Source organism: Beta vulgaris, chromosome 8 (genome assembly GCF_026745355.1).
Source record: "Beta vulgaris subsp. vulgaris cultivar EL10 chromosome 8, EL10.2, whole genome shotgun sequence".
NCBI classification, from domain to species: Eukaryota; Viridiplantae; Streptophyta; class Magnoliopsida; order Caryophyllales; family Amaranthaceae; genus Beta; species Beta vulgaris.
Genome location: NC_079209.1, coordinates 14,887,728 through 14,959,816, shown reverse-complemented (window position 1 = coordinate 14,959,816; position 72,089 = coordinate 14,887,728). Strand labels below are relative to the sequence as shown.

Genomic DNA, 72,089 nt, shown 5'->3' with positions numbered 1-72,089 from the left:
GACGTCGATATCAGATGATAAGATATTTCTATTGTAGGAGAGGAGGAGGAGATGACGATCGGAGTTGGAAATTAGGGTTTGATTGAGATGAAGTTTGATAAAATTGGGGGATTTGATTAGAAAGTACCATGATTTGCAGACGTATTTAAAGTTGAGAAGTGATTTTACAGGCAACCGAGAGAGGATTTCACTGATTATCTCAGTGGGTAGAATCGCCATTGTTGCTGCTCTAAGCTATGAGAAATGGATGTAAAATGTAATGTTTGTCAGGATCTTTGGTTTTCCACTTTCTCCATTTTTAAACTGTCCGTTAACTGAGAAGGAGGTTACACTTATTTGACGGTTCGGTCAAATTGGGTCCTAGACACTGTCAATCATTTAGGGAGCTACTCCCTCTATTTCATTTTAATCTACACTATTACACTTTTTACGCATGTTAATATAAAATTTTAAGGACATGTATATTTAGTTTTGTATTTGTAAAAATTATAAAAAAAGTACATATTAATAAACTTCATGTTATCATAAATCTAACAAGATCCCACATGACTATATTTTCATCTGCATATAAATCACAAATGGTGATCAAACTGAAATTTGTGAATAATATAAAATATCAAAGTGTAACAATTAGAGAGTTGATCATGGGCCAAGTTGTACCATTCCTTAAAAAGTTTGCCCATTGATCGAATCGAAGCAAGCCAAATTTTTGTGCCTAAAGTCTGCGATTACAGGCCGAAATCGGATTAGACAGAAATTTAGATTAAAAAGTCGTTCGTCTTGTTTAAAACCTGTCTCGGTTGCAAAAAAAAATAGATCGGGTCGGGCTCGAAACCGGACCAAAATTATTTTCCCAAGTCTGGGAAAAACTTAGGCCAAGTCGTGTTCACTTAATCAGCTCTATATTGTTGCCGTTAATTTACTTTTTATACTTATTTTCAGAAGGAAAAAAAAACTTGAGAATATTTTCAAAAAAATTTGAAAATATTTAAAAGAAAATAAGAATGAGTAACAAGTAGAATGTAAATCTATTAAAAAAAGATAAAAGAGCAGATAGAAGTTGAGTAGTTCAAAAAAATATAAGAGAAGATAAGAAAAGTTCGAAAAAGATAAGAATAGTTTAGAAAAGATAAGATGAGGATGGAAAAAATAAATAGTAGAAAAAAATAATAGGATAGGAAGAAAGGAATAGAAGAGAACAGAAATGGAAGAAAACTAAAGTACAAAATTTTAGGGGTTGTTTGTTATCGTTTTCTAGTTTCCAGATTTCAATTTTTTGAAAATCAAAAATAAAAATATGGAAATCACAAAAAGTAGTTTCTAATATTTTGTTGTCAGTTTTCAAAATTGATCATTTTGGTATAAGTATGACTAATTATACCCCTTATATAATATGACTTTTATGTTCATAAAACTAAAAACAAGGAACTTACAATGAAGCCGAACAAGTCCTAAAATTTTTTATGTTTCGTTTAAATTTTGTCTTTTCTCCCAAATTCCTCCAATTTGAAATTTGTAAAGAGGCACTAGTAGAATATCAAAGCGTTTTTTGTACAACACGCCACACGGAATCCAAACCGTGTGGCCATATTACTGTAACTCTTCCTCTTTCCCCCAATTTCTCTTACACTGACATTTTTCATTTTCTCTCTCCTCCCACCCCAATTCCTCTTCGATCCTCCTTCCTCCCTCCTCCCTCCTCCCTCCTCCTTCCTCAGATCTTCGACTTTTTCTATCTCCTCCTGCCCCAATTCCTCTTTTCCTCACATTTGCCATTTTCTCTCTCCTCCTCCCAACAATGATCGGAGCGATTCAATTCTGAAATCAAACTTCAATAATTAATTTTCCACAGCATATTTAGATTTAGATTTTATAATAAGTAATTAATAGATACTCCATCTATGTACAAAGGTATGAGAAACTGAACGCAACAATCCTGGAATGGGAAGACAAAAAGAGGAACAAAGCGAGATGCAAATTGGAGATGACAGGGGTTCGCATTATATATAAGCAAGACTCCGTTTGCTATAAAATTAGAAAGTTATTCTAACAATGTTCTGCTTTAAAAAACGGCAGAATGACCAGAGAAAAGGAGGGCTAAAGCTTTGCAGAAGTATCATATTGAGATGGAATGTAAAAACAAATTGTTGATGGAGCAAGAGCACATGCAAAGGAGAAACGCAGGGATGAAGAATTCAAGGTGAAGGAGAAGACTAATAAATATCGGGCAACAGGAGAACCTCCTCTCCCTCCAATGTGTCTTTGTTTGTAAAGGCATCACATCAATAGGGCATCACCAAATTTATAATTACAAAAGACAAAAGTAACCCCTATTCACTGTAGAATAACCTTTATAATTGAAAAAATAATCCCTTATAATTACAAAAAGTAACCTCCATTTATTATAAAAGTAACCCCTTATAATTAAAAAGTAACACCTACTTTTAGTAGAAGTAACTCCTTAACATTACAAAAAATAACCCCTAGTAATAGTAAAAGTAACCCCTAGTTATAGTAAAAGTAATTCCCTTACAGTTACAATTTACAAAATGTAATTTATACTTTCAGTAAAAGTAACCCTATTTATAGTAAAAGTAACCTCTATTTATAAAAAGAAGTAACCCCTAATTTCAATAAAAGTCCGATGTGAGAGGTCCAAAGATGAGAGAGAGAGGTCCGAAGATGAAGAGCCAACGATTGTGGTGGAGGAAGAGAGAGGAGATTTGAGAAGTAACCCCTTATAATTACAAAAGGTAACCTTTATTTACCGTAGAAGTAACCCCTTATAATTAAAAAGTAACCCCTTATAATTAAAAAGTAACCCCTAATTTCAATAAAAGTAACCTTTTATAATTACAAAAGTAGCACCTACTTTTAGTAGAAGTAACTCCTTAACATTACAAAAAATAACCCCTAATTATAGTAAAAGTAACCCCTAATTATAGCAAAAGTATCCCCTTTACGGTTACAAAAAGTAACATATACTTTCAGCAAAAGTAACTCCTAGTTATAGTAAAAGTAACCCCTAGTTATAGCAAAAGTAACTTATACTTTCAGTAAAAGTAACCCCTATTTATATTAAAAGTAACCTCTATTTATAAAAAAAAGTAACCCCTTATAGTTATAAAAAGTAACCTATACTTTCAGTAAAAGTAACCCCTTAGCATTATAAAAAGTAATCTCTAGTGTCAGTAAAATAACCCCTTAGCATTCGATAAAGTAATCTCTAATTAACTAAAAGTAACACCTTAGCATTGAAAAGCAACGCGTTTTACTTTTTATGAATAAATGAGATTACTTTAAATATATAATGGGGATATTTTTTATGAACTAATTAATGGGTTACTTGTACCTTTTTTATGATTACTTTCTATAAACAATTCAAGCTATTATATAATAATTAGAGTTACTTTTACGAACATATGAGGTTACTCGAACAAATAAATAAGATTACAAATAATAAGAGTTACACGTACATTCAGGTAGGGTTATCCGAAAACGGATTCACACTTGGGCTTTTTTTAAAGGGGACACGAGCATCATTATAAGGCCTAACTTGGACTTATTATTAGTTGGTCACGTCCTTATTTATCAATGTGTTAATGGTAATTCTAGAGGAAATAAGAGGAGAGAGAAAATAGGAAAAAAATAGGAGAAATAATAGGAAAGAGAAAATGAGGCAAAAAAATAGGAAAAATGAGAGACATTAAAGATAAAAAAAAAAAGAAAAAAAGAGTTTAAAAAAATGAGAGAAAGGGGGGGTGCGTGAGAGAATGGGAGGGGAATCAATGGTAAAATTTTAGAGGAAATAAGAGGAGAGAGAAAATAGGAAAAAAAAAATAGGGAAAATAAGAGGAGAGAGAAAATGAGGCAACAAAATAGGAAAAATGAAAGACACATCAAAGAGAAAAAAACAAAGAGTTAAAAAAAATGAGAGAAAAGGGAGAAGGGGCTTGCGTGAGAAAGGGATAGTGAGAGGAAAGGGGGAAGGGGGTGGCCACACCATTAGTTGAAGGTGTGGCCCGCCTCATATAAAAGTTTGTGATTGCGTATTGTTGCAGTCATTAAGTGGCCTATTGCGACGGTTTTCACAGCGCAACAATTAAGGGCGCAACAAGAGGTAATCTACCTATTGTTGCGGTTCTTACTCAAACCGCAACAACATATATGTTTTTTAATATAAGGAAATGAAGCCTAATGCTGCGATTTTGTGTAGGATCCGCAACAATAGATGCATGTAAAAAAAAAATGTTGTTTGCCATCAAATTTGATAGGAAAAAGTGCAAGAAGAAAATAGAACACACAAAGTAATGACAATGAATGCAAAGATGCAAAAAATCAACATATATATTAAAAAAAGCAAAAGATAAATCTGGAAAAAAAAAATCAGAAAGCCTAACATCATATTGATTCTTACAAAAAAAAATGAATATAATTCAAAACAAAACTATAAAACTAAAATATCACTACCTAACCATTAGATTTGATAAATAAAAATAAAATCTAACTAGAAAGAAAAAAAAAAAAAAAGAAAAAATGAAGACTCAAAATCGCACAAGATCGCTGAAGCTTCCATCTGACTTAAGAGCACCACCAATAATAATATCACAACCAGCAGATCTCGTCAAATACGTTGGTTTTGAAGGTAACCTCAGATTTGGAAAAAAAAACAACAAAAATGGAAAATAAATGTAAAAAATCCAAAAACTAAAATACCATCGAGTAATTTCAAATCTGGAAAAAAAAAACGAAAAGAGCTTACAAAGAACTGGCGCTTGAGAGAGGCGAGTATGAAGTTAGCGAAGGTGCTGGCGGTGGTTGAGCGCGAAAAAAATCGCCGATTTCAGCGAAGGTTGAAGGTGATGCTGAAGGTGCAGCTTATTGGTGGAGTCGAGTGGTGCGACGGTGCTGTGGAGTCGAGTGGCGTGCAGAACTGTGGAGTCGGTGCATCGGCGCTATTTGAACGAAGAGCAACGACGAAGGAGTAAGTCGAAAAGGAACGGAGGAGTAAACTTGAGGAGGAGAGAGCGAAAGAATCGAATTCTATAGACATTTTAATGGAGGGAGGGAGGTTTGGCTTTAATGGCGCCGGAGAATGAGAGAGGGAGGAAGAATGAGAGTGAGAGAGAGGATGAGGAGGCGTGAGGAAGAATGAGAGTGAGAGAGAAGGAACTAAAGAACGAGTGAGAGATCCCGAATGAGGCGTACTCATCTTTCTCTCACCTTATAAACACCCTAGCCGAGTTCTTTTATTAATTATAGAGTTTATTGCTGCGGTTTTGGCTGGGAACCGCAGCCATAGATCTTTTCAAACAATCAACCAAATTGGAAATTTTTTTCCGTTGAGACCTATTGCTGTGATTTAGGCTGGAAACTACAACAATAGGGCTATTTCATATTTTACGTTTTCTTTTCACGTGATTTATCGCTGCATATGGGTAAAACTGCAGCAATACCACCGCAGAAATAAGCAACTATTCTACTAGTGAGGCTTTCCTTCCATTTCTATCACTTCTAATATTATTTTTAAACCAAACATTGGAAACTAAAATCTTTTCTTCCAATTCATTTCCTACCAAATTCTTTCTACTAAACAAATTGCTCGAGGTATTGTTCAAGTCAACTTATTTCAAAAAAAATTCTAAAAGATTTATGGGAAAATTAAAAGTTTAGAAATTTCAAGTTATGAAAAACTGTAAAAAAAAAAAAAAAATTAAAAATTCTAGCAGAGTAAACTCCTTTAAAACCCTTACGAATATGAGTAGCTATATGATTGCCCTCAACAACATAAACTGCCTATGGATCTATATCACTCACAAAATTTCTTGGCAACAAAAGTATCTAGGAAGTTATGGGTACTTCCTGAATCAATAAGGATATGCAAAGGTTTTCCGTTAACTAAACCTTTAAGTCTAGGGATGGTCGTGACACGGGTCAAGTAGGAGACCCGCCCCATCTCCGTCCAATTAGGGCGTGGTTATACCCGCACATCCCCGCAAACCCCATCCTTCCCACCTCTCCTTCATCTCATACTTACTCTCTCTATCAAAAAGCATATTATATATTAGAATATTTATTATTATAATCCAATTTGTATACTTATATTATTAATAATTTTACTTTGCAACAATAATGGTGGCATATTGTTTGGGATTATTGGGTGGATAGTTGTGGGTATGACGCGGGCGCGGGTACCCATGTGGGTGGTGGGGAATGGTGGTGTAAAAATGTACTCGTTGGGACTAGGATGAGTCTGCAATTTTCCCCCTTGGTGGGGCGGGGATGGGGATGGGAATTTTATGTGGGTGCGAGTTTGGAGGGACCATCCTCCGTACCTATCCTGCCCAATTGCAATGGCCTCATGGTATGATAGCTTTCAGTGCCAGGAAAAAGCAGAAACTGAAATTTGTGGGAAGACTTGTGACTCAAAAGGTGAGTTTTATACCCAATTGATCATCTTCATCACTATCATTATCACCTAGCAGTTGTTTCCTTTTCTTTTCATCCTCACCCAAGAACTTCACAGTGTAGAATTGTGGCTCTTCAAACTGGCATATATGACCTCTTGCATAGGCTTAATCACAATAATAACATAATCTTATAGTGATTTTCTCAACTCTCACACAGCAGGAATATGCTTAAAAGGTCTAGGTTCATATTAAGTGAGTGACTAAAAAGGGTTTGATGTAAGATTTTGAGATGATATCCTTAATTGCTTTTCAGATAGCCTAGCATGTTGAATTACTTTAGAAACATTGCTTGGTTTGAAGTCCCTCACAAAAGGTTTTCTATAATATCTCAAACCTCTCACAAAACTATCCAACATGTAAGAATCAAGTAAAACATGACCACTTTGCAACATAATAGATTTCAGACTTTCAAATTCATCAATAGAAGCCTCAATGACCCTGACTATTGCAATTTATTGAATTGTACTATCACATTCAAACGTCTACTATCTTTAAATCTTGCAGCCAGGTCAATTATAAAATCATACCAGTCCACATTTCCCTAATTGACAAATAACTTATAATCCAACTCTCAACTCTATCTATCATGTAAAGTAGGGAAATTCATTACCGGGTACCCGAAAATACGAGCAGCTAAATAAGCAGTCCGTGACCAGACCCAAAAAAATCGGGTACCCGCAAACCGGGTACCTGATTTTCTTGGGTCAGGTCATGAATAATCGAATTAGACAATGTGAATCATGAAAGAAAATAAATGTCCTGTTTGGCAAATAGAGTTTAGAGTTTGTTGTTATAATTTTAACTTTTTGCTCAGTAGATTTGACTGCTAATTTGGTAACTTTCTTTTGTAAATTTGTTTGGTAACAATTAAATGACTGTTAAAAGTTTATTGACATTTGTTTGTGTGAAATGACATTTATAGACATTTTAATACATATGTATAATATTATTATGAAAGACAAAAAAGTCATTGGATATATTTTTACCTAATCCTCTAAAGAGAAAGATCCTATTGGGAGCCTTTTCATTTTGAGAGTTTTTATTTCAAATCTCTATCTAAAACTCTATTTTACCAAACACCAGAGTTTTTGACTAATCAAAACTCTAAAAATAGTGGTCCAAAAATCTCTTTTTGCTCTAAAACTCTAATTGCCAAACACCCCCAAAAATATGCGACTACCAATACAACAGCCTTAGAAGAATGTATCTAAATGATGAAACAATGTCATTCTCACAAATTTGTATAATCCAAAGTAGAATATGACACTTGACAAGCATATTAATACTTTTAGCTCGTCTTGCGTGTGGCCGCGCGCGCTTCTTCAGTCAACCAACTCATCTTGAAAAGGTCATATCTTACTCGTTTCTCATCGGAATCGAGCGCTTGACCAGGGGTTAGAAAGATATCAAGTCAAGTTTTCAGCTCCAACTTGAATTTTACAAATATATTGAGTGTGTTGTGATATAGGACCTTTTGAAGTTGACCCTTGTGCGCAAATGTTTTTAAACAAATGGAGTTACTCTTATGGACAAATGGAATTACTTGTATGAGTATGTGGCTACTCTTTAGAATAAAGGAGTGTCAATCCTATAATAAATGTGGTAACTTTTATAATAAAAGGAAATACTAATCAGTTTACTCTTATGAATAAATGAGCTTACTTTTGTGAACAATGGAGGTTACTTATATGCTTAGATAAGATTGTCGTGTAATTAAATAAGGTTGCTCATGTGAACGTATGAATAAATGAATTTACTTTTATGAATAACTGAGGTTACTCATATAATTCAATAGGATTCTCATATGATTAAGTGAAGTTACTTGTATGAAGAAATGGGGTTACTTTTGTGAACAATTGGGTTTACTTGTATGAATAAGTGAGGTTGCTCGTATGAATAAGTGAGGTTACATTTGTGAATAGTTAGGTTCCTTGTATGATCAAATAGCATAATCATATGATTAAATGAGGTTACTCTTATAAACAAACTATGTTACTCGTATAAAAAAATGATGTTACTCGTGTTGATAGATGAGAGTTGTTTTGTGATCAATTGGAGTTACTTGTATGAATATATAAGGTTACTCGTTTTGATAAACGGAGGTTAATTTTGTAAACATTTGGGGTTACTTGTATGAATAAATGAGGTTACTGATATGAATAAATGATGTTACTCATAAGATTGAACTAGATTACTCATAGGATTTAACAAGCTTATTCCAAAAATCAAATGAGGTTATTGTAAAAAATAAATGGGGTTACTCATACAATATTTTAAGGCTACGTGTAACAATAGAAGAGGTAACTCTTATAAAACAGAATGGGGGTACTTGTGTGAACAAAATGGAGTTACTCATATGATTATATAGGGTTACTGGTATAAATAAATGGGATTACTCCTTATGAACGAATGAGGTTACTCGTATTAAAAAATATGACTTACTACTTGTGTGAACAAATGGGATTATTGATATGAATAAATGAGATTACTCTTATGAACAAATGAAGTTATTCGTATGAATAAATGGGGGTTGATAACTTTTGTAAACAATTGAGGTTACTCATATGATTAGTTAGAGTCATTATATTATTAAATGAGGTTACTCTTATGAAAGAATAAAGTTACTAGTATGAATTCAAGAAATTCAGTTACTTTTGTTAACAATTGGGGTTACTCATATGATTATATATGATCGTCGATTCGTTGTATCATTAATTGAGGTTACTCTTATGAACGAATGAGGTTACTCATATGAATAAATTAGGTTTCATTTATGAACAATTGAGGTTACTTGTATTAATAAATGGGGGCTACTTGTGTGAACAATTGAGGTTACCGTTATGAATAAATGAGGTTATCGGTATGAATAAATGAGGTTACTCATAAAATTAAAGTAGGCTACTCATATGTAAAATGGTTTACTTATAGGATTAAATAATTTTATCCTAAAAACTAAACAAGGTTGCTGCAAAAAAATAAAGTGTGTTATTCATATAATATTTTAGACTTTAGCATAATAATAGAAGGGTTACTCTTCTAAATACAATGGGGTTAATGTAAACAAAATGGGTTACTCGTATAATTAAATTAGGCTACTTGTATGAACAAATGAAGGTTTCTTTATTTTTAAATGGGGTTACTCATAAGCTTAAATAAGGTTACATAAACTTACTCATATAATTAAACAAGATTACTCCAAGAAGAAATAATTGAGGTTACTAATATACTATTTTTAAGGCTACGCATAAAAGTAAAAGGGATACTTCTTGTATTCATAACTCTCTCCACTAATAATAAATCAACATTCAATAACTATCCAAAAACGTTTTTCGAAATAAAAAAAAACCAACTTTATAAATACAGAAATAAATACAAATCAAGTTTTTTGATTATATGAACAATATATATTAAGTCTACGATAAAAAATGGAAAAACCAATCAGACTCAAAGTACCACTCCTCTAAAAAAACAAAAAACAAAGACCACTATCATTTTGGGGAAGTAGGTATCAAGATATGAGATATCCTACTGACTTACTTCCAGCTACATGTCTTCAATATGACATGCGAAGGACACAACATAATACATGAATTGGCGTTTTAACTCTCCACCAGCTATTTTTAGGCTTCTCAACAAAACCAAGAATTACAAGGACATAATCTTCATCCCTCCTTCACCAAAGTCATCATTTATGTTATCGACACCATTCTCGATATTTATAAGTTTTTCAACAGGAGGAGATATGTTTTTCAGATCTTTCATGGATTCACCTTTCTATATTTTAAGTTGAATTTCTGCAATTCAAAGTTCTTTGTCAAATTTATGGGAGATACAAGTTACAAAATTAGGAGTTGGAAAATTTTGATTATGAACAAACGTTCAAATTAATTTTTTGGAATTTCAATCTCAAAAATAGGTTTGCTTTGCCCGAATTTCTTCTAGAAATCCTGAATTCAACGTGATGATTGAAGCTTTAAGATAGCTAGAATGACGGAAATTGCATAAAGACTTGCTGGGGAGGAGGAGAGAGAAAACACTCTTAGGGTTGTTTATGTGATTTTGAAAAATCAGAATATATCACTCGAGTTGGGCTTATTATATGGGTCGGCCACAGAGAAGGTTATAGATGTGGTCGGCTAAATATAAGAATTTGTTTAATACTTTTAGTGGAAAGGACGACGACAAAACCCAAATTTCTTCATTTTAAAGACTATGATTTCTACTTTAACCATGTCCTTTCTTATATTTTTAAATTCAACTTCCACCAATAACTTGATCAGGTGTCTTTCTTTCACAATTATTATTACAATTACTACAAAATATCTACAGTTCCTGATTCTCCATCTTTTGGTTTGCAAAAGATTTTTAAGATGCAAGTAGAGGAGACTCATAGTGCTTGGCTGGTGGATAAGTGGATTAGTGGTGGTGCACGGGCGAGTAGCTACAGGGAGTCAGTAACGTGTAGGGCGGAAACTGAAAGTTTGAAAATAAAAATTTCCATGACCCGCCACATAGCCACACACCCTTGAAAAAATTTCCAAATCTTGAATTTGTGGGTACCCGATAAGCAATAAACATCGACCCATTACCCGTTCCAGCTTATGCCCTTTTGTTTCCGAGTCGGGTGCCCGACCCCGAAAAAGGGAAAAAATGACAAAAAATACCTGATTATTTTGTTATGAGCTAGCGGGTCAATGGGCTGGGTCAAGTGGGTCTGATTTTCCTGAACACCCTTAATGTAAAGTTAAGCAGATTAACTTTCAGTTCATCGGGAATCTGATTTTCCTGAACACCCTTAGGGGTCGTTTGGTTCAAAATAAGGAATGGAAAGGGAATGGAATGGGATGAAAGGATGGAATGGAAATGGAATGTGTTACTTTAGACACTTGTTTGTTTTGATGTAGGAATGGAATCATTGGCCTAATGACTTCCTTACTTTTTGTTTCCTATGGTGTGAGGAGGGTTTCAAGATGGGGGAATCAAAATTGGGCTAGTAAGGGAGTGAAAAAAATGGATAACCCAACCAAACATAAAATAAGGGAGTGTGTTACCTCAATCCGTTTCCAAGCCTAAAATATTTCCAACCAAACGGACCCTTAATGTAAGATATCTACAACCTCTTTTTATCCAGTTCATTGGGTTTGACCCATCAAACTTAGAAAACTCAAGGTTCAGATTCATACCTTGAGTACTCAAAGAATTGTTGGCAAATGTTGTTCTTGGACTTGCATCAAAAGAACTAGCTAGTGTCCTTCATCTCCCTGTTCATTTGTATTAGGTTTCGCATGCATAGTAGTAGCTTGCTCTTCTAATTTCCTTTCAAAACTTTCACATGTTGTTCCATTTGCCCAAGATTGATTTCTTCTAGTTGCAATCATATGCAACTCATAAAAATTCCTTGAAGACTCAAAAGGAAGATTGAAATCCTCCATATTTCACTTCAGTGTTGCATTTCAAATTTAATTAATTATGTTACAGTACACTTCAAACAGAATTTTGAAGCTTATTGCTCACTTTTTGGTGGCAGAAGACCAGTAAAAGAAAGACGAGCTCTAATACCATTAATGCAGGATCAAAGATCATTGCTAATGATATCTTCAGATATAATTGAACAGAAGAATAATAAAGAGAGAAAGAGAGATGATAGAGAGAACGAAAGAGATAGAATTCAGAAAAAGAAAAGAGAGAAGAATGAGAAGTGTTTAATATCTTTGATGATCCTCATTATAACCTAATCTAGTGTTTATAGACAGTTTGAGCAAAACTAAATGCTAATGAATCAAGGGACAATAGTTACAAGGCAATAACAAAATTGACACCAAATAACTAACTTTAACAAACTAGCTTATTCACATACTAACTTTACCAATATCACAGATCGACCGGATCAGGGATCAGATTTAACGACATTGGATATTTATGCACATTCCGACATACCGTCATATGGGTCAAAAGTCGCTTGTGCTACTATCGGTGATACAATAAGGGAACCGATATCCAACACCAGATCTACAGAAGTATTACCAGAGGACTCTATAATACCAACCCTGGAATTTGTACAATGTCTATCCCGAAAATTAATATTGCCTACTTCAACATGGTTCAAATTGGTAGTTCAAAATATTCTCCTTATAGCGTGATAAATAACGCTTAAAGATCCAAAAACTCTAGAGGCCTAAAAAATAAAACTAACTATTGAAACATGGTACATCCTGTACTATTTATACTCCAGAACAAATCCTACTATGCTTAGGACAAACACCTAAGTCATAGGGGTGTGCAAAAAGATCCGATCGATCTGAATGATCCGGTGTGGTTATCCGTTGATCCGATCCAAAATTTCGGATATCTGATCCCGTTTTTGGTTTTCAAGTATTTCGGATCGGATATCCGAAAAAATATCGTATTTTTAGATCAAATACAGATCGGAATTTTTTGCATTTATTATATCCGAAAACCCGATTTTTTTGACAAAAAATTTCCAAATAGGCTGCACACTCCTACGTCCAAAATTCACAGTCCAACAAACAATATTTCATGAGCCCACATTCCACAAGTGCACAGTTAGTGAGTTTACTGGTTACCCAAAAAATATCCCAAAAGGCGAATACCCTAACGTCCCTAACCCTCCTCAGTCATCACGCAGTCTCACATTCTCACTCCTATACTGTAGTCTCAGTCTAACTCACACACTCCTCTCTCTTCATGGCTGCTGGAGCCAGTGCCGGAGCGACTGAAATCGAACGGCTGGCAGGGAAGCAACATGATCCGTTAAAGTCTGGTGTGCGTGAAATTCTCCTCTCTTTCTCTTATTGTGTGTGTGGTTATTTTGCGTGAATCAACGGTGGTTTTGTGATTGTAATGGTGGTTTTTGAGGACTGTAGATGATGGTAGTTGGCACTATATAATATTATCAATTTATCATCATGTATTTAATATATCGGTTTTTTCACCATACATCCCTGACAAATTTTCTTTGTACCATATACCTTTTCAACTTTCCAAATTCACCATATATCCCTAACATTTTGAAAAATACCTCAACCTACCATTATGACTGACGGAAGTCTAACACCGTCATTTACCCTTAATCCCCTCTATAATCCTAATTTAACTAACCTAAACCTAAACCTAAACTAACCCTAACCCCTAATCCCCCTTTGACCCTAACCCTAACCACCCAACCCCAACCCCAGCCCTTCCCCTCCCACCTCAACAGCCCCCCTAAAACCGGCACACCACCCTCGCACCACCTCTGAAATCGTCGCCTCATCCTCGCACCACCTCTAAAATCGTTGCATCACCCTCGCACCACCCTCGCAACACCCCGAAAATCGTCGCACCACCCTCTCACCACTCCTAAAACCCTCGCACCTCCCCCTAAAAATCCTACAGCTACCCTCGCAGCACCCTGAAAAGGTTGCACCACCCTGTCACCCCCCTGAAAAGCCTTCGCAGCATCCTTGTAGCACCCCTAAAACCTCGCACCATCATTGCACCTTCCTGAAAAACGTCGCACCATCGTCGCACCTCCTTGATAAAAGCCAGATTTCAGCCCGCAACCACCTATTGACAGATTACAACTTGACAGGGAGAGGGGGTAGCGCAATTTTGCAGGGGGAGGGGGGTTGCGCAATTTTGCAGGGGGGGTTGCGCAATTTTGCAGTGGGGGGGAGGTTGCACGAGTTTGTGAGAGAGGTGAGGGAGACTTTAGGGGTGGCGGAAGGATTTTACGGTGTTGTGGGGTGTCGGAAGGGGGAGGGGGTTGCGGTGCTGCGGGCGGCAGAGGAGGGGGGGCTTCGGGGTTGGTGGAGAAGGGGACTGCAGTGGTGGGGGTGGGGGATGGGGTAAGGGTTAAATTTAGGTTAGTTAATTAGGATTAGAGGGTGATTAGGGGTTAATGACTAAGGGAGTTTAACATCGTTAGTCATTAAGGGTAATTGGATGTATTTTTTCAAAAGTGAGGGTATATGGTGAAATTTCAAAAGTCAAAAGGGTATATGGTGCAAAAAAATTTTTGTATTGGGTATATGGTGAAAAAACTGTTAATATATCATATATGCCTATAGGGCCGCCAGAATTCTAGCAAGTTTAGTGGGCCTGTGGATTGATATGTATTATGAACAGTTGGCTTGTGGACTGAAAATAAAGTTTAATACTGTCAAATGATCAGCCCTACTATATACGCAAAAGTTTAATACTGTACTTGACATAAATTGATTTTTGCATATTCACACATTCTTCTTTGACCTTATTTTGTGATTTCTATACAAGGAAAAATATAGTCGTAATTTTGTTAGATTTGTCTCGACACAAAATTTTAGAATATCAGTTTTTATAAGTTTTACCTATAGGGAATTAGAGATATTTACGTGTGGAGAGAAGAATGTCAAGTGTTTTGAAACAAAGGAAGTACTTGATTATTTTTTTTCGAGCTCAATTCTAACCCGTTTCACTGATTGATGTAGGCTAGCAGCAGAATGAGGAGCGCGTAAAATATCACAGGCATAAGTAAACAATTAAACATCAATAACTAGATTTAACAGAAGAAACTGTGATAAGGTGATAATCTATTGTCCCCGTCCAAGAAAAAACAAGTTGGTAATGTATTGTATATACTATATAAGCATTGCTTACTTTATAAACTTTTCAGAAGCAAAAAGTACAGCTTGATGCATTGCAGCTATTAGTGTACCCATGTCAAATGCCAAAGAACCAACAAATCAGATTTTAAGAATGTACTACAAACCATAGCCACCATGTTAGAATTAAGCTGTCTTTCCCCAACTTCTTGCCGTCCAGATCATGCAGCCTATGCTCCAATGTTCGCCTCAGCCAAGGGTCACTCTAGAATAGACAGTAAGTTGAGTTACGCTTCAGCATTTGAACTCTTAAACAGGTGATCGAAACAAAAGATGCTATAAAAATTGGATTCACAGGTAATGTATAAAAAAATGCTTATCCTACTAAAGGACATAGGATTTGTAGTCGACTAGCTAGTCGGTATAAGTGGCTTAGACCTGCTTTAACCAAGATTTTGTGGCATAAATTGGTTTCTAATCGACTAAACAAGCCTAAGCGTTCCTTTAGCAATGCTTGACAGGTTAAATTCTAGATCAAGGTTGGCTAGAATAGGGGGTTGGTGATGAGATCAGCTGCCCTTTGTGCGGGAATGATCCACAGTCAGCCATTCAGAGGTGGTTGCAGATTCCTTGTACATAGTCTGGTCTACCTGGTTGTGGTAAGTGGATGCTTAGATATGTCAAGATATTTTAGAAGATAAGATGTCTTTTGTGCTTTTGTGGCTCTGGTACTCTTGTGTATCATATCTGAGTGTAGAGAAATGGTGCTGTGTATGTATCATATCTGGGTGCAGAGAAACAGTGCTGTGTGGGAAGGAAAAATTATCCACACTGATACGTTGGTGAAAGTTGAAACAAATGAAGAGCCAAGTTTGCATTCGTGTTAGCCAGCTAATGCCAAAGAATATATCTACTAATGACAGATTGTGTTTTAGTGCTTTGTAGAAGTATTTTTTGGCCTCAAGTGTGTTTTTTATCTGAGATTCATACTTAGTGAAGACCCATGAATGTCGAGCATCGTAACTGGTTTTCATACTAATAATAACACTGTATCGTTCAAAGAAAAGAAAATCTTGAACTCAACGATAGTAAAACAGCCAAAAAAATCTATCAAAAATAGCAAATTTATCAATGCAAAATCCCATATCTGGCAAGAAGACCAACAATTGTTTAAGACCAGAATCAGAGAAAGATGTAATCAGTCATAATATGGCTATTGGCAAATAATAAAATCATAACCATGTGCTAGTACATAACACCTGTGTGGAGTATCTGGCCAACAAGAGTACGTGGAAACAGAAAAAGAAAAGCCTAATCTCTTTGTTGCTCCAGATCTCACACCAAAAAATCGACAAGCAAATTTGCTTTAAACAAGTGCAGTCAAGATGCAAGTAAACCTATTTAAACTAAGAATTGGTCAAGCCCCTCTCTGTCTATTTGAAATAAGTGACCATCAGTTGTTATGAACTGAAAGTATGACATGTCCAGACTGCAAATTCACCATGAGATTGGCAACAATCACATTCACCCTAGTATGCCCAATTTTGGTTTATGCAACTTTGGGAACACCTCTCAGCTTTCAGGAAAGTTATGGAGGGAAAGCAGATACGTTAGAAAACCTATCAAGACCTATAGCAGAGACTTCTAGTGTATATAGCTCCATAAAGAGAGCTCTGCCACTAACTATTCCGCTGCAGAATTAATGAGTATTCGAGAACCCCTGCTGGCCCTGGGCCGCCCTGCACGTTGCAGTCAACCATAATATATAGCGAGTTTTGTCTATACTAACTGTGTAGATGCCAAACAGCACTTCACACAAGGGGGACCTAATGCATGATCCATGTTTCCATCATGTTAGTTGTTGCTGATTATATGGAGCTTCTAAAGATCTTCAGGCCACATTAAGCTTAACCACATGAGCACTGGGTTCCATAGACAGGCTATATCTTATGATGATTATATCAATCAGAGTCCCTGAGTTGTTTCCCCATCCCTAGTTCCTTCTAGCATGGATTTAACTAGCCTTAATGCACATCTTACTTCAGTTTAGAATGTAATAGGAGCAATGCTTTAACTAAGTTTATGTATGTTCACCAAATAAAACAAGGATAGAGATTTTTTGTTCTGTATATATTAATGTATAAGATATACCACTGTAAATCTTATCGAATTCAAGGGTACTCCAGAGTTACTTTGTATGTTAAATTCTTAGCAAAAGAATATGTAAGAATACAATGAATTAAGTAACTACAGAGTTACTTTCATACGTACATCACATAATTCTGAACTTCCAGCGCTAGCATCTTCAATTAAGTCATATGCTCATAACTACAGCTTTGAATCCAAAGATTGAAAATTATCCAGGTCATCCCTGCAAAACAAAGGGAGAGCTCGAGAGCTGCATTGTTTCTTACAGCTTGAGAGTTGATAGTGCGCATTTACCTCCACAGCATAGTGCTTACAGCCTTCAGTATGGTCCTTCCAAGATCATAGCTATTCATTCACATAGATGCAACATTATCAAACATGAAAATAAATTATCTACTAATCACAAAGAGATACAGAACATACTCTGCATTATGCTTATCAAAGGATTTATCTTGAAGAGACATTGTGAATATACATATCTATACATTTTACTTAGGTGAGATGAGGCAAACGTTAATAGTGGGCCTAACGGCCTCTGCATTCTACAATACTAACAGACTTCACAAGAATCTTATAACACTGAGTTAGTCTAAATCCTATTAACGAGTGTCGAAATGCACTTACAATAGGCATCCTTACCAAGCATTGCAAGCAAGCTATAAGGAATATCTCCTAAATTCAATTTACCTCTTTTTATCTTCATTAGCAAGGAGCCCCTCCTAGGATGCAGCTTATCTTCAAGCAAAATAAGGGTGCCCACGAAAAATCCAGTATCCGGAAACTTATATGGCATGCCATGCGATGTAAGTATCTCAACCTGTTTGGACTCCAGATCATACCAACCAACCTCAGACTTGTCTATCTCCATCAAAATTCCTCACCCATAGTTGGATTAGGCCTAAGAGATAGTGAAGCTCGAAATCTCTCCGGCTCAAGAATACTAAACAACCTAACAAAGGAGTCTTTGTTACCATACTCCTCCATCACCCATAAATCAGCATGGTAGAGTATATGATCACGCAATTCCTCACGAGAATAATCCCTAATATGATAATTGTTAATTTTCAAATTATATGAAATGGGCCTAGGTAACCCAATAAGGAGGAGGAGAGTTTATCCCACTTACAAGCCCAAGGAGGTTCCATCCCAACACCAATTGGTGATAGGAGGAGTAACTCCAAAGCTTACAAAGTGATTTAGTCTCTCCTCTTTCTCCAAATTTAGAAGAGACCTGCAACTTATATGAAATGGGTCTGGATAACCCAACAAGGAGGAGGAGATTTTAACCCACTTACAAGCCCAAAGAGGTTCCATCCTAAAACCTATTGGTGATAGGAGGAGTAGCTCCAAAGCTTATAGAGTGGTTTAGTCTCTCCTCTTTCTCCAATGCGGGACACTCACATGTGCTCTTCAATGAGAATATGAAATATATATCTCTTTTATATTCTGTTAGAGTAACAATAGTTTTTTGTAATAATGAAGTTAGTTTTCTGTTATAACTAACTTCCTAGATGTTTTTGATTCATAAGAGGCGGCACCAAACTAACTTCCTAGATGTCATTGTAAAGCTACAATAAGTAGCCTCTTTCCCTTTCTTGTATAGTTAGAAAAACACTTTATAACTCTTGAGAAACAAAACTCTTTCTCGTTTTTCTTTCTAACTTCTATTGAAGTATTTTCATGGTATTAGAGTAGTACGCTCCTAATACCTCAGATTTCGTTCAAAATTTGTCAACTGCGTGCTATTTTTAACGCAATTGAGCTGCAAATTTGTGTATGATTGCGAGAATTTTGGTGAATCTTCTTGAATTTGGTGATTTCTATGCGAAAATGGCGATTGGAGAAAACTCAAATGTCAGCAATTCTGAGAATTTGACTGAAAATTCTGACAATAAAAGTAATGCGTATAACGATGCTTACTTCATTTGTAGTTCAGATCAAACAGTAGGAAAATTAGTTGCTATAAACCTCAATGGAAGTAATTTTCTTATCTGGAAACATAATATTCTTAGAGCTTTGATTACAAAGAATAAGTTAGGTTTTCTTGATGGATCCATTAAGAAACCTATTGAAACTTGTCAGGATTTTAGCAAATGGATGAGATGTGATTATATTTAATTTGATGGTTAGTGAATTCGATGAAACAGGATATTGGAGAAAATTTTACATGTGTTGAAAGTTCTGAACAGTTTTGGAGTGAGATTAGTAAGAGATTTGGTCAATCAAACAGACTTAATAGAGACTAAACAATTTGAGGCAAGATAATCTGTCTATTGTCAATTACTATGGCAAGATGAAAGGAGTTTGGGATGAATTACATAATATGAGGAAGTTTCCTTCATGTACTTGTGAATTAATATCCAAGCGCAACCATGATTTTGTTAAGAAATTAACTGATTTTGAGAATGAAGAGAGGTTAATGCAATTCCTTCTTGGATTGAATATTGTATTTGAGAATGCAATTAGCAACATCTTGTCCATGGATCCGTTACCTTATGTGAATAGAGCGTTTTATCTGGTTCAACAAGTAGAGAAACAAAAGGCGGTAAGTGGTTTTAATCAGATAAACGCTCAAGAAGTAAGTGCTCTTGTTGCACAAAGGGGTCAAAGCATAGGTGGATTCAAAAAATACTGGAATAAGGACAAGTTAGACAGGACATGTAATTTTTGTAAGGGAATTGGACATACAAAGGATCAATGTTTTAAACTAAGTGGATACCTTGAGTGGTTTAATTTACTCCTAAGAAGAACAGAAATATCATTTGAAGTTCTTCTTCTTCTAGGATGGCTGCTAATGTCACTGTTGACATTGATTATAATCCTTGGGATTATGATATTCATGCTGCTGGACCTTCAAATTATGGAGGCATAAGTTCTAGAGACAATGATATGATGGAATTTATCATGCATGCATGAGGTCATGAAGTGCATGAAGAACAAGCAAGTTATTGGAGAATCTTCTAATAATAACATTGTGTTGCCTATGCTAATTGTGCAGTTATGAATCTAAAACATTCTTTTAATAATGTTGGATTCAAACAGACCATAGACTTACAAATAGTGAGTTATTGGTTAATAAAAGAAATCTAGAAAAGGTCATTGAAATAGGTTTGCCTCATGGTACACATATTTATGTACAGAAAATTGGAGATGTTGAAATTATAGATGATTTTGTGATTAAAAATGTGATATTGGTTCATATATTTAAGCATAACTTGTTGAGTGTGGGGAAATTGTTGGTGGATTCTCGATTCGAGGCTGTTTTCAAACAACAACAATGTGTTATTAGATCATGTTTATTTGGTAATGTTGTGGCAATTGTTCATAAAATCAATGGTTTGTTTTTGCTTAATGTTATTGCTTCTTCAAACTCAATTTCCTATCCTAAATCCACAAACACAACCTTAGTTGCTTCTTCATCATCATCCAATTCTTCCAAGTCTCATAACAATTCTTCTAAAGCTTCTAAACCATGAAATCTTGATTTGATTCATACAAGATTATGACATCTTTCTTTGTCTAAACTGAAGCATGTTGCTGAATGTTCTTGTAATCATTTATCTAAATACTTTTGTTAAGTATGTGTCATGGCTAAACATCATAAACTACCATTTCCTAGGAACACTAGTACATCCAATATACCTTTTGAACTTGTTCACATTGATTTATATGGCCCATACAAAACTAAAACCTTATTAGGTGCTTCCTACTTTTTCACCATCTCAGATTTAATCACATAAGATGTACTTGGACTTCATGTTGGATAACAAAATGCCAGTTCATAAAACCATAGCTTCATTCTTTTCCCAAATTGAAACCCAATTTCAGACCAAGATCAAAACCATTAGGACAGATAATGGCACATAAATCATTCAAACAGAGTGCCTTGCATTATTTTCATAAAAGGGAGTCATACATCAAACAAATGTAGTTGGAAGGCCACAACAAAATGGTCGAGTGGAAAGGAAACATAGGCGCCTTTTAGAGGTTGCTAGAGCCTTAAGATTTCATGCAAATATGCTAACCAAATTTTGGGGGAGAATGTCTACTTACAACCACCTATCTCATAAACCATATGCGTACTGTCATTCTAAACTTGAAAAGTTCTTTTGAACTATTGTTTAACTCAATCCCAAACTATAATACATTAAAAGTCTTTGGTTGCGTTTGCTATGCCTACAACATGGACATAACTAGAGACAGACTCAGTCCTAGAGCTAGAAAATGTGTGTTCATTAGTTATCCTTTTGGTCAAAAGGGATACAAGGTGTATGATCTTATAACACATAAGTGTTTTATTACTAGAGATGTCATATTTAGAGAAGAAATTTTCCCTTATCAATCTTCTCATCAATCTTCATCTTCAAATTTAACTTCTTCTAATGATGTTCCTATTGTTTCTTTAACAAATGATGAAACAACTCTTGATATTCATACCATTTCTTCCACATTGATTCATAGTTCTTCTCAAAATTCTCATGTAACTCTAAATATCATTCTACAAATTCTTCTGGCCACTTTTCTTCATCTAATTCTATTGTTACTAGCCAATCTAATGAATAGAACAATGGTATTCATCCTGATAACGATAACTCAAATATATACTTCTCTTGATTCTTCTTCAGCTGCTCATGAAAGAACTATTCCTATTTCTAAACATAATGTTACTAATCATAATAATCCACCTTGTAGAAAATCTACAAGGATTTCTAAACAACCATCTAAATACAATGGTTTTATTTGCCCTATGTTATCTTCCACAGCTTCTTATTCTCAATCCTTTTCTGTTCAAACACAAACTCCTACCACTGAACCACATTCATATGCTCAAGATAGCATTTACCATGAGTGGAGAGAAGCAATGCATAAGGAAATTCATGCCCTTAAAATTAAAGACACTTGGGACATAACTTCATTGCCTCAAGGGAAGAAAGCTATAGGTTTCTAAGTGGGTGTATGTTTAAGGTTAAACACAACCCATATGGTACTGTGAAAAGATATAAGGCACGTTTAGTTGCTACTGGGTATTAGCAAGTTGTAGGTGAAGACTTTACACATACCTTTTCTCCAGTAGCTAGACTGGCTACAGTGAGGGTTGTAATATCTCTTGCAACAACCAAGAATTGGCCTTTATGTCTACTAGACATAAATAATGCATTTCTTTATGGATATTTGGATAATGAAGTATACATGAATCCTCCTCTTGGATATGAAAAAGCCAACGCAAGTGAGGTGTCTAAGTTAAAAAGATCATTGTATGGGTTAAGGCAAGCATCTAGACAGTGGAACAAGGAGTTAAGCAAGTTTCTTTTCAGTCTTGGCTTTATGTAATCTAAACAAGACTATTCACATTTACAGGGGAACTTGATGGAGAATTTGTTGTGTTGTTGGTATATGTCAATACATGGTATTGACAGGCACAAGTAAGGTGCAAATAGATGATGTTAAGTTAGCCCTTGACAAAGAATTCACGATAAAAGAGCTTCGTGATTTGAAATACTTCCTTGGGATGGAAATCATTAGAAACAAATCAGGAACTCTTTTAAGCCAAAGAAAATATATCACTGACATTATAAAAGATCTTTAGTTGGACAATTCCACACCAGTAAGTGCACCTCTTCCCAAGGAACTTGGATTATCTACACAACCTAGGTGAGGTATTGACAGAACCAGAAGAATACAGGAAACTTATTGGAAGGTTATTGTACCTTAAGATCACAAGTCCTGATTTGTCATATGTAACACAACACTTAAGCCAGTTTCTTTCTTGTCCAAGAAAACCACATCTTCAAGCGACCTTGTATGTGGTTAGATATCTCAAGAATACAATCAATCATGGCTTATTTTATCTTGCTGGTTTTGACTTACAAATGACAACATATAGTGATGTTGATTGGAGCACATGTTTATTCACTAGTAGGTCCTTAAGTGCATATTTTGTTTTCTTGGGATCACACTTAGTGTCATGAAAAACTAAGAAACAGGAAGCAGTAAGTCATCAGTTGAGGCAGAGTATAAAATCTTATCAAGCACAACTTATGAGATGGAGGGTTTGCTTTAGGTTTTGCAAGTGAAAGTTAATCTTCCTATTTATTTATATTATGACAATAATATTGCTCAACACATTGCACATAATCCAATTTTTCACAAAAGGACATAGCAGCTCAATCGTGATTAACATTATGTGAGGGAGTGAGTGGAGTCTGGTTTCTTGCAGACAACTCATGTTTCAAGTCGGCAACAATTGGCAGACCTACTGACTAAGCTATTATCGAGAACTTAGCATCATTATCTCACATTATCCTTTCTTGGTCTTGTTGATTCTACACAAGTCCAGCTTGAAGGAGATATGAAATATATCTTTCTCTTTTATATTATGTTAGAATAACAATACTTTGTTGTAAGAATGAAGTTAGTTTTCCATTATAACTAACTTCCTAGATGTCATTGTAAAGCTACTATAAGTAGCCTCTTTCCCTTTCTTGTATAGTTAGAAAACAACTTTATAATTCTTGAGAAATAAACTCTATCTCGTTTTTCTCTCTAACTTCTATTATGGCCTGTTTGGATATGAGCATTTCATTTGAAATGCTGAATTTGGACGATTAATATGTTTGGATGGACAAAGATTTTCAATTCTAGAATTAGCCCAAATTCCACACAACCAAAAAAATCCCATACAAGAAAGGATTTGAAATGACATTTGAAACCATGTCATTTGAAATCACAGCACACTACACTATTGCACTACACTACTGCTCCCTTTCTTCTTTCCTCATCCATAAACATATGGGTTTCCTTGTCCACTCTCTCTCCTCTACCCCACCATCATGGCACCATATTCCATTTTGTATAGTTTGATAAAAGATAAATAGAGCAGCCATGGTTTTTACTTCATCTTCCTCATTTTCAATTTTTTCCTTTATGTTTCTTATAATGATATGTAGAGCCTTGTTATAGTTGTTCATCATTTTAATTTTTGTAGCTAATTTTTCATAATTCTAGTAAAAAAACTCGCTTATAGTGATGAAGTGTGGAATTAGAATTTTAAAGTCTATCCAAACATGCATTGGATTTGAAAAAATGAATTTAGAATTTCTGAATTTCCCAAACAATTGATTTGGAATTCAATATTGAAATTTATAATTCGTAAATTCAAATCCAGGAATTCAAATGAAATCAACATTCCCAAACACTACCTTAAAGTATTTTCAATAATTCACCATTACGGACAAACAACCACCCAATTCTCTCAAACGCAACTGCAAATTCTCCAAATTACTCTTGAAGAGCTTTCAAACGATAGGTGGTACGACCCAAGGAGATTTATATTCAAGAAGTTATGCCTTTTTGAAGTTCGACTATTTCTGCTGGAATCTGCCATGCGTAGGCGCGGATCACTAATCCGCCCATTATTGATTTATTTAAGACTTTCCTTATCTTGTAAATTACTTTCCTAATCATATTAGGTTATTGAATATTATTTAGATTAGTTTTTCATTCTTTTTTTTCTCTCTCCCTCTCTCACGTTATTTTTTAGGTTTCAGGTTTTAGTTTTCTCTCATCTCTCTTTCTCTCTAGTTTTTAGTGTAAACCCTAGTTTTTATTCTTTTTCATTAATTCATGAATTCTATTAGTTTCTTTCATTGATTTATTTGATTATGTTTTACTTTGTAGATTTAGATTTCATTATTTATTTCATGATAGAGTAGTTTTTATTTCTAGGGTTTTGGGAATCCATGATTATATGCTATGATTCGATTGATATTTATTCATGGTTTGCTTAGCTATTGATTTCACTAATTGATTAGTGTTTTATTGTTAATCTTGCAATCTGATCAATTGTTTGATCAAATATTGTTAATATCGAGCCATAGATCGAGATATAGTACTCTTTAGAGGCTTACCTACAATTAGCAAATCTGATTATGTTGAGCAACCGTACTAGCGTATGTTGATTTGAGAGCTTTAATGCCTGACCAAGGATTAACCTGTGCTCTAGATATCTGATTGATTGAACTATTAATGATATTTTGATAGATTATAGTTATAAACATGGTGAACCATTACCCTAGATCCTTTTTAGTTTGATTTTCGTAATTTGATTATTTTAGAACTTTAATTCAAATATCTGTGATCTTTTTTAGTTTCTCTATACCTTATAAACTAGATAAAACGGCCATCTCTCTGTGGATTCGACCCTACTTACCCTACTACATTGTTAGAAGGTTTTGTAAGAATTTATTTTTAACGGGTGTACGACAGCCTATCAAATTTTGGCGCTGTTCCCGGGAAGACGGTATTTTTTATATACTTTTTATTGTTGGTGATACTAAACTTTATATTTATATATTCTTTTTCTTCCTTTTGTGGATATTTTTTCCCCTCTCTATAGTGTGTTGTAATGGAGTCATATAATTATAGTTTAGAGGGGGATGATTTTTCTAATTATCAAGTGCAGTATGATTAATCTGGGTATTATAATGCAAATGATTATGTTTATGATGCATCATATGATTGTCAAAATTTACAAAATCTGTGCATGAATTCCTATGAATATTCTCATTACCCTAATGAGTCTTATGTGGCTGATTAGATTCAATATTATCAACTTGAAGAGAATAATTATTTTCAACCTGAAACATTAGAGTGTTAGGAACTTTTTAACATGATGAAAGAGTATATTGTCAAACAACATGAAGACTTAAATGAATTAGCTCATGATTAACAAAACATAGCGAAATCTATTGAATTTCTTGTTGTGCAGCAATCTACTAACGAACAGGTGATACTTGATGATACTGATATTAGTGTTGAGAATTATAATTCGGAAGAGAAAGGCATTGATTTGACTCATAATAATTTGGTAGAAGGTAAGGGCGTAATTAGTGGAGTTGGTAGTTTGTATCTCTATGTTGACGAATCCATAGTTGAGAGTAAAGTGTCTAACACTTTTTCGATAAGCTTTTCATCTGTATATGAGTCTAAAGTTGAGAGTGAAATAGTGCATGAGTCTTTGTCGGTTTCATCTGATACTGTTTTTTAGTCTCATGTTCCATTCTCTCATGATAATGTCATTAATGTAAATTTAGTTTCTTTTCCTTGTTTTGAGTCATGTAAAAAGACTAACGATTTTTCTTTTTTTTCTTGTAGATATAACTTCTCGTTTGATTTTTCTTTTTGTAGTTTTAATAATTTTTTAGGATTAACTTTTTTCCATTTTTCCTTTCCATTCTTATATAATATGCTCTGAGATGTTTGCAGAAACATATGAGAAACTTATTAGAGAATTGAACTATTATGAATGATCTACTAATCTTAAGCGGTCATGCAAGACTTGAAATTAGCGCTTCTTGGGAGGCAACCCGAGTTTTAACTTAGTTTATTTATTCTTTTCTTTAATTTTTACTTTGTTTTTTTTTTTTCATTCTTTTTGTGTGATTTTTGGTGTGTTTTTGTTGGTTCTTGTGATTGTAGGTGGAAATTGGAATTAAAAAGGATATTAAAGAAAAAAAATAGAACAAGGAGCATTAGCACTGTAGCAACGCCCAGTAGGCAGTAGACACCACGGTTCGGCCGTGGGCTTCATCCCCACGCCACGCCTGGCCCGTGGCTCCCCTTTCCATCTGGTCGCATAAACCAACGCCGGTCACCTCCTTTGCGCACCACCACCATCACCTCACAAGTCATTCGGCACCAGCGAACCACCACTGACCCCGCATACCAAACCCCTTGCGACCCTCTCCTGGTCCTCGCACCACTAGTAGCCCCTACTCATTCTCGCATTCTAATCTTTCCTTCTTTCATCACCTCTTCAGCGCATAACACAACGCACCACCCTCACCCACCAGCGCGACACCACCATCGCACAACCACCCCTTCTCCTCCTCTTCGCGTTTGCTGCTCTCCCTCCTTTCTCCGCCTTTCTCTTCTCTACCCACGCCTAGGACTGGCAATCAGGTCGGGCCAGGTTCAGGTCGACCTATTTAGGTAAACAGGTCAGAACCTATGAACCCGAACCCGACCTGTTTAGGTAAACAGGTCAGAAAATTAAGCCTGAACCCGACCCAGAGTTAATCGGGTTGACCCGAACCCGACCTGTTTGACCCGATTGCTGAATAGCTTCAATTTTGCCCAAAAAAAATCCTGATTTTTTACAGATTTTTTTCTAACACATATCGATCTATTCCGAATTTCCTACTATCCAACATTCAAATTTATAACAAAGAAACCAACACTCCAACAGACTTAAGAGTTAAAACTAAATATGCTAAAAGTTAATTTACAACTAAAATATAAAAGTCTGCCAATTACAATACAAAATCCATCAAACATCATTATAAAATCAGCATCAAGCTTGGCTCGACATGGGAGTTCTCTTCTTCCTCAAATGAAGCCTCCAGGGAGGTCAGCCATCTGCATTAACAGATATGAAGCAAAAAATAAGAACTTAACTAAGCTGTTACAGTTTTATAGTAACATCACTAACAAGAGAAAAAATGAAGATACAAAATGACTATAGAAGAGGGAAAAAAAAGCAAATATCGAGTTCAAAAAAACAGCAAACTAAACCTTTCCAACAGTAAGACTAACAATAGAACATAACAAAATGAAGATACAAAACAGAGGCGAAAAGAAATTACAAAATAGAGGCAAAAACAAGATTAAACAAACTGAAGAACTAAACAAAATGATTAAACAAAAAATGAAATTTGAAGAACTAAACAAACTGAAACAAATTCGAAGGATTAAAGATAAAGTGACAAAAACAAAGTGAACTCGCCAAGATTTGAACTAAACAAAATGAAACTTATGTAGCAAACTCACTGAACAAAAAATGATTAAACAAAAAATAAAATTTGAAGAGCTAAACAAACTAAACAAATTTGAAGGGTTGAAGATAAAGTGGAAAAAACCAAAATGAACTCACCAAAGTTTGGATTTAGGGCGACACAAGAATGAAAGAGTGAGAGAGAGAGCTGAAAATTGAAATGTTAGGGTTTTTGGCTTTGTGCCGTTTGGGTTTTGTGAAATTTTAGGGTTTTACTTTTTAACCTTTGTTTTTATATAACTCATAAATGACAGGGTTTTATCTTTTATGTTTTTACATTGGGCTTGGTCCAAATCTGGTATATTAACTCAAATTTTAAACGGGTTATGCGGGGTTATTTTCGGGTTGGGATTTTCAACCCGAACCTAACCCAATTAATTTCAGGCCGGGTTCAGGTCGACCCAATTACTTAAATGGGTCGAATTTTTTTCCCAAACCCTTTATTTCGGGTCGGGTTCAGGTCGGGTTATCGGGTTGGGTCGACTTTTGCCAGTCCTACCCACGCCTGGTCCTTTGAACCACTGCACTGCCACCGTCAACAGCCAGCCTTCCCCTGTTTTCTGCTCTCTCTCTCTCTCTCTCTTTCTCTTTGTTTCTTTTGCTTTTCCTTTTCTTTTTCCTTCTTTTTCGAATTCTAATATCGTTCGCTTAATGAACCCCAACTTTTCATTTTCATTATATTTAATCTAATTTTTTTCTTTTTCTTTTTTTTTATCAATGCTTGTTTAGAATCTCTTCCAGTGGTTACAAATTGATTCAAGTTGGTCTTCAAGAAGCAATGCAATGTGATTTGTAAGCTTATTCGACACTTCAGTTGGGTAGTATGCCTTCGTATTCTATCTCGTTGATGCTTTTGATGTTCTTATCAATTTTTGCTTGGATTTTTGTTTGTGTTGTTGTAGTTGTTGAGTTCTTACGACTACATTGATTTAATTCTTTCATTGTTGGGGTTTGTGTGCGACAATGGTCGTGAATTGTGATGTTTGATGGAGTATGTGGTGTTGGATAATTGTTGGGGTTCGACTTTGTTCCTTCTCTACTCTTGTTATTTGTAGTGAGGACACTGCAAATTCTAGCTTGGGGGAGGAATATTCTATCCTTTATTTGCTTTTTAGTGTAGATTTTATTGCTTTCGTAGGATGTTGCACGGTTTGTACTACTCATTAGGAGTGAAAGTTTACGTGTAACCAAAAAACTTATACTGCATTCTTAGTTGCATTAGCATATTTCATCCCATATTAGATTTCATCTCATTTTAGTTGCATCTATAAGACTACTACTAAAACTTGTTGAGAACCTTGTTGATAGTTTCCTACATTTGTTAAATGTTACTCATCTTGCTCATGATACTTCATAGCACGATTGTTTCGCAACCGATTATTTGTGGTAAGATTGATTGATCTCTCTGGCTCGATTTAACATTACTATGCAGACAACTTAACCTCAGTGAGCTTTTGTGCCTATAAACTGACGTATCTGTGTCAGTTCTGTTCTTTCATGTGTGATTAGTTCCCCACTTGTCGCATTGATCTTGACTTTGACTTGGTACTCCGTGATATTTGATAGTGCATACATTTTGATATGATTGAGGCGTTTCATTTGATGATCTTAGCTCCAAAGTTATTCTTGTTTTCATATTATCCTTCCTTTTAGCCCCGCTAAGCCTTTTCTGACTTTGTTCGATTGTTACCTACATTACAAGCCTTGACCTCATTTGATTCTTGTCCGGGAGCGAGTATTAGTTTTATTTTGGTTTGTATTGAATTGAAGTGCTCTATTTGTGGTTAGAAGAGTGGAAAAGTATGTTTAGTGAGCTTTGAAATTGAATTGAAAGTGTGAAAAAGAAACATAAAAAAATTGAAAAATGAAATGAAAAAGAAGTGAAAAAGAGTTGTGAATAAAGTAAAATAAAAAGGGTTACAAATCACAATTTCTTGAGTGAAAAATGTTGTTCATTATATTAGAAATCGTTGGTTGTTGTGTGGAGTTGTTATGACCTTTTATGGTCATGTTTTCAGTTATATGATGCTCCCCCTTATTGGTTTTTCCACCACAATTTTCCAAATTATTTCCATACCTTTAACCTCAACCCCATTACAAAAATCTTCTTGATCATTATGTATTGTATTGTTGAGTATTGAGTGAGTCAAAAAGTCAAAGTTATAGAGTATATACTTCATCTGAGTCGACTTATTTCGGTCGAGAGTCATTATTTATCCCTTAAACACATACGAGATTTGAGTGCACATAACTATAGCGAGGTCTGTCATGTTTTGTTAAATCCAGTTTGGGGGAGATGGTTTGTGATATGATTAGAGAGTCGATTACGATACATAATATGCTATGCAGCTTTGTTCGAGATTGTTTCGATGCTTGGTTTATGTAGTGACTAGCCTTCATATGCACGCGATGCGTGCGTTAATTTCAAAATTTGTTGTTCTATTAGATACTCCATTCGTACTTTATTTATGATTAAACTTAAATATGAAAAATTCAACAGTTAGATGAATTTAGATATATTAATTCGCTAATGTAAAAAAATAAAAAAAGGTTGTGAGTGATTGTTAATATTAATTTTTTGCGAATGAATATTGAACCGAAAGAACAAAAACAATGAGTTGGTTTAACTGAATTAAAGAGTATCAAAGGTAGTGAATGTTCAGACTTTTCATATGCACGTTATGTATGCCATCTTTTTTTATAAGGTATAAATATTTTGTCCATTTAATTTTTGATTGAAGTATTTGATGCATATACCATTTTAAACTTGTTTTAAATGGCAAGTTGGAATGAGAATTTTTAAATGATTTGCTTTCGTAATTTGTTTCATTCCATTAATTAGATCATTAAGGGTATTTTAGTCACTTCAAAAGAGGACACCACACCTCCTCCCTTGGCTTATATAATAGAGATTATATCTCTTGTGTTTTCAATTGAGTGTTTAGCCCTGTTGTAGTCCTATATTGGAGTTTGTCTAACTTTTTCGATGTCTATGTCTTATTGCTTGAGCACAAACAATGGTTAGCTTGGGGGATTTTGATAAGTCATACTTATATATATTTTTTAGGTGCATTTAGGTTGCATTTTAAAGCATTTAGTTTCATATTTAGGTTCATTATTGCATTATATTCTTAAGTTATGCTATTCTACTCCTATTCGGTATGTTTTTTTTTTGTTTTTGATGAATTTCAGGTAATGAGGACGTATTTGGAGTATGATTAGCTAAACTTTTGGACTAGGAGCACTTGGAAAAAATTTAAAATGAATAAGGATCGTATGAATATGTCATAGTACGAGGTTGAGCAAAAATGAAGCGGAAAATCATTAGAAGAAATGTGAAAAAAATAGTCATGTCTACTCTTCTGATCATAACTTTTTATGTTCTCCTTAAAATCAAGTAATTCCAACATATTTGGAAACTAGACTTGAAGAGCTTTCCAACGATAGGTGGCACGCCCCGAGGAGACTTATATTCAAGAAGTTATGCCTTTTTGAAGTTGAACTGTTTCTGCTGGAATCTGCCACGCATACGCACGGGTCACTAATTCGACCATTAATGATTTATTATTTAAGACTTTTCTTATCTTGTCATATTAGGTTATTGAATACTCCCTCCGTCCCATAATATAGTGCCTACTTCATTTTTTGTGGGTCAAATTTTGAGATCTATGACCGAACATTCACATTTGTATATATAAAAAAACATATTCATGTGAGATCTTGTTAGATTTGTCTCAATGTGTAGTTTCATAATATCAACTTTTTATATTTTTTATTAATACGGAATTGAAGATATTAAAGGTCAAAATTACGTCTTGAAGACCGTATACAAAAGAAACAAGCACTATATTATGGGACGGGGGGAGTATTATTTAGATTAGTTTTCTGTCCTTTTCTCTCTCTCCCTCTCTCACGTTATTTTTTAGATTTAGGTTTTAGTATTCTCTCATCTCTCTTCCTCTCTAGTTTTTAGTGTAAATCCTAGTTTTTATTCTTTTTCATTAATTCATGAATTCTATTATGCTATGTTTGGATAGCAAGATTTCATTTCAAATCCCGGATTTGGATGAAATCTATTGTTTGGATGGCATGGAATTTGAAATTATGGAATTTGTCCAAATTCTTATCAAAAGCCTATATTAGTAGAATTTAAAATTCAAGTTATTACCTTGTAATTTGAAATTCTCTCCTCATACATATCCCAACTTCATGAGTATCTATATCCCGACTTCACTCATTCTCTTTCTAATATCTATTTATCTCTCCTTTAGTTAACCCACACTTTTTCTCTCTCCTCTATTAAACCTCTATTTCTCTCTCCTCTATCAAACCCCCTTTACAAAACAATGATTAGGAATTGAAATACAAACTTTAAATTCCAGATTTCAAATCCATTATTTGAAATGAAATACAAGTTTCCAAACACTACCTTAGTTTCTTTTATTGATTTATTTGATTATGTTTTTCTTTGTAGATTTACATTTCATTATTTGTTTCATGATAGAGTAGTTTTTATTTCTAGGGTTTTGGAGATCCATGTTTATATGCTATGATTTGATTGATATTTATTCATGGTTTGATTAGCTATTAATTTCTCTAATTGATTAGTGTTTTATTGTTAATCTTGCAATTTGATCAATTGTTTGATTAAATATTGTTAATATCGAGTCATAGATCGAGAGATAGTACTCTTTAGAGGCTTACCTATAATTAACAAATCTGATTAGGTTGAGCGACCGTACTAACATATGTTGATTTGAGAGCTATGCCTGGCCAAGGATTAACCTGTGCTCTAGATATCTGATTGATTGAACTATTGATGATATTTTTTATAGATTATGTTATAACATGGTGAACCATTACCCTAGATCCTTTTTAGTTTGATTTTCGTAATTTGATTAGTTTAGAACTTTAATTCAAATATCTGTGATCTTGTTTAGTTTCTCTATACCTATAAACTAGATAAAACGACCATCTCTCTGTGGATTCGATCCTACTTACCCTACTACATTGTTAGAAGATTTTGCATTTATTTTTGACGGGTGTATGACAACCTATCACCGTCACTATAGACGTTTAAGAACAATTTACACAGTAGCTTTGTAAAGTATTAATGGAGATAGTGAGAGTGTTTGCTATGGAGTATGGAATAATGAAGATTAGTAATAGCTAGAGAGAAAGAGTTATTGCATGCTATTGTCCCATAGTGGTTTGTGTCTAAAGTAGGTTATAATACACGAATATATATATAGCTAAAAGAATGTCCTCCACTAAGAGCCGGTAGATTGCACCTCCCCTTTATTTCTCAACTACTCCCTTGTTTATCTCAACTAAATTGCACGTGAGCCCACACTCCTTGCCACTTATTTAGCCATTTGATAACTGCTTCTCATATCCAATATTTCAAATTCCTTTTTGCCACCAACGCATAATATATTGGGACAAACAGTGGACCTCCGAGACATGGAGGTGGTTATGGTGGAAATCGAATTCGGAAAAATGATTATAGGTGGAACAAGAAGACCACTTAAGAAGATGAAGATCGGAGTTGGAAATTAGGGTTTGATTGAGGTGGAGTTTGACAAAATCAGGGGTGTTAATTAAGAATTTCCAGGATTTGGAGACGCATTGGAAGCGAAGGAGTTATATTACACGCAATCATGACAGAATTTCGGTGATTATCCCAATTGGAAGTGTCGTCATTGTTGAGCTCTTCTATTCTGAGTTTAAGGCTTTTAGCGGGTCTTTCAGGTCGTTTCAAATTCTCTACAGGAGGATTTTTGTTTGTTGAAAGTGGGAATGTGGCCTCCACTTTTCTCCATCCATCCCAATTCCCATGTTAAAATTGATTAATATGAGATGGAGGGAATAATTCGGCACACAAAAAAAAAAATAAAGAATATGCAACTAATTTGAAATTCTATAAAAAGAAAATGTTACAACTAATATAAAGAAAGTGAGAGACTAAAATATAAATTTAGATTCTTATGGAAAATTTTTATTATGTAGTACTGGTGCTCTAGATTCGTTAGTTTTTTATTTTTGTTATTGAAGTTAGGGGTTTGAAAGAAGGGATTAGATGGGCTCTTTCTTTAGGAATTAGCAATCTTATTATTGAGGGTGACAATTTGGTTATTATCCAATCTATTAAAAATATTTGGAAAATTTCCTTGAATATTAATTCTCTTATTCTAGATGCAGGTGGAAATATGTAACACTTTGAGGATGTCCAAATTTGTCATGCGTTTCGAGAGGCTAATGCTGTTGCGGATGGGATGCATCATCGAGGTCACACGACGACTAATCTTACTTATTGGTTTGATGTTCCTGATTTCCCTTTTTTTTAATCATTTGTAAGGATGCTTTAGAATGGCCCAAATCTTGAGATCCACCCTAGTTGTTTCTTTCATTTAAAAAAACAATATTAATCTAGATTGGTCTACTACGCTCTACATAAAAAAGAAAGAAAGAAACTTTTTGTCAAAAATTAAAAAGAAAGAAAAAACCCCCTAAAAATTTGTAAAAGATGAATACATATAGATTGAAAAGTTTGATTTTGTGAAAAAAAAAGTCATTATGTCACGAAGAGAAAATATTGTTATGATAAACTAATATCATTATGATAAACTAATGTTAGAAAGGGTGACTATATTAAAAAAAAATGATCACTTAATAAATACTAACTACATAATGTAACTTAAGATTTTAAAAGATTACTATAAGGAAAGAAAGAAAGATCACTATTTAAATAAGTCGCTTTGGTCTACAATAATATTTATTGTGAACCAGGTCCATGCAAGACTAACTCTCTTTATTCATAAATAAATTGGAATGAGTGTTACTGTTGTTCTTGGTTGAGTTTAACTTGGACTCAGAAGTCGGAACTTTACCATTTCTCCTCTTCATACTTATTATTCCGTATAATTCTCGTCGACGTTAGTTTATCCTCTATGTAAGTCGGCGCGAAGAGGAGGAAGGATGGCTTCATACTTCAAATGAGCCTAGAACCTAATGCAACTGGAAGGCTGGAACTGGAAGGACAGAACTAGAAAACTGAATCTCCATAATAGCTCAGAATCTCACTCACAAAAACATCCGCAAGCCAAATCTACTTCAAGAAAGTACACGTGGGATACAAATGATTGACCTCTTCAAATTTTGCAAATGCAAAAAAAAAAAAAAAAAAAAAAGAAACACAGAGAGTTTATATTGAGCAAAGAAACCATCTCTTGTTACAAGCTGGAAGGATGAAATTTCTAGATGCAGCAAATTCATGGCAGATTCGCACCAGTCACCTTCATCCTTACATCTCCAATTTGGACCACATATCATCTGGAAACTAGAACACCTTCATGTACTCAGGGAATTTATGGAGGGCGAGCAGATCAGTTGCTACACCTGTCCAGACCTACAATAGAGAGTTCTACTTGAGCTCGAAGCAGTGCAATTAAGATAACAACTCACACTTAGATGAACACTTCTTGTTTAAGACTGTCGAACTGTCCAAGAGATCCAAAAGGTTCTTTCTCTTGCAATGAATAGTCCAAGAAGCTGAAAACAGCTACTATATTGAAAGTTTAAAATTCTTAATGTTAAGACCACTTTTGGGTCTTAGTATACAAATCATATGGCAATCACAAGAGCACAAACTTGCTCACATTAATGTGCAATGAAACCCTTCCAAGTTAAGGATCTTATTGATTCAGTGGTGTTCTGTCACTTTATAGTGCAAATGCAACTTGCAGACAAGCCAGAAGCCTAGATCAATAACGAAGTTCTGCTTATAGAAAGTTCTTAAAGATGCAAAATGAACACGAAGTGTAGACGTTAATTACCATCATGGCATCACCAACAAAGCAAATGCTTTTAGCAGAACATTTTGATTCACATGAGAGAACATGTCCGTATCATTTTACCAAAATCAGAAGAGTAAACTCAGTCAAGCACATAATTTATGAGTCAGATACTTCTGTGTAATTTAAGCTATATGTATAAACCCAACAAGTTCATGGTTTGAAGTTCGAATATCGCCAACAAAAAGTGATGCCTACTCTATAATATCAGATTGCAAAATCTTGCTTGTCCAATTTATGTGTTTCTCTTTACAGATTCTGTAAATAAGGCTGAAAATTTCTGTTCGGTCAACATCAATCCAAGAAATACCAATATAATTTCTATTTGTATCACCCCTGTGGCTCATTTACACCAAAAAACATATGATTCTTTTCAACGTCAAGGGTACTGCAGGGTTACCCTGTATATTGCCAAACTGTTAACAGTAAAATATGTAAAAAAAAAAAAGAATAATGAAGCAGCTGAACAAGGTAGTTGAAACAGAAAATTTTGATCAACACAAGTCGACCTTAATACTTACATCAGATTGTTTCGAACGCGCAGCAGCCACATCTTTAATCAGATCATAGGCTCATAGCCTCAACTTGAAACCCACAGAAAGAAAATTGTCCAAATCTTCACTGCAGAAAAGAATGGAGAGTTTCAGAGTGTGAATTACCTCCAATTCAATGCATACAATATGGTCCATTGAAGACAATAAAAAGCTTACTAAAGAGAAGCATAATCACTCAACATGAATCATCTAATTCCAAATACAGAGTATATAATAAAGATATAAAAATGAAGAAACTTCAATTATGGAGTACTCCACAGACCATAGGCAAAAACATTGGAATAATCTACTGGCAATATAGAGATATTGAACATACTCCAAATTGATTTATCATAGGATTTATCTTGAAGAAGCACTGTGATATCTCTCCTTAGGCAATAAGGAAAACATTGACAATGGACCTAGTGGCCTCGGAATTATGAATTCCAACAGACATCAGAAAGATCTTATAACAGCGTCAGTGCAATCCTTGATTAATCTACTGAAACGCGCTTAATGTAGGTTACCAGCTACCTAAACATGATTTAATCTATGAATTATGAGGTTTTCATCTAGGTAAGAATAACAGGCATCCCCAACCCTTACAAGCATTGATAGTAAGCGATTAAGAATAAATACCATATATCAACATAGCAATTACGAAACAGACAAGTCACAGTACAACACAGTATAAACATTAACAAGATAGATGAAATTTCTGATTACTTATTCTTTTTGTTCTTTCTTGGCAATGCTCCTGTTCCAGTTTCTGGATGCACCTTATATTCAAGCGAAACGAGGCTGCCCAGCATATACGAAGTGTCGTAATACGTATTAGGCAGGCCACGAGGAGTAAGTTTCTCAAACTTCTTGGACTCCCAATCATACCAACCAAGCTCCAAACAGTCTATCTCTATCAACACTCGCCGCCCATCTTTGGAGTACACAACTGGCTTAATACTAGTAACAGAAGTCGAAAAACTCGTCAGCTCAGAAATGGCAAACAATTTAACCCAAGAATTTTTGTTTCCACACTCCTTCATTACCCACAAATCAGCTCGCTCGAGTACACGATTACGCACATTATCTTCATCAACGTAAGGTAACAACATATGACTACTAAGTTTAGTAAGATATATCACCATTACAGACAACTCTCCTCCTAATTCTCTCATATGAAATTCCAAATAATCCCAATTAGTCTTACACTTATCATCATGATTGGGGCAGTCCAAAAGGGAAAAACACTCGGTCCGTACATCGAAACGAGCAATCCTCTTACGTTGCTGCAAATCCAACTCATCGGAACTCACAACAAAATACAAACCCTCACCAACAAGAACACCATGAGAATCAGCATAAGGCAGATAATATGAATTTGGTAAACCTTGAATAGTTTTCCATGAATGATTGTTCAGACTATACAACGAAGTCTCATTGTAGCAACACTTGCGGCAACTATACCCTTGATGAATCCTCAATACTTTGTAATCATCGTTGTGGCGGTCGTACCCAAATCCGAACAATACGACATCCTTTCTAGGGTTTGGGGTCCGTTTCATTGGGAGCTTGCGATGCGACTTGGTAAAAGGATTGTGTAAGAATACGTCGATTTTGTCGTAATCGGAGATGCAAACGACGCCGTTGCAGCAGCCAAATAATTCGACTTCATCGAATTGGAGAGGGTGGTTGAGCTTGGTGAAGGAGAGGTGGTTGTGGGGGAGATCGAGCTCGGCGGAATAGAAAGAGGCGTCTGCTGATGATTTGAGGAGATGACGATCGGAATTTGAAATTAGGGTTTGATTGAGCTGGAGTAGGATGAAATTAGGGGTTTTTATTAAGGAGCTCCAGGATTTGCAGACGCATTTTATCCGTAGAAGTGATTTTACAGGCAACCGTGACAAAATTTCTGCGATTATTTCAGTTGGAAATGTCGCCATTGTTGCTCAAACTCAAAGCTCTGGAAATTTCTTAGCAAGTTCTATCGAGTCTCATAGACCAAGGAATGTAAAGGAAATTTCTTAGCAAGTTCAGGTACTTCTAAGAAGCTGGTTGGTTCACCTGGGGGTGGGCTTTGGTTCACGAAGTGGTATAGGTTTGGAACAAGGAATGAAATTGTGGTGGCATTTAGTTCATGAAGCGGTGTATAGGTTTGAAATAAGGAATGAAATTGGGGTGGTATGGAATTGGGAACTTGATATTTGATTCCATGTGTTTGGATATGTCTTGGAATAAATTTTTTCCTTTTTATTTTTATACCTAAAGGTTTGGAATGAGTCATACCCACCTCATTTCTTGGATTTCTAAACCTCATACCTTATAGTTTTGATGTATGGGTTTCAAAATTCAAAATTTTGCAAACAAATGCTAAGTATAGGTTTTAGTCATTCTAAACCCATATCTCATACCTTATTTTTTTGAACCAAACACCCTTCATAGAAAGGAAAGGAAATGAAATCGAAGTAGAGGAGATAAATGGTACCAACAATAATCTATACTAAGATATTAAAAGGCGTTCATAAAAATGTGTATGTGCCATGTGGCACTCTCCTCTAAGGCTCTAATGTAAATGTTCTATTTTCATGTCAAACCCCTCAACTAAAAAAATAATGTTTCGTGGTTAGAAGGTATTGAACACATGACCTTTGAAAGGTAAAGTGACAGCTTAACCATTGATCCAATATAACATCATTGTTTAATATTTTAAAATAGAATATGATAAGGTCGGTAATTATATTACATTAAAAGATTACACAAGGATTTAGATTTTTTTTTTGAGGGGAAAGAGAAGTGCATTAATCAAAGGGACAAAGTGTCCATAAGTATATAAGGTGTTACAATACTAGGGCAGTGATGTTCCCAACATTGCTCAACACCAAAAGGCACAACTCTAGCAAGGTTATGGGCAACAGTATTCCCATCCCTTTTAACATGAGAAAAAGAAACAGAAGAAAATGCATTGCACATAGCAAGAATGTCCCCAAGTATTGCATCCAAATCCGAGAAGAAAATTGCTGCTTTCGATAACCTTTTCGTTGCTACCAGAGAGTCGGATTCAAAAATCACATCACCATATCCATGATCTTTGGCCAAGCGGGTTGCCATATAAATGGCCTTACATTCAGCTACCTCGGGGGGCCAGTAGGCACGCACACGTCTAGTTGCAGCAAAGCACACCTTACCTTCCGAGTCGCGGGCTATCACTCCAAGTCCCACCCATCCTTCCTCGGCCAAACTTGCATCCGTGTTCAATTTAATAGCGCCAAACGGGGGAGCAGACCATCGGCTTGAGCTCGTAGCCGCAGGGGAGCGCACTCCTCCATAAATCCTCACAGCATAGTTATTAAATTCAACAACTTGTCTCATAATTCTCTGGCCCACAACAGTGGCAGGGTGACTTGTAAACTCAAAGACTTTCCTGTTTCTTTCAACCCAAACGTTCCATAGGATATAGCATCCCTTTTGAACCACAGTTGCATCCATCTCACTCCATCTAACGAGGGTATCACACATGGCTTCATCTTCCACCCCTGGCAATAATATATGACAACCCAACTCTTCCCACAACTTCAGCGACCTCGGGCAACGATAGAATATATTGTAATTGCGTCTCATCCTCTCTATCACAACAGGGGCACCCTGCTTCGTCGATGAGGTGGCGTCTCTGAAGTACTTTCCTCACTGGGAGCGAACTACACAAGTATTTAGATAACTAACACATTAATGGTAATGATAATAGACTATCTTAGACATAAACTCTTACTCCAATTTCTTGTATTCTTCAAATTATGACGTCAATTTTTTCCTCACGAAACAAAATTTATGAAAAGAAACAACCTGGGGCATCGCCCGGGACACTCACTAGTTGTTACTTCATTAGGTGTTTGTGTCAACAATAAAAAAGAATTATTTTTAAGAGTATAGTAGAGATCTTCACGGGCGGGATGGGACAGCCCGGCTAAGCCCGCCCATACCGACCCTTAAAGTTGCGGGTTTGGATAACAAATTTTGATAAAATTATCTAAATAGGCGGGCCAAGCCCGGCCTGTTAATATTAATGGGCGAGTATGGACAACCTCAAGCATATCGCGGGCTAGCCCGCTCGGCACATTTATCATAATATCTATTTTATATGAAATTTAATTTTTTAATCTTACTAATTTAATGTTGATTAATCTATTGGAATATATAGTTTATTTGCACTAATATAGCTTTGGTAACACTTAATTATCTTTCTTATTATCTTTACAACTTAATTTGTCGTTCTGTAACATTTTTTTTAACTTTCTCTTCACCTTACATTGTGATTATTAACTTTTTTTTTTTCTATTTTAACCAAAATTATTTTTGATCTATATATATATATTAAAGGAAATTAGCTAGACTTATTTGAAAAAAAAATAAAGGTATTAATAGGCCCGTTAGGCTCACGGGGACCCTTCCGTTTATTATGGCTGGTCATGGAAAAAGAGTTAAGTCCGCATAAAAGGCTTGGACCAGGCATATTAGGCCCACTGGACAAAAATTCAAGGTTAGACTCGTCCCGCAACCCGCCCAAACCCGCAAATGATCACCTCTAGAGTATATTGGATGGTTGAACGCGATTTATCAAATATTATATTAATTTCTCTTCCCCAACATCACTCATACCAAACGTACTCAAAAACCTCTATTTTTTTTTACTCCTAATACTTGAACCAACTTTTGAGGTCATGAGAATGGAAGAATAATGCTGGGATGGTGGCCTGGCGCATTTAAAGTGAATATATTAGTTATGACTAGCTAGTACATTCACTGTGCAATCTGTCCTAGCGAGGGGACTCCTGAATTTTGGTGTACATATGTCTATGGGTTTAATGACCATCACAGCAGGAATGAGTTATGAACAGGATTAAAAGATTTAGCAAGCAAATGCAGAAGACCTTGGGTATTGTTAGGGGATTTTAATGCACTGACATGTGTTGAAGACAGATTGGGGAGTACTGTAAGGCAAGCTGAGATAAGACCAATGCTTGAGTGCCTAATTGAGTGTGGCTTGGCTGATGTGAAAGCTAGTGGTCGTCACTTTACCTGTACAAACAAGCAGGAAGGTGATATTAGAGTTTTTTTCTAGGATTGACAGAGCATTAGCAAATAGTGAATGGAGGGATGTATTTGACCTTGCAGAAGCTGCCTTCTTGCAAGAAGGTAATTTTGATCACACCCCTATTATGCTGAGTGTGTATCTTGACATCCAACAGAAGAAACCTTTTAGGTTTTGCAATGCCCGGTGCTCTTACCCAGTGCTGCTGGATGCTGTGAAATAGGAGTGGATAAAGCCTATAAGGGGGTGCCCTATGTATAGGGTAGTTGAAAAGTTAAAAGGTGTTAAAAGAGCTATAAGGCAACTGAAAAAGCAGGGGTTTGGGGATGTAGAAATGGAAAAAATAAAAGCTAAAGATAAGCTGGATGATGAAATGATGCACAAGGAAAAGATTGCTAGGGAGAGACATATGACATCTAGAAGGAATGTTTACTCCATGTTACAGCAAAAGGCAAAGATCAACTGGCTCAAGTGTGGTGATGAAAACACTAACGTGTTTTATCAGGCTATTAAAGCTAGAAGGGTAAGCAACAGAGTGCATGCGGTTCATACTACATCTGGTGAGTGGGTGAATACTCCAGAGAAGGTCAAGGAAGCATTTCTAAAGTTCTACCAGAACTTCTTTGCTGAAAAGTAGCAGCGGCAGCCTGTGCTTGCTGGACTTGTTAATAAAGGGAAGAGGATAAATGATAGCCATATGAGAATCATTAATGCTCCTTTCACAAAAGATGATGTTGGAAGAGTGATATTTAGCATTCCAAATGGAAAGCCCCAGGTGCTGATGGGTTCAACAACTGTTTTTTACAAGCACAACTGGGAGGTTATTCGGGAGGAAGTCTCTGAAGCAATTCTTGATTTCTTCAAGATTGGGAAGCTCCTTAAGGTAATTAATGTCAGTACACTTACCTTAATTCCCAAAGTAAAATGTCCTAAGAGTGTCACTGAATTTAGGCCAATAGCCTGCTGTTCCATACTGTACAAATGCATCACTAAGTTGATTAGTGAAAAGTTGAACAAAATACTTCCTGACATAGTCTCCACCACATAAGGTGCATTTGTGTCTGCGAGAAGCATTATGCACAATGTTATGCTGTGTCAAGATCTTGTGAAATGTTGCAACAGGAGGTCCACAAGAGCATGTTGTATGATGAAGTTTGATCTAAAAAAAGCATATGATACTGTTAATTGGCAGTTCATTCAACAAATGCTTGAGGGTGTAGGGTTTCCTAGTTGGTTTGTACAACAAATCATGACATGTATAACTACTCCCAAATTCTCAATTATGGTGAATGAATCCCCAAGTGGGTTTTTTTGGTGCTCAGAGAGGTCTGAGACAGGGGGGGACCCCATGTCTCCTCTCTTATTTTCCCTTGGAATGGATTACCTCGATAGAGTCTTGAGCTTTGTTGGGGAGCAAGTAGAGTTTATTTTTCATGTGAAATGCAAGAACATAAAGCTTTCCCACTTGTGCTTTGCGGATGATCTTCTGCTATTATGTAATGGCGATTTTAGATCCATTTACACTCTACTTCAAGGATTTCAGATGTTCTCTAATGCATCTGGCCTTGAGGTTAATAGAGCTAAATCAGAAGTGTCTTATGCTGGGATGACTACTCATGAAATCCAAAGGGTAACTGATGTAAGTGGGTTTCAGTTTGGGACTCTTCCATTTAGATACTTGGGGGTCCCAATCTCAACAACCAAATTGAAAGCTAGAGACTGTCAAAAGATGATTGAGAAGATGGTATTCAGAATTAGAACATGGTCTACTAGACATCTCTCATTTGCAGCAAGATGTCAGCTAGTGAACAGTGTGCTCATGAGTATTAATGTCTACTAGGGCTAGGGATGTGCAAGGGCCGAGTTTGAGTCGGGTCTAGCTAGACCCTAGACCCGGACCCTAAGGGTCTGAAAAAATTGGACCCTGACCCAGACCTTTAGGGTCTGGAGGGTCCAGGCCTAAATTCTTTATTTTGTCAAATTTTCAACATTATTAATATCAATAATCATCTGAAATTTGCATGAAACAAACACAAACATATAGATTGAAAAAAAAAACAAACACAATTCACAAATATATAAATTTAAAAAAAATGAAACAAACACAAACATACAAACTGAAAAAAAGGAAACAAACACAACTTACATAAGATTTCAAAATAGGTGTTTTGGTGTTTTAGTTAGGTTTTAGTCATTTAGAAAATCAATTTGTTTTTTTTAAAAAAGTTAAAATGTATATATTAAATAAGTTTAGGGTCTAAGGGTCGGGCCTGGGTCCAAAATTTTAAGACCCGTACCCTAAAAAGTTCACTTGGACCTAGACCTGGACCCTTAGGGTCTGAAAAAGTTGGACCCAGACCCTTAAATTAGGATCGGGTCCAACAGGGTCCGGGTAGGGTCCTGGACCCATGCTTATCCCTAAATGGGGCCAAATGTTTGTTCTCCCTAAGAGTGTGCTAAAAGAAGTTAATAATATCTGCAGGAATTTCTTGTGGAGTAGAACTCATAATGATGCTAAGCCAGAAGCTATTCATTGGGAGCAATTATGCAATACTAAGGCTAATGGAGGGCTTGGTTTTCGAGACGCCCATTTGTGGAATATGATAGCCATCAGTAAGCTGGCTTGGTTTGTGTCCCAGAAAAAGGACAACTTATAGGTCAAGTGGGTTAGTGAAATATATGTAAGAGATAACTCTTGGAGCACTTATATATGAAGCTCCAGCCACTGCCAGTTGGGCATGAAAATACATCTGTGCAGCCAAGAATGAGCCAACTACAAGGCTATATAGGGATGCGTGGCTAAGGGAACTAACTTTAGCATTAAGAAGCACTATTAGTCTATAAGAAGAAATGGTGAACAGGTGCAATGGTGTAGAAGTGTATGGAACAGACTCTCTCCACCTAAGCACAGGATAATTGAATGGCTTACTGTGCAAAATATATTGAAAACCAAAGTTAGACTTCAAATGATGAATATCAGCAATGATGATACATGTGTGGTTTGTGGGCTTTTTTCTGAAACCATAGCTTACTTCATGTTCAATTGTCATTTCAGCTGGCAATGTATGAATAGACTAATGGAATGGTTACATGTCCCATGGAGAAGCAGGGGTCTGATGCATATGTGCAGATGGGCTAGGGACAGATTCAAGGGGAGTAGGCTGCAAAAACAGGTGATGCTAGTCACTATTGCTGCCACAATCTACTTCATTTGGAGAAATCGCAACCAAGCTTATTGGGAGCATACAGTTACAAGGATTAAGAACACTGTACAGGAAATTATATACGTTGTAAAACATAGAAGTTCTTCTTAGTCTTAAAGTAAAAGATAGTGATAGAAGGTGGATAGAGAGCTTGTAACTCCTAGGTGTGTCCAGGCTTATCTTTTTTATTGCAAATGCAATCTCAAGGTGTTTGGTGAATTGAGCTTATAACATTACTTAATTTCCAAAAAAAAAAAAATATCATAAGTGTTTCCTCATAGGAACGCCCGCCGATCTAATCAGGTACTCTTCGTACTTTGTCAACAAATATCGATATATAGTACCCCTTAGCAGTTCCCTCATCGTCCTTCTGTGGCTGGTACTTGTCTAGTAGACGCCACTGGTACTTACGAAGATAATCAAATTCTTCCTTCTCTCTTTTTTTTTTTAAAAAAACCATCAAGTTTACCTCCATTAATAAATGATAAGTATCTATAATTTTTTATATTAACTTTATTAACTTCAATTTAACGACGAGATTTATTATCGTTTTTTGCGTGTCCTCAAAAATTTAGAGTTGATGCAAGTTCTCCTAATTTATGACCTACCATACGATCTATTATGTAAATGGGCACGCGTTCTCTTCCATTATAAATAGCAACTGTGTGTCCAATCATTGTGGGTATAATGGTAGATGTCCGTGACTAAGTTACTATTATTTCTTTTTCTGCCTTTGTGTTAAGTTTCTCGATTTTTCTTAATAAATGATTCGCTACAAAAGGATTTTTTTAGTGAAGGTGTCACAGTTAATTACTCCTATATTTTTTTATGTAAAGATGAAGAAACTAATTCTATTTTCATTTTCTTTCTTATTTACTACGTCGACGGATAATAAAATTATCACTATATTTATTCCTTTTTCTACCTCTTCTTCCAAGTGCAGGATAACCCCAAGGGGTTGTGGGATTTTTTCTACTAATTGGGGGCCTCCCTTCACCCCCTATGAGGATGGTCTACAGGATTCATAACTGCTCCTCTTACTACAAGACGCTTACCTAGCCGACGTTAGATCCGGCTCTATCCAACCTTTTCTGGTTCACCCAACATTCCCCACTTGTCTGAACCAAATTTGTTTTCGCAATAGACAAATGCACAAGGAATATACTCTTTGGCAAAACAGAGAGTTAGCTTGGCATTACAGTTTACAACACCAACCAGAGGAATCAAAACTTATTAGTTTCTGTGATCCAACTCTATCTCCTATATACAATGGAGTTTGTAGTGAGAACGTTGAATCAATGAACACTCTTCTCCTCCTGCCAGAAAATCACACAAATCTGTCACAAAATGGGCAAATCTACAGCTAGCACATTGGCGATGCTCCCCAGCTCGATAATGGTTACAGATTAATAGATTATGGAGCAAAAACTATCCGGAGAATGAAGCTCTTCAAGGGCATGAGCATTTTGGCACTTGTTCCCACTTGGACATCCCCATGTAAACATAAGATGACGATAGCACAGTACGGCTCGATGGCACTTTCTACATTTTCAACTACAATGTGTTGTATTTTGCAAAACTTTTGTAGTAGCTAGTTGAGGTGGCGGCACTCACCCTATCCTAATACACAATTACTATTTGCAATACACTCACCTTGTCCCTAATACTGATTTACTGGTTGCAATTAGTCATTTGATTGATACCCTTAAGCAAATTATCAATTGAATTTGAAGTATTGAACAATTAAAGAAGACCAGCTAGTAAAATGGCAGTGCAATCACATGCAAATGAAAGGTGAACATTTTATCTGCATCTACAATGTGAAATCAGTCCTGCAATGTAAAATTGAATGGTGTTACAATGTCAACTTTGACCTTGAAGTCGACCTGTAAAGAATATTTTGTTTGATTGGTAAGTTGAATAACATCTAGGTGCTCTCGCACAACCTGTAAAGAATATATAGGGAAGGAAAGAGTAATATATAATAAGGCGAGGGTGATACCATATAAGTTTGGAGTATATTCATGACACCTAACATGCTTGTATGTGTTTTATGTTTAGAACTATTTTTTTTTCCCCAAGCGACGTCTTGAGTCAGTTACAATAAATAAATATGTTATTATTTTTAAATTTCATAATCTGTTTTGCTAACTTTTCATAATTTTTATACATTAAAAAATTGAAAAATTCACGTCACAACGTGATATATAAAAAAAATTGAAAGGTTTGAGTTTGAAAACAGTTCAGTTCAATTCAGTTCATTTTAGTTCAGTTCAATTTAGTTCAGTTCAATTCAGTTCAATTCAATTTAGTTTAGTTCAGTTCAATTCAGTTCAGCTCTGGACAATACTTTTACTCTCACATATCACTATTCATTTCAGTTCAGTTCAATTCAATTCAGTTCAGTTCAATTCAGTTCAGTTCAGTTCAATTCAGTTCAACTGTTTTATGCCGAAGAGAACAGACCCTAAGAGTATTACAGATGTATATACTTGTTTAAGTATTTTTAGTTAATTATAATTATTGCAAGACTTCATCATATTTTATTTGAAAAATTAGACAACAAAGTCATAATGTATTGATAATTAAGCTCTTATTTTTCATATCATAGGTCATGTGTTCGATACCTTACACTTACATATTTTTTTTAAAGTGAGGAGTACACATAGACATTAAACATTTTGCATTAGAAATGTTAGAAGAGTGCCACGTGGCACATAAGATTTCTTTCGCACGCCTATTAATATATTTGTATAGATGGCTTGCAAATCCTGTCTTTGGACTTAAAAACAAGGCTTTATTTGTTTAGTGCCGCTTGCAAATCGTCTTTGAACTTAAAAACAAAGAACTATAGGTACTGTCGTACTGATAGAGATAAGTTTCAAGCTAAGCATTAACAATTAGCTATTGCACTATAGAACCTCATTAGTTCAAGACTAGCGTAGTAAACATAGCAATATATAACATTTAGACATTCAAGCTAAGTCCCAAACGAAAAAGCCTGTAGCATAGCAATAAGGCTGAAAATGACACCCTATAAGTTTGGAGTACATCTATGGCAACCAACATGGTTGTATGTTTTTTTCTGTGTTTTAGAGTGACTTGACAATCCCTTTTTGTACTAGAAAATAAAGCATCATAGATAATGATAGATATAACATATAAGTTCCAAGTATAGTTTTAACTATTGGACATTGCACCTCGAAAACCTTATTAGTTCAACTAGTTAACATAGCAATATATAAGACTTGGCCCTCCAAGCAAAGCCTCAAAGGAAAAAGCCTACCACACCTTGGTTAGGCAACACAAGATTATAAGGAAAAAAACTATTAGACCGTCCTAGTCCTACAAGAATATTGGCTTCGTCGATCATGGAGTTCTTTGCCAATCCATCAACTACCTTCTGCAACAAAGACTCATCCACCGAGCACTGACGCCTAAACATCCTCTTGCATACTTGAAATGCCAAGCTATAATCGCCTTTGTCGCACAGAAAAGGAACAATGGTGTGGAAAGTTACCCTGTTTGGAATACAACCACGGCTCATGAGCTCAGTGTACCATCTCCTTACTCCATCCAAATCATCATGCTTACAAGATCCTATAATCAAGGCATTGTAAGTACCCACATTAGGATTTAATCCTTTACTTTCCAATTCCATGATCAACTCCATTGCTTCTGAAATCTTCCCTTCACTAACAAGTTTTTGCAACTTGAAATTATAGCTGATCATATCAGGAACCACACCACTTCCAATCATCCTCTCCCATATCTTCTCACCTTTCTCAAATTCTCCCTTCTCATAAAACGCTCCCAGAACCGTATTAAGCGAACACACACTTGGCTTCAATCCCTTCTCCTCCATCACATCAAGCAATGCCACTGCATCATCAAACAGACCAAGTTTACAGAGTGCATGAAGTGCTGCATTATAACTGTCCATACTTAATTTAATTGCCAGTTTCACGGGCACCTCTTGAAAAAGCTCGTAAACCTTATCGAAATTCCCAGAATTACAACCAGCTCCCAACAGAGCACTAAAGGTTCTGTCACTTTGTTCAAAACCTCGATCAGGCAATTCATCGAACAGCTTGTGTGCATGCTCAAATAACCCAGCTTTCCCATACAAGAATATAATCCGAGCAGCAAATGCTTCCCCAGAAATGTAAATCTTCTGGGATTCCAGTAAATATTCAATCAAAGATAATTGTTTGGAAAGAGTAAGTCGATGAATTATATTACCATAAATTCTATGCTTTGTTCTAAAATACTTGTGCTCAGAAAGAGAAGTGAATTTTTCTACGAGTTTTTTAGAGTCTCTCTCATCCAAGAGCTCTTTAACACCTTGGTTAATGTCTGCGTTTATGTTTGGGGTTGATTTTGTGGGTTTTGGATTCTGGATTTGTGGTAGTTTAGATTTGATGGAGTTTGCTGAATTTCGGTTTGAAGAAAACAGACAGTGTAGACGAGTGTATACGTTGGACATTTTGTTTCTACTTTTTTGGAATTGAGGTTCAGCTACGACTAAAGACGTTGTATGAAGACTTATTTTTTAATCTGAATTTATTTTTTCTGATCTGATCTAATCTGATCTGATATGAACTGATGTGATGCGATGTGAACTGATTTGATCTGATTTACAAGATCTTATCTTTTAGATTTTTCTCAATATATAAGAAAAAATATAGTTATGTTGGATCTTGTTTGATTCGTCTCAATGAGTACTTTATTAATATTCAATTATTATAGTTTTTACTTATATATGTAATGAAAGATATTTAATAGTAATAATGACTTTTACATATAAGCATGATCTGATCTGAACTTATTTTTTCTGATCTGATCTGATCTGATTAGATCTGAAATAAGCAAAAATAAGGTGAACTGAACATAGCCTTAGCATGCGTTCTCCTCAACTTAAAAAATTAAGTATTATGTCCAATAAGTTCAGATAAGTTTATATAAGTTGCAATAAGATCCAATCAGGACAATAAGTTCCAATCAGATCTAATAAGGTTCAATAAGTTCCAATCAGGTGCAATAAGTCCCAATCATATGCAATAAGTTCCAATCAGGTCTAATAAGGTCCAATAAGTTTCAATCAAGTCTAATCAGGTCCAATAAGGTCCAAATAATCAATGTTCAATAAACATTTGTATTATTGTCCATTATTTTATTATTCATAATTTCATATCACTATTAGCTGATTATGTTATTATTAGAATTTTAATGAAAGTACCACAATGATTATATAGTATTATACTTGTATTTTTGTCTATTATTTTATTAAATATTTGTATTATTGTCTATTATTTTATTATTTATATTATTATTAGCTGATTATGTTATTACTTCCTCCGTTTTTTGTAGATGTTACACTTTCTATATTAGAAAGTTTTAAATTAGATGTTACACTTTTATTTTGGGTAATAACTTCTCTCTATCTCTCTCCTATCACATGTTCACATGGGACCCTTTTGTTTTTCATTCTCTCTATCTCTATTCTCTCCAAAATTTACCTATGAGTCCGTGATTTGAAAAGTATAACATCTAATAAAACGGAGGAAGTATTAGAATATTTTATTAAGTACCACAATGTATAGTATTATACTTGTATTATACTCCCTCCGTTTCCTAAAGATCTTCCCTCTTTCCGTTTAAGGGTGTTTCCAAAAGATCTTCCCTCTTTTGCTTTATTCCTTATTTGGCAAAACAAATTTCCCTATTTACCCTCTCATGTCACTATCATATGGTCCACCATTATATTATTAATTCAATTTTACTTCCTTTCTCTCTCCTACTTTAACCCCTTTTTATTTGTTTATTTATCTTAACCCATTTCTCTCTCCTACTTTACTCACACCATGCCCCACACAACTTGATTTTCCTTGGTATCTGTAGGAACAGTAAGTGGGAAGATCTTTAGGAAACGGAGGGAGTAGTCTATTATTTGATTATTCATATTACTATTAGCTGATTATATTATTATTAAATAATATTATAATCATGGTCAAATAATTAAGGTTAACAATAATAATCATTATAATTACAATAAGCATTCTTGTAACACCCCAAAATTTCTCTGAAATTTTCGCGCGTTAATTATTACTATTGACTGTAAAATTATATTTTACTAATAATATATATTTTCCGGTATGTATAAATATATATATATATTTTTACACCTACATTTTTGTTTGATAATGTTTCAATACTTCTATAATGTGTTTTTATATGTGGCATTGTTTAGTAGGTGTACAATGCTCGTATATGCGTTAATTATGTTAAACGGGTAATGTAGTACTCGTGTTTGTACAAAGTGCAAAATGTGATTGTGTCGTAAGTACGTATTTGTATTACATTAATAATTATAATTTTCAATTATAAATTACTTACTTATATATATATATATATATATATATATATATATATATATATATATATATATATATATATATATAATTTAGATGATTTTACTTCGTTTTTAAAAAGCACATTGTACTAGTATTTTCGTACATTGTATTATTCGTATTAGAGGGTCCGAATTTCTGATTTTATTCATGGTTTATGAAGAGTTTTTGGACAGCCATATTAATCTCTTGTAACGTTAAGTTAACCAAGAGTCATCTCTTCACTTACCTCTCTTAATACTCCCTTTTAATGACCTTCTCTTCACATTCTTTTTCTGAAAATAAAATCAGAAAATCTCCTCCCTTTCACCTTCATTTCACACGCCTATTACAAGAAAAGGGGAGAGGAAAAGTTCTTGTTCTTCCTTCACATTTCTCACACAAAAATCAGTCCTTTTTTTCAAGCTATTTTTGCACCGGTTTTCAAGCACGCGTTGAGTTCGTTGCACTTGTGTTCATAGGAAATGAAGGTGGTGATTTCTCACAAGGCTTTCAGACTACGTTCAAGCGTTCTACTACTTACCTCTTCAAGAAAAATGTAATTAACATTATTCTAGTTCGATAGAGAATAGATTGTGAACTTAGGATGTTAGATACGCGTTAGAGAACGTAGTATCATGCTAGGTGGAACTTAGAGGATTGAATGATTGAAGTTACATGTAGTATCATGATTGTTAGCGTTACTTTCATAACTTGGATTGTTACTATGATTATCTTGTTAAGTCACGTTGATTAATTTGTCTCCTTGTTGTTGTGTGGTTGGATTGATTTTTGGTTCTCTTTGGTTATTAGTGGATTTTGAGTAGTTGGATGTTGTGATGATGTATAGCCCTTGTTAGGGTGATTAGTGTTGAGAATGGTATGAATTTGGGTTGGATTGGATGCGCGAGACTAAGCGTAGAATTTGTTGGAGTTTTGGTTGGCATACGAGCACAACTCGCAAGCACTAGTAGAATAAATGCTATTTGCTGCGGTGATATTGCTACGATTTTACCTGTACGCAGCAATATAACACGCAAAAAGAAAAAAAAAAGAAATTGACAATATTGCTGCGGTTCCTACCCAAAACCTCAGCAATAGATAGTAACGAGACAAATTTTCAAATTTAATTAACTACTTTGACGAGCTATATTGCTGCGGTTTTATAAAGAAACCACAGCAATACATTAAAATATTAATATTTTAATATATTGCTGCGGTTTCTATAAATTAACCGCAGCAATATAGAGGCCCATTATTATATAAGGCCCAACGAAGACGGCACCCTCTCACTAACCCTAAAAAACCGTGCCCCTCTCTCTCCTCTCACTCACACGCGGTTCCTCCCTCTTCCTCTCACGCCATTTCATTCTCATCTCCTATCTCTCTCTCTTCACTTTCTCCTTCCTCTCTCACCAACACCAACACTCTCATCTCCTTCTCCTTCTCCTTCTCCAACTCCCTCACTCAATTCCTTCTCACCTGAGCCCTCCATCGTCGCCGTCGAAGAGCAGCGAATATACAAAGTCGAAAAGTAACGAAGACGAAAAGAAGGCTCGCAACTGATTCAATCCTCGTAATCCCTCCATCGTCGCCGTCGTTGTCGCCTTCGGCCCGCCGGTTACCAACCAAATATACGAGCAGCAGCAAAGAAGCAAAGACGAAAAGCAGACTCGCAACTTGTCAGCCCTCCATCGTCGGCGTCGCTAAACCCCCCATCGTCGGCGTCGCTAAACCCTCCATCGTCGCCGCCTTCGCTTCATCACCGGAACTCGGTTAGATTTCATTCGTTGCTCAAAAGTTCGCCAGATTTCAAGTACTCGTTTTGGGTCGCCGTTGGTTGTGTTCCTCCAATTTGTTGGTTGTGTTCGTTGTTTTAGAATTTCTACTGTTATTATGTACAATTTGTAAAGTTTTCAGATTTGTTGGTTGTGTTCGTTGTTTTCGAATTTCTACTGTTATTATGTACAATTTGTCAATTTTTCTGATTTGTTGGGTTTTGTTGTTTTCGAATTTCTACTGTTATTATTTATAATTTGTCAATTTTTCAGATTTGTTGGTTGTGTTCGTTGTTTTCGAATTTCTACTGTTATTATGTACAATTTGTCAAGTTGTAAGTGTTTTTTTTTTCATTTTACTTTTTAATTTATTGTATTATTTATGTAACTAGTTTTTTTTATCCTTATATATTAATAATATTCATATCATTTCATTTTCAATTCATATGCAAATTTTGTGGATAGTGGATTTGTTTGTTACTGGATTTTTATTTTTCAATGTGATTGCAAAATGAAAAAAAAAAAAATTTTTTTTTTCATTACCAGGACCTATTGCTGCGGTTTCGGGCCCAGAACCGCAGCATTATTACTTTTTTTATACAAAAAAAGGTAATATTGCTGCGGTTTCTGGCCCAGAACCGCAGCAATATTACCTTTCAGGGCCATATTATTTCACCACAATTTTTAATATTGCTGCGGTTTGGTCGTTACTAAAACCGCAGCAATATTTCTTTATATTGCTGCGGTTTAAAACCGCAACAATATTATTAATACCTATTGCTGCGCCCTTAATTGCTGCGCGCCCTAATCCGCAACAATAGGGCACTTTTTAACCGCAGCAAGTAGCCTTTATTCTACTAGTGAAACCACGAGCAGTCGCAGCTCGCAACGGCCAGAGTGTCGCGACTCGCGATAATCATCGCACCTCGCGACGAGGGTCTGTTTTTCCCTGGTTGCGTGTTTGATTTAATTTCAAATTTATTTACAGCATGGTTATTTATTGATGGATGGTCTTAGGCATATACGTTAAGCATGTTTGAGTAAGTTTGGGTTGGTTTGAGTTATTATATTAAGGATGTGTGCCTTATTTTGTTGGGTGACCTATGGTTGTTTGCCTTGGAGTGTGTTGAATGCTTGTTTGGTGGTGTACTCTCACGATTGAACCTTGTTGGTTAGCTGGATTCGATTTTCTTGTATACCATGTTGTGTATACCTATGAAAGTTGGTTTAGTCGGATTGTGTGTATACCTTGTGTTTGAACAGTTGGATTGATCCGATGAACGGTATGGTTCTAGGAATTTGGGTTTGATGATCCTAAGGGCGGCATGGTCCTAGGAATTTGAGTTTGATTATCCTAAGGGCGGTATGGTCCTAGGAATTGGATACTTAACCTAGGGTGGTATGGTCCATCAGTTCACTTACGGGTGGTATGATCCGTAGAATTTAGCTCTTCGGAACGGGCGGCATGGTCCTCGAATATGCAGCGTACGCCTTGAGCGGCATGGTCCAATGAGTCTACTCACAGACGGCATGGTCTGTTGTGTTTGAGCTTGTTTGACCGTATTTGTTGCATGGTTGACCGGGATTTGGTGTGACGTTGGACTTCCTTATTGGTTGCTTATGATTATTTGTATCTCGTTGTGAGTATGATACCTTGGTAATGTGTTCTCCGGTGCTGTTTCTAATATCTTTTAAGTTTGTTATCTGTTTCTATTTGAGCTGGGAGAACTGCTAGTTACTCCCCACTGATTGTGGAAGTTGTTGATTTATTATGCAGATGGTGATGCTGTTTAGGATCGTCACGGTTTGGAACAAGGTTGTGCGTTTTCACCATGTGAGCAAGAAAGTGGAGCTGGTCATAATGGACGAGCATCTAGAAACTGGGATTAGGACTAGTTACTTAGTAGGACTCAAGTAGCTATCCTTCTTGTTTTGTCACACGTTTGAACTTCAGATTTTTGTTGTCCTTTGGTTTGGATTTCCTCGAGTTTGAGGTTTCTTTTGGAAATCATATGTGGTTTTGAGACTTGTAGGAATGAGGGTATGGGACCTCATTTCCCTTTTTATATATATGATTTCAGAAGTTGAATCTTTGTTTTGAAGGATTATTCATATCTATAGTTTTATATTCTACTCCTTAGAGTAGCATCTCTGTCTTAGTGGTATTTCCGCTACCACTAGTTGCACTATTTCTTTTACTTTAGTCTCTACTCTTCTTTGTATTGGACGGAATGTTACAATTCTAGTGCATTCAAGTAAATGAAAGTGGAGTGAGAATTTTTCACATGTGCCAATTTTAACTTGTTAGCAATAAATGTTAATCAACTTTTAATTTTCTACTAGTGCTTTATAAAATCAAAACAAGACTAGTAGATATATTAGTGGTGAAAGTTATGTATAGGCAAATATATCAAATAGTAAGAAATGTTTTGTTAAATTAATTATCATAAGAGATAATTAATAATAATTATCTTTTTAAAGGACGAATTTTAATAATTATTACTTCATAATATTGAGGGATAGTATTTACGGTGGGGGTAATATTTATGTTATTAATTGTCAATTTTTTTGTCTAATAAGGTCAAAAAAGTTTCAATTAGGTCCAATAAGGTCTAATAAGTTTCAATCAGGTTCAATAAGGTCTTATAAGTTTCAACCAGGGCCAATAAGGTCTAATAAGTTTCAATCAGGCTAATAAGTTTCAATCAGGTTCAATCAGATTTAATCAGGTCCAATAAGTTGAATCGGGTCCAATCAGGTTTAATAAGTTCCAATAAGTTCAGTTCGGGTTCAATAAGTTCAGTTCAGATAAGTTCAGGGCCAACAAGTTGAAGAAAACGCACTCTTAATGAAAGAAATATTGATGAGCGAGTGTCCAAATTTGTTAAGACTAGCTTCTTTTTCACGCTATACAAATTCTGCACTTCCTGGTCGACCGCTTGATTTTTGGTCGGCTCCAAATGCCTCTTCTTCTAACGAACTTGATTTAAACTTGGACCTACATTTAGCCTATGGATGGCCAATTTTGGGTCAGTTTTCGGCATCTCCTCGACACTATAGGCAAACACATCCTCAAATTCCTTCAACAACCTTACCAACCCATTCTTCACCTCAGGGGTAAGAGCAGACCCAATCTTCAAAGTTCTTTCTAGACGGGTGCCATTCAAGTAAATGTCTTCTGGAGCCTCTACAGACTCTGGACGCTCAAGTGTTGTGCCCATGATGCTCATCCCCTCTTATGACGAGGGTGGTTCATCTTTGACGGGCATATACTTTCTCTTCTTGTTGGATAAGTGGCTAGACGGTTTGCTTGGGGGAGTAACCTACGTCTGAGGACTTTCAATTACTGACCTTAGAGTGTCCACTTGGTTCCTCACATACTCGGCCGCTTTACCCTCACCAGCACCCTTCGCCTGATCTTGCATCTCTGCTCTCCAGCGACGATGGTTTCAAAGTTGTTAGTAGCATTATTCTCTGGCCGCCTACTGGTCTCCATATAAGGAACCAACTTTTCCACCATCACATTCAAACTTCATGAGCATGAGATGTGATACTATAACTGCTTTAATATGATTGAGTATTGGTCGTCCGAGTAGGACGTTGTAAGCAGTCAAATCACAAACGACCAGGAACTTAACAAACTACGTCTAGGAGGCCTCCTTCTCTCCCACGTGGACCGACAGAGATACTGTTCCCATGGGGTGAATAACTCCCCCACTAAACCCAATGATTGGACGGTGGACTAAAACTAAGTTATTCGCATCAAACCTTAGTCTGGACAAACAATCAGCGCTTATGATGTCCGTAGAACTTCCAGTTTCAATCAGAATTCTTCTTACTCTCAGATTTGCTATTTTCATCTCTACGACTAGAGGATCATCATGGGGGCTTCTCAACTTTCCCCAATATTGCTCACCAACTACCACTGTAGGGAACGGATTAACCTTTTCCAGATCAATTATCAAAACTTGATCGAGTTCCCTGAGGTAGTTCTTGTGCCCTTTGTTGGTTGGTCCACCAGCGGCAAATCCTCCTTATATCACAAGGACAACATCCTCGTCAATACTCTTGCTTTCCTTCTTCCTACTCTGACGATCGTCTTTTCTCTGGAACTTCCTTCCCCCTTGGGTTAAGTATGAATTCATCTTTCCTTTTCGAGCTAAATCCTCCAAAGCTCTCTTAAGGTGCTTGCACTCATTAGTCTCGTGACCACAATCCTTGTGAAAATGACAATACTTACTATTATTCCTGTTTCTGTAAGGAGTCTTCATCTCTGTCGGAGCCTTGAGCTCATGTTGATCTTTTATCTCCATGAAAATGGAGTATTGAACTTTGCTTAAGGCTATGGGTTCTGCTGAAGATTCAGACCCTTTTCTCTTACTTCAGCGATACGAAGTTGTGGTGGAAGTTATAGCCTAGGTCTCAGCTTTTTTTAGGATTATTGTTCTTCTTTGGCTAAGTTACTTCTTCAACTTTCTTAGACTCCGGATGCTTTGCTTCAGCACAAACTTCAGTGGCATGGATGAATGCTTCGACCTCTCTCACGGCCTTAGCAAGAGAAGTAGTTTTCTTTTTCACAAGGTCAAATTTAAAAGTTCATGGCCTCAACCCTCTAATGAAAGCGTCAAAGGCCACCCCAACATTGACGTCCTGAATTTGTAGAGCTTCCAGATTGAATCTTTTGACGGAACTCTGAAGAGCTTCTTTCGGTCCTTGGATGATCTTTCCCAAGTGCATGCTAGTCTTTTATTCTTGCTGATTTGCAACAAAATTGCTAGTGAAAAGGTAACCAAGTTCTGTAAAGTTGTTAAGTAAGTTAGGGGGGAGATTGTTAAAACACTTATGAGCCACTCCTTTTAGTGTAGCTGGGAAGTTCTTACACCAAGTGACATAATCTACTGCCTGGACATACATCTGGTGCTTATAAGCGGACAAGTGATCGTCTAGAACAGTTGTTCCGTCCAAAGGTTTTATTGTAGGGAAATTAACCTTTTGGAGAGGGGGGGGGGGGCGCCTCCAAGATTCTGGTCGAGAATGGAGTTGGCTAGTTGGTCTAGAGGGCTCTCGGCAGTCCCTCAATGGGTATGTGCTCCCTACGATATTCCTTCAATACAGGATTGGAAGAAGTGTTTGCAAGAACTGGACTCCTATACACCATCGGCTGTAATACTATTTTTTCCGGTCTTGGACGAACAACAAAAGGGCCCAAACTTGTCCCTTCTGTTTTGGATGGTAACCTCAACGGAGGATCTCTCAGATATGGGGTAGATCATGTGTCATATCGTTGTAACTTGTAATGTTGCGACCTTCTTTGCCTCTAGATATTCTCGAGCAACTGTCTCCATCCGATGTCCATTTGGATGGACCTTATCCTAAGTTCTGACTACCAACCTCCAATCCATCTTTCTTTGTTGTTCAATACCTTCTGGCTTATTTTCTCCATTCGCCCTCTTAGAAGTTCTTGACGAATAGGCCAACTTGGACCTGGACGGTTCTCTTGGGAATGCCCTCTAAGAGGAGCTGGATTGATAGCGACTGAATCTGGATTTACTTGAAAGAACAGCATATTGTTCTTGATTTGTTCTTGGACGACTACAACCATCTTAATCTGAAAATCATTCAGGACGTACGTTCTCCAAATGGGTGGTAGTCACCGGACGTTCAAGATTTTCCTGAATGACAGGTTCTCGACTTCGTCCAAGAATATTGATAATATTCGGAGGCATATCCCTCCCTCAAGGTGGTCTTTCATCATCTACAGTATCCTCTACTTGAACTTCAAAACTTCGATTCCTTGCTATATTGGATGACTGACAGTCAATCATCGTTGTGTCTCCCCACAGACGGCGCCAAATGTTACGTAGTACTTGACTAGTAAATAGATTGTTATCCCCTAACATGTTCTTCAATGGAGTCTTGTGCAACGATGTCCTAGTCAGATAATTCTGATCCTGAGCTTCGCTCTCGAACCTGCAAAAAAGGGAGACACCTTGGACGTTTTAGTGTGGTTCCCCCTTTGAAACTTAAGTCAGGTATCAGGAGTGAGAAGGAAAAGTAGAGATTGAGAGAGAAAGTGAGAGAGAGTTTTCATAGAGTAATAGTACACACTGCTCAAAAAGGTACCTTTCTCCTGATTTCAAGGATTATTTATAGTGTTTGGGATCTGCTTGTTGTCATTTTAAGGTCACCCTAATTTAGGGCACCTGATTGGCTATGCAATCAGAGCATGACATGTGGCAGACAATGATTGGGGGGTAAATATCAACCAATTATATGCAGTCGTTTTTTGAAATTTGGGCCTAGATATTCTATTAGGCCAAAAAAGTGGACTGATACTTTTCCTTACACTATTATATAAATGAGCTAATGCAACCCCTCAAAACGGTTGCAATAGAGCCAAAAATCGTTGCAATAGAGCTATTACAACGGCTGAACTTTCGTTGATGTCGCTACCCTTGCATTAGGTCTAATGCAACTGTTTTTAGGCCTATTGCAACGGCTACCCCATAATCGTTGCAATAGGTGTAAATAGTCATTGAATTAGCTATAGAGCGTATTGCAACATCTCTATACCTATTGCAACTCCATCCATTAGCTACTGCAACGCCCCCCTATTACTCATATTGTGTCCCATTTTGGCTTCTAATGTAATGCCTTCATATATAGTAATAACACCATCTTATAGCTATTGCAACATCTATATTAGCAATATCATCCCTTAATTTAGCACCTATTGCAACGATTTTGTAGCTAATGCAATACCAGAATAGTCTATTAGTAATACATTGATATACATAAAATTATACATTAATAAATTTATTTTGAAATTTTATACACTAGAAAAGGGAATATACATATAATATTCATGCGCCCATATTATTACAAAAGTCAATAAAGTAAAAAACTATATAAAATTTATGGTTTCTCAATTCTCATCAGCAGGTAAAATGCTCCAATAAATCACTCTACATCTAAAATACTTCCTTGTCATCCTATAAGCAACTAGTTTACTGAATGCGGCGTTCCATTTATCATTTATGGCGACCTGCAAATTCAAACGTATTTGATCAAATTAGTAAAAATCAAACGTTTGTAATTAAGTTTCTTTCAACATAATTGTCCTCTAATATAACCGAAATAATTTTTTCAAGCAACAATCAAATATAAATATGGCGATCAATGTAAAAGAAAATGTTACCTTCATTCCAAGTAAGCAAGAGATTGGTTCCCGTCGGCCCAATATGAGGTTTTAGTCAGGGAGAAAGCCCCAAATGAACTATACCACTAGTTTACGAAAAATTAGTGCTCAAATAACAGATGCACTCACGTCCAATTACATGTATGACTTCTTACAACATCCATTATAGTTGTAAAGTCTTGATTTAATGATTTCTATTGCGAGTCATTGATGTATGACAATTATTGCTATATGACATTAATTATATGCTATCACTCCTCCATAGATTGATATGCTATCTCTTCATCCCCAACATCAACTATTGTTAACTTTTGATATTGGAAAAATCTCTATAAGAGAGTAAACCACACGAAAAATTGTATAACCAACAACGAAAATAACATATCCAAAAACCATAAGGTTGACTACTTGTCACAAACATCATAAATCTAGGCAATCATGCCCACGATAGGAAGTGAAAGTTAGGGCGGATAATTTTATCTGCTAGATGACGAAGCACTATGCAGAACATATTAATAGTTTCCATCCTATAGACAATTTGCCACATTAGTTTTGATTTTTGAGGTAAGTTACCCTTAAGAAATAATATCAAGTAAAAGATCAATTATGACAAAAAGTAATAATAAGTCAAACAATAGACTCAGAACACTGCTGCAAACCATTAGGTTGAGTCTACTAGTAATTAGCAGAGTCCATTCTAACTGAAGGTTCAAAAATTATTAGTATGGAAATCAAGTTGGGATGTGTTTGAGGTGTATTATAGTTTCTACAAGGCGACTTCCGCTTGTTTTGCATATAAGTGGAAGCCGGTAGTTGGGTCGCCAAATATGGATGGTTTTATTCGGCCTGATATCTTGTCATTCTATATCGCTACTAAACTTGCTATTTACGTGTCAACAAGATAGGAGCTACTAGACATCAACAGAGTCTCCTGTAGACTACATCGGGAAATTAAATTACTTGAAGGTGTGTTAGGTGTAAAAACTATCAGGTACTTCTAAATTCTTCACCTTTCCTCATATATTCAACCTTTTCTTTTTTTCTTGGAAGGAAAAAGGAAGGGTTGATAAGGGAGTTATGTCCTTATGCCTTGGCCTTTTAGTTTGGTATTAGCTATCTAAGGTTCTAGATTCAGATAATAAGCGAGGAGCGGGCAGTGGTCACCTATTGTTCCAGGTTCAGTTAATTAATTAGATCGACATACATAATTGGTTTACACACAACATGAACTCAACTATTGATAATAGTGATGTGAACATAATTTCCTTTAACATTATACATACACTTTCCTTGTATGTTGAGCTGCAATTTATCATGATGATGATCAGCTTGTGTACCAAATACTCCCTAGATATGCATAAACTATCGCTAATTGTGCTACCTGCGAGAGGCACATGGGTTGGTTGTTTACTATTTAAAGAAGATCGAAGTTGAAGCCTAAATTTTTCTAGGGAGTTCGAAGTTCTCAGATTAATGATAATATGCAATAATATTTCTACACTTAAATCTCAGTTACATGTACTTGTGTTTGTAAATGGTCGCATATGGATATCACAGTCTTCTCAGTCAAAGAGTAGGTGTCCATACAAACAAGTGAGAAACTGATCAAACGTAGTGGGCACTATAAGAATTTATACTAGGCATTTCATCGAACATATACTGGGCACTAGAGCTTACATTCAAAAACAAATTGATAATTCAATAAGTTCTTATACCAAACAATATAATTATTCTTGTCAATTATTACTAACAAACAATGAACAAAATCCAATTACATCATCAATTCTCATTTGGCAATCAATTTGAATTAAACCCCTCATTATTTACAACTAACTATCAATTCTTTGTTATTTTGGCAAGAACTAGTTATAAATAATTCTAAATTGACACATTATAACCACTTTTTTAGAGATTGAAACTTGATATATAGATTAAGGAGAAAACATTAACAATCAATTAAAAAAAATAACAACCCAACGACAAGCAATTAACGTTAAATTAAATCACGATTACCTAAATTCGAATTTCTGGGAGATCAAGTGGTGGGACTCGGCGGAAAAAGGCTAAGCACTTATGGTCGACTAGGTTGTGGTGGCGACAGGTAGGGACAAGTACATTGCAATGATAAGTCATAGAGGAGAACAAAGAATGACTTCAGCACCGACGAACTGGAAGGCTTGTGCGATACGGTCGTCCGACTTGCGAGAGAAATACGGTGTGGTGCGGTGGTTCGCCTTGCAAGGGAAATTTGCGTGGTGTCGCTTGATGTTTGTTAGGGAGATTGCAGATAAATGAAGGAGAAAAGGATTCTTTTTTTCTAGAGAAAAAGAAGGCTATTGGGGTATTAGAACTTTCGGGAAAGTTGGATGCAATTGTGGAATTTAATCAAATGTCATGGGCATATCATAACCGTTGATATATCTAGTAAAGGTGTTGTATGTCATGGTGTAATGCAACGGTTTCTAAAAATTGTTGCAATACCTGTTGCAAAACCGTTACAATAGCTCATGCTGTTGCAAATAGTTGTTGCAATAGCTTATACCATTGCATTAGACCGTTGCAATAACTTATTTGTGTAGTAAATTAGTGAAAATTAATACTTCAGCCTTCCTTTTCTGTGTACTTCTTCTTGGATAGAAGACACGTGGACGCTGCAGATGAATACACATGTACCTTGAGGAGCCATTGATTTCCATGCTACAACACCTCTGTATTAATTGAACCCTAAAATGTGAGAAAGAATATAGTTTATTTCGTTTCACACTCCATCACCAACTAAATAAACTTCTCTCCATTGTCCTTCCTTATCATATATACTATAGATGTAGTTTTGCATCCTCCTAGCCTTAATGATCTGATATAATAGGGCTGAATTTTAATCTCCATGCTTCACCTAGTCAATCTTAGCCTTTTGCTTCAAAAAGGCCACCTATGTTGTGTGCTTCATTGTGTATTCCTTCACTACAAGCAATTCTTTATTTCTTAATTGCTCATTGATAGGGTGCAGATGCATCATCTTCTGAGCTTCCATCATATTCTGATAAGCTCACTTCAGCTACATGTATGTCTGAAAAGCCATCTTTATTCAATTCTTTCAAAGACTGCTTAACTACCTTCAACTTCTTCATTACTCTGACCCTTGTATGTCTGTATTCCAAGCCTGTTGAATGATTTCTCTAAATCTAGGAGATGCCTTCCACATGGTGTAATAACAAAATGGTTTCCCTCCTGCATCTTCCCTAGGATAGACAGTAAGAAGATCTGGTGAGTGATCAAATTCACTCTCCTCCTGAAAACAAGCTTCTGCTGAGGTGAACATCTCGTACCACCCTATATTTGCCATAACTCTGTCTAATTTTGAGAAGACTCTCTGATCCCCTGCTTGTTTATTATTCCATGTATAAAAATGCCATGAACTCTTTATATCTTCCAAACCACATTCCATCATGCAAGCTCTAATATCCACCATTCCAGCTTCCCTGACCTGTGTGCATATTCTCTCATCTGTGTTCATTATACAGTTCAACTCTCCACACAATAACCAAGGTTCATGTGTATTAAGACTCCTCAAATTCTGCCATAACTCCACTCTCCCACTTCTATCATTATAAGCATACACAAATGAGCAATAAAAGCCATTATTTCTACTCATAGGTTGCACAAAACAATGAATTAATTAACTGGAAACTCTTACTATATTCACATTGAAATTGTTTGCTTTCCAAGCTAGCAATATCCTGCCTCTATCATGCACACTTGAGTTGGATGTAAAGCACCAGCCTGGAAACAATCTTTGAGACACCATACCCAGATTCTTGGCCTTCACCTTAGTTTCAAGAAGGCTCACTAGACCAACAGAATGAGAGTTAATATAGGCTTTAACATCATTATGCTTCCTAGCCAGATTGAGCCCCCTCACATTCCAACATATAATCCTATCCATTAGGATTAGAAGGGCTCCCCCTCCTTTTCTTTGCGGTGTTAAACCATTCCCAACCTTATCTCCTGTTGCATCATCTTCTATGTGCAAGGCCTGAAAGGTATTTGTAGTATTTGTGGGCTTACTGCTGACACTCTTACTCGAATTGGTCTAAGAGCTTGCTAAAATCCCTCTTGATCTACTTTCATTTCCACATTGACTTTATTAGATAAAGTTATTTAATTTTCTTATGAATCATTTTTATGCAATGTATGTGATGTATTACAAATAGCGTGACATCCAATTTCTAATCTATGTCAGGATGTCGATAAGGTAAGCATGATAGCACCTCTTCTAGTATTTCATCTACAAAATATTTACATATATGCTTCATTTTACAACATTTTAATGTCTATATTTGATATTCCACCTAATATAAATTGTTAAATGTAATAATAATTATTTGTTTTTATTTTTAATTTGTATTTATTTTTAATTTATTGCAATTTTTTATGTAATAAATCTGTCTTGTATTTATTCAATATTAGGTGGAATATCAAATATTAGCATATAAAATGTTATAAATTTTAATGCTTCTAGAATTACTTACCCATGTTTTCTTTATGTGTTGCATATTTTCCACGCAATTTTTTTCTTGGTTTCCTCTTCAATGCTTTTTTTGTTACTTTATCTTTATTGCTCATCTTCAATGATATGATTTACTTATGAGATATAGAATAGAATTAACATTCTAAATATTTATGAAGTAAACTAATCAATAAGAATGGGGTAACATGAGTAAAAACGTGTAGTATATGTAAAGGATAATCGTGTAGTATATATGAGTGGTTAAGGACAAAACATAGATAACCTGAATGAGTATAAACGTGTAGTATGTGTATGTGGTTAAGGAAAAAAAATTCGAAAGACTTAGGTTGTGAATTTGACCCAAAAATTATACTAAAATTTAAGTGTCTATATATATTATATTATTTTAGGATATGTTATGAATGCCTCACTTTTTATATACTCAACTTATGTCTTAGAAAAGAATAAGGATAATATCGAATTTAGCAAAAATGGAAATATTATTAATACATAATTAAGGAATAATAAGTAGAAATTCAATCTTTTATGGCTATCAATTTGAATATTATACTTATTTATGACTATAAATTCAAGTCAGTTAGGTGCAATCTTAATTTTAGGTGTCTATACATATTAGATAGATTTATTTAAAATTCTAATTTTGAAATAGAATAATTATATATATCAGGCAGATTTAGGGTATAATTTATAATATTTTATGTACTCACCCTTCCTACTACAAAATAATAAGGACCATTTTTGTTATAAGAAATAAAGGATAAAAGGAGGACAATTTTCACAATCACCCTTCATAATTTAAAGTCGACTAAAATAAAGTAGAACTTATAAATTAATTTATTATCCAATATTTTTAAAGATTGAACATCTAATGTAACTCTAAAACATTAAAGATATAAAGAAACAATTTTCTGTATTACAATTACAAAAGTCACATAATAAGTTATCATCTTCAAAATGATAATAGTTATAATCAACAGCTTCCCAATATTTCATTTAAGTCTCGCATGATTCTTGCGTTGTACATAAAAAGAATCCATATGGTTCGAAAGCAACTTTATTTTCTATAGATAATCCATTCAAGTTGTCACGAATCTTCTTTCTGCATTCCACAATTCCTTCCATATCCATTATCCTAATTTTCTTCACCATCATTTCAAAACCTATTGTTTTAACATTGTGTTCCCATAGTCGAAATAATATATGGTCAATACAAAATAATTGGAGAACTTTATCATCATTGGATATTTCATTGAGTAGTTTATAACTGTATTTACACATTAAGCATAAAAGTGTTAAAAGAAGGTGTATGTTCAAAAAAACTTTAAAATATTCAAAACAATTTGTTAAATATGATGTACCCTCACTTGCAACGAAACAAATCACTAATGGAAGAGATCCAAAACGTGAGATTATATCAATCAAAACTTCAACTGTAAGGCACTCAAGTAGACAACGACTAAGAGCGTTAATTAGGATTCATTGTTGAAACTTATTTTAGGTTGCTCGAGTAATAGGTACTTTAGCTTGTATTTATAACCAAATAAAATCGGTAGTCTATCAATATATAGCCATCCATTGATTTTCTTTTGATTGTTTATTCAATTTGAATTTTATATCGAAACACAATCAATTAACAAAAAGCTTAAGAATTTTTTTTCTAAATCGGGTTTTTAACAAATATCTATAAATAAATTGTGCAAATCATGTTTATAAAAATATGCATGATATATACATACTTTTCATATTTATTACTTATTGAACTTTATATGAAAACAAATCGAGCAAGAATAGGTAGCAGTTGTGTGTGTTGTGTGTAAATCGGTTTTAATTAATATATATATATTATAAAATATGTAAAAATCGTCTATAGAAAATTAGGAATGATAAATGCTTACTTTTCATAGCTATTAATTACTTAATGACAAACAATATTGATAAAGAAATCAACCCAATATGTAATAACCAAAATGTTAACTCAAATGCTTAACAAATTCCATACTATTTGAAACTTTAAAAAAGTACCTATGCAAATTCCACATAACATTTGCATCTTATTCAAACCAACAAAATTTTTCTCAACGCATAAGAAATTCGAAATAGTTATTATCGTCCAGAAAAATGAGAAATAAAATCTCCAATCTCATTTCTCCTTCTTTATTAAAAGCTTCTTAGTGCTCGAATTTGTGTTGGAGATAGTTCAGATGTAGCTCCCAAAGTTTGTTCCCCTCATGTTGCCTCTTTTGTGGTATCATTTGACTCAAAGATGATTCATTCTCACAAATAGATATATCCTACAATAAAAAATAAAATACACAAATTAAAATAAGAAACATTATTACAAGTAGCAAATAAAATAGTTTCTATTATGAATTAGATATTTTAAACGTGCATATTTCAAAATTGGAGTAGAATCAATTACCTTCTCCCAGGTCTCTTTTACACTCTTGTCTGCAATTTGTCGTCTTTGAAATTGCTCATGATGTTTAAAAAAATTGTTAGTTTGAAAATCCTATGTGACATATTAAATAAATTATTTAAAATTTATATAAATCGATAATGTAAATAAGGAGGAGAGAGATGTAACATACTATTATTTTCATATAAATGATCATCCACTTGTCAATAACACTAATTTCGTTTGTGGAGGTAACAAGTGTGAAAATTGCATTTTGCTCAATGCAATTATTGTGTGGAATATTAACTTTAAAGAGAAACTTCTTTCCTAAAAGTATCTTGAACCTTGAGCAATTGCATCATCTTGTCCTATCTAAAATATCAAAATTCAAATATAAATAAGCAACTTGAATTTACACATGACACATTAGTTTTAAATAGCCTCACTAGTGGCATATTCACGTATTATTATACCTGTGTTGATGATCAAGTAATTCTTCAGCAGTTGTATTGATCAAATCTTTTACCTCTTTGTCAAGAAGTAAGAAAGATGCATCACCACTTTTATCAGGAAGAATCACCTTTATCTTGAACCTAGCTAAAACCAAATACATATTATATTGTTATTTCAAAAAAAAATTATATTTAATTTCTTAATAAGTTAAAATATTTTACCTTGGGATTGTAGATTTCAAGATCATGTTTTCTTTTCGACACTTGATAAGGCCACCTTCCCTTACAACACTACTATAACATTGCTTACATGAATCATAATACCAATTGTAACTCGTATCTACATCTGCAATTGTTGCTAAGGTCATGCATACGCCAACCTAATGTCATTAAAATTGGAATAACACATATAATGATTTTAAAACAAACGTATATATTTTACATTAGTTTTCGTTAGTATACTTTTTATATTATTTACCTTGTCCATAGAAAGCATATCTGATATATCTTTCACCATTTCTTCCTTCAAAAACTCACAACTATCAGTAGATAATTGCGTGATGGGTTGTGAAATTTCAGTATTTGATTGTTTTCCAAGCCATTTGTCATTTATGTAAATCAATTAGCAATAATAATCTTCATTAAGCTAAACAAATGTATGTTTAAAAGTAACTTTAATATCATTGATAACACTTTCATAGCTATTTTTTGGAATAAATATTTTATTTTCAAAAATAGATAATAATTCCTTTTATTAATTCATATAATTTTTTTTAAATACATTTCTTTAAAGTCTATCATTTCGGGCATGTCATGGTTGATAAAATTGTTGCATAACGCGAGTTCGCAGCACATATTTCTCCTATTATGATAAAATGCATATGAAAATAACATAACTATCAATAGGTGTATATGATATAACAAATTATTCGAAACAGAATTTTAATATTAATACGTTTCCACCTTATTTGCTTTTCAAATTGAATGATGACAAATATAGGGTTTTTCTCTCCTTGTGATACCACATGACTTAGCGTTTCGTCAGCATAATCACCCCCATAGAACAACAGTTAAGACTTGATTTCTATACAAATATTTATTTAAATGTCTAAATAGAATATTTTTTTTTGAAATAATCCTATGTTTTTACACAACATCAAAAATGCTTCCAAAAGCAAATAAATAGTCATCTTAAAAATAACTTTCTCTAAATCCATTAACTCAATTGTTATGAACCTTGAGTTATCTGTCTTAATCAGTCCACTATAGTGATAAGTGTGTTTCAAACGTACTTTATGGACTCCTTTTAGCTCATTTTGATCATCTTTCTTCCCTTTCTTCCCTCTTTATTCTCCATTTTCCCTTCTATTTCATTCACTTGATCATACTTGATCATAGTGATATTTTGCTAGATTTTTAGTCATTTTTGACCGAATTTCTAGTACATTTGCTTTCACCTTGTTTTGCCATGTTCTTGATATAGGTGAAACTACTAAGATGGCTACGATTTGTAAAGTTGGAAAAGGTAGCAATGAAAACAAAGAACACATTGATAAATGGTGCACTTGCACCATTCCCCATGTCCGCTCGCACAAAGGAGCACATTGCACAATGAAATCTTGAATATAGAACTTCAAATGGACATAACTTTCAAACCACAAATCGGATGAAGGTAATTCTAGTTGGAGGTGAAAGATCGTTTCGATATCTTTCCAACGACTGGTCATAAGCTTGATTTGGATATAAAACGAAGAAGTTATGCTCGTTTTAAGTTGAACCGTCCGGTTTGAGGTAGAAGGGTTAGGTGCGCCCGCACCTGTTTTTGGTGCGCCCGCACCTCATCTTGGTGCGCCCGCACCAGTCGTTTCCGGAAAATGAAGCTCGTGGCTTCATTAAACGAGTTTTTGTTTTATTTCGAGAACTCACGCTTTATTCTAGTTTTAACACAATATTTTAGGGTTTTGTATTAGAGAGAAAACACTTTAGTTTTCATTGGTAATTGAGATTAGAGATCATAGTTTGTGATTCGATTTACATTCAAGGTACTTTTCATTCAATTCAATTCAAAGTTTTAGTTTTTATTTCATTCTCTTGGTGTTTGTTTATGTTCTTATATATTTAAGATCTTCATTCTCTTAGTTTATAATTGCGCTTTTCATTAGTTTAATCATTACTTAATCATGTTTAACCTTAGATTAGTCATAGATTTTATGTTTAATTGCTTAAACTCCATGATTAGTGAGTAGTTTCATATCTAGGGTTAGGGTGAAAGTATGAATTAGGGTTTTAAAATGTTGTTGATGTGATTGTGATGTATGGAGAAGTTTATGCATTGATCTTGGTGTTTTGAGACCTTAGGATAGATATTGATCACATTTATACTTTGGTATTTTGATTTCAAATGTTCTTAAATCGGATTTTGAACTCTTTTATCATCCCCAGAATCAACTTAATTTCATACCAAGATATTGGATGGAAATTAAGGGGATCCTTCATTAATTAGGGGTTTTCCAAACTTATTGAATCTCTTAATCAATTAACTAAAGACCATTCGAGAGAGGATTTAGTTGATTGATTAAGTGATTACTCTTGAGGACCATTCGAGAGAGGACTCGAGTATTTTAGAGGAGAACTAAACCTTGCATAATCGTCTTTGTTACTTACAATCGCATTAACAATCATCATCCGTTCTTATTCATACTAGTAACCTTAACTCTAGTGTCTTTTATTTGATATTTAAACTCTTGATATTTGCTTGTTCTAGTTGATAGTTAGTCTTAATTGTTACCAAACATCTTTCAAACCCCAAATACTTTTCAATTAGGTAGTCTGAACTTGATAGATTTAATCAATCCCATTTTCCCTGTGGATCGACCCTTGACTTGCCCTTACTATTCTCTTAGTAATTGCTTGTTAGGACTTATAAATATTGTTTGGAAAGCGGTTCTTAGTGCTTTAACGACACACTAAAAACCTCTTATCATATAGCAGTAAGATGTCCTATAATAGCTGCAATTAATGTATATGAATATAGATTAGATTAGTCAATTTCGAAATAAATGTTAAGATTTATATTCACTTGACCAAAAAGATATAACTTACCAATAAAAGTAACATTTAGATTTTTTTTGAAATTATATCCTCAAAGTTAGTAAAAAACAATCCATATTTAGAAACATTCAAGTCACCACATTCCTCAACAGTTGAACCATAATTCAAATTCAGCCTATAAGCATGTTGTGTAGGTTGCTCATAACTATGATTTTGCAGGATCAAAAAATTAGAAAAATGTCGACACTCTCCTTCCTTAATGCTTGGTTAGAATGCCACAATCAAATTCTATCTGCATGAAATCGGTAATTTAACTGCCTGCATATAAGTCACATATAATTAATTTTTGAATAATCTATAAGATAAAGGAATCTATTAAGTATATAGTATCAGTATGTCTTATGAATATACATGTTCATCCATCATGATCAACTCCACGCTATCGGTTACATCTGGGCTCTTATAATGAGGTCTTTTCAACACACATATGATCCAACCTCTAATAGCAAAGAACTTAGTGGACTTGGTTAAATCACATATGTTCACATTTGGACAATAATTAACTACTTGAGAAGCCATTGGGGGCAAATATTGCAATTTGAACTATATTTTTCCCCAATGACATAGTGACTGGCAAATTTGCCAGTTTTATTATTGAAACCTTAATTTTTCTATATTTTTTTGTAATTAAATATAAGCTTACCTAGGGACATCACGTTATTTTTGCATAGTATATTTTTTAAGATGACTATTTTTCTTACTAAGTATAAGATAATATTGTGTTATCTCAACTTAACATATTTACTTCAAAGAAATGCAAATGAAATCTCTTCAATTTACTTCATTTGGACCGTAAATTTGTACATAAATAAATAGTAATATTTTTAATTAATTCGTATCTAATGATTTCAATAATATTTAGTAACAAACTTTAGGAAATTACTAGATTACCAAGATATTCTCATTGTATAAGCAAATCTCTTAATTACAAAAAAATTAGAAAGCGAATATCTCAATCATCTCTATTGTAAAAAACGAATCATGATTTTCCTTCAAATGCAATCAATTTAGGAAGGATATAATCATGATTTTAGGAATCATATAATTTCAATGTAAATTACTATATCCTTAAGTATATGATATAAATATGTTTTACGTATCATATACTATCTCCTTAAATATATCTTTTACTTATCATATACTAGATCCTTTTATATCATATATTTTACGTTGTATATAATATATATATATACATATCATATGTAATTAACTATCTTATATTTTATGTATCATCATATACTATATACATATCAGATCTAATCAACTATATATCTTCGTTTTTTAAGAGAACATTTTTTAAAGGTTTCTTCAACTATTATTTGGCCGATTTCTTTAAGTGAACATGAGGATGTACGTTTTTTAGGAGTACATTTATAAGAAGGTGAATATAGGAGATATACTATGAATGAAACAAAGCAATTTTCAACACACCATAATATATTATATTAGCCAATAACCATAACCGATTATACTTCGAAAAAGAGGGACTAAAACTAACAAACTTAAATTAATACTAACAACATGACATGATTAAG

The 72,089-nt window shown here is 34.9% G+C and overlaps 5 protein-coding genes and 1 long non-coding RNA gene across 7 annotated transcripts in view; 1 reads left to right on the top strand and 5 right to left on the bottom strand.

Moving 5' to 3' along the window:
- Positions 1-370, bottom strand: part of LOC104901064 (F-box protein CPR1) — a 2,754-nt gene extending 2,384 nt beyond the window's left edge. Inside the window, exon 1 of the mRNA XM_010688608.4 lies at positions 1-370. This exon is cut by the window's left edge and continues 971 nt beyond it. Within this exon, the coding sequence (XP_010686910.2) occupies positions 1-219 (219 nt within the window). The 5' untranslated portion in view covers positions 220-370.
- Positions 371-4,325: 3,955 nt separating this feature from the next.
- LOC130589675 (uncharacterized) lies at positions 4,326-6,035 on the bottom strand. The gene is made up of 2 exons (XR_008967275.1): positions 4,763-6,035; positions 4,326-4,650 (listed from the first exon to the last, which is right to left on the bottom strand). It is a non-coding gene; the product is annotated as an uncharacterized LOC130589675 (long non-coding RNA).
- Positions 6,036-35,073: 29,038 nt separating this feature from the next.
- LOC104901062 (F-box protein CPR1) lies at positions 35,074-38,443 on the bottom strand. Of its 2 annotated transcripts, none has more exons than XM_010688606.4 (3): positions 37,144-38,442; positions 36,406-36,505; positions 35,074-35,439 (listed from the first exon to the last, which is right to left on the bottom strand). In XM_010688606.4, the coding sequence occupies exons 1-2, from the start codon at positions 38,355-38,357 to the stop codon at positions 36,457-36,459; spliced, it is 1,263 nt and encodes a 420-aa protein (XP_010686908.2). In that variant the 5' UTR covers positions 38,358-38,442; the 3' UTR covers positions 35,074-35,439; positions 36,406-36,456. The 2 variants fall into 2 exon arrangements, with proteins under 2 accessions (XP_010686908.2, XP_010686909.2); XM_010688607.4 differs by lacking the exon at positions 35,074-35,439 and adding an exon at positions 35,833-36,285 and having other exon boundaries at positions 37,144-38,443.
- Positions 38,444-39,216: 773 nt separating this feature from the next.
- On the bottom strand, positions 39,217-39,930 carry LOC125494130 (uncharacterized). Its single transcript, XM_048637702.1, has one exon. The coding sequence runs from the start codon at positions 39,928-39,930 to the stop codon at positions 39,217-39,219; it is 714 nt and encodes a 237-aa protein (XP_048493659.1).
- Positions 39,931-41,834: 1,904 nt separating this feature from the next.
- Positions 41,835-43,340, top strand: LOC125494129 (uncharacterized). Its single transcript, XM_048637701.1, has 3 exons — positions 41,835-42,023; positions 42,138-42,383; positions 42,693-43,340. Exons 1-3 carry the CDS (start codon positions 41,835-41,837, stop codon positions 43,338-43,340), a joined length of 1,083 nt encoding a protein of 360 aa, XP_048493658.1.
- Positions 43,341-47,971: 4,631 nt separating this feature from the next.
- Positions 47,972-49,189, bottom strand: LOC104901061 (pentatricopeptide repeat-containing protein At1g55890, mitochondrial). Its single transcript, XM_010688604.3, has one exon. It carries the CDS (start codon positions 49,187-49,189, stop codon positions 47,972-47,974), a length of 1,218 nt encoding a protein of 405 aa, XP_010686906.2.
- Positions 49,190-72,089: the final 22,900 nt, after the last annotated feature.

Excerpts from the sequence above, each read along its gene's own strand:
- LOC125494130 (XM_048637702.1), bottom strand. The coding sequence starts at position 39,930 with ATGTGTGATACCCTCGTTAGATGGAGTGAGATGGATGCAACTGTGGTT.
- LOC125494129 (XM_048637701.1), top strand. The coding sequence starts at position 41,835 with ATGGAAAAAATAAAAGCTAAAGATAAGCTGGATGATGAAATGATGCAC. Across the intron at positions 42,024-42,137 it reads AGGCTATTAAAGCTAGAAGG|CAGCGGCAGCCTGTGCTTGC; the intron begins GTAAGCAACAGA and ends GCTGAAAAGTAG. Across the intron at positions 42,384-42,692 it reads AGATTGGGAAGCTCCTTAAG|TTCATTCAACAAATGCTTGA; the intron begins GTAATTAATGTC and ends GTTAATTGGCAG.
- LOC104901061 (XM_010688604.3), bottom strand. The coding sequence starts at position 49,189 with ATGTCCAACGTATACACTCGTCTACACTGTCTGTTTTCTTCAAACCGA.
- LOC104901062 (XM_010688607.4), bottom strand. The coding sequence starts at position 38,357 with ATGGCGACATTTCCAACTGAAATAATCGCAGAAATTTTGTCACGGTTG. Across the intron at positions 36,506-37,143 it reads AGAAAGAACAAAAAGAATAA|TGAAGATTTGGACAATTTTC; the intron begins GTAATCAGAAAT and ends TCTTTTCTGCAG.